This window comes from Hypomesus nipponensis, chromosome 17, assembly GCF_054491055.1.
Source record: "Hypomesus nipponensis isolate SF chromosome 17, ASM5449105v1, whole genome shotgun sequence".
NCBI lineage: Eukaryota > Metazoa > Chordata > Actinopteri > Osmeriformes > Osmeridae > Hypomesus > Hypomesus nipponensis.
Window position 1 is genome coordinate 18,355,429 of NC_140377.1, and position 71,400 is coordinate 18,426,828.

A 71,400-nucleotide genomic window follows, 5' to 3' on the forward strand; every position below is an offset into this window, starting at 1 on the left:
TATATATATGTGCATGCATCACAGAGTTAGTTTGGAGGTCGTATTCAAAAATACGTAAATGATCTTCTGCATTCAAGGGGTGATCAAATCCTCCAAAAGCATACGAGCCAAAAGTTGAAAAAAAACACTTCCACAACTCCCAAGTGCCTTGTAACCTGGATACGGTGATCTATCCTGCCCCGCTCCCCCTCAAGTATCTACCCCAGCACCCGTTATCCTTAGCGACCAGCACCGAGACTCCTCCACAGATGACAGGAAGTGACAGCACAACAGTGACTCTGTGGCTACCTGGGCAGTGTGACCTTTCCCATGCATGTGTGGCTGCCTCAGATAAACACAACAGCCTGTCACAAAGAACGAGGTGCTGGTGAAGTTTTGTGTTCCGTGGGCACAGGGGAAGAAGGTTCCCCTGGGTTCTGCGGCCCTGGACCAGGGGGTTCTCCAGGAGGTGGTGAACGACAGAGGTGCTTGTGTTGCTCCGAAGCCTCCATGTTTGATCGAGCTCTTCGTACTTTCATAGCTCCAGGATGAGTAAACAAATGCCCATCTGTTTGGCGTCCACCTCCTCTCACTCTCTCTCTCTCTTTCTCTCTCTCTCTCTCTCTCTCTCTCTCTCTCTCTCTCTCTCTCTCTCTCTCTCTCTCTCTCTCTCTCTCTCTCTCTCTGTAGTATAGATTTGCCAGAATGATATCTCACTGTCCAGGATGGAGGGTGATTGGAGCTGACAACACAATGGCTTTGTCCCAACTGACATGACGTCTCCTGGGGGTTAGTCTACCGTACAAACCTCTCTGACAGCTGGCAAACACACTAGCAGAGAGGTTGTGTGTGTGTGTGTGTGACCAGTAGCGGGGTGAGCGGGAGAGTTAGGAGGGGATGGGGTTGAAAAGAAGAAGACCAATAAAATCGGTAGGATTCTGAAATCAACAAGGGCTTACTGAGTGGAACCCGGTTGCGAAAGAGAGAATGAGTCATCGGCCTGCTAATCAGCACTCAGAACCAGCCCAGTGGACGACACACACAGACGACACGATCAACGACGAGACGCACAAAGAAAACGGGGCCATAAAAACCAGCGGGAGATCGCTGAAGTTGTCCACGTCCCCTTAGCCATCGACATGGATGATTGGTATAAAAGATGGCAGCCCGAGGCAGCCTTCTCTCCCTCGCTCTCCTCTTTGTCTCCCTCCGGAACGGCTCAGACTGTCACCTCCGTCTTGCTGTTGGTGGGCAGCCCCTTGTGTTTGGGGTGCATGTGGGGGGAGTGTCCGTATCCAAGCGGCTGGGAGAAGAGCTCAGGCAGCGTCTCGATGCTGAACTGCCGCTTGTTGGAGTATGCCTGGCGCCGGCTGTTCTGTTGGTGCAGCTGTTGGTGCTGTTGGTGCTGTTGGTGCTGTTGGTGCTGTTGATGCTGTTGGTGCTGTTGGTGCTGTTGGTGCTGCTGGTGCTGCTGGTGGTGTTGGTGGTGCTGCTGCTGCTGGGAAGGCAGGATGTGGGCAGTCGGATGCTGGATGTGGCTCTTACTGGGGTCCCAGGCTTTGAAGGCCGAACTGGAGGTGAGCGGGTGGGTGTTGGTCTTGGAGATCTTAGGCTTGGGGATCTGGCCGGCGTTGATGGTGATGGCCAATGGGGCGTGGATGTCCGGGGGAGGGAGGAAGGGCTTGTCCTTGGGGTGGAAAGCGATTGGCTGGAAGGTGGGCGGTGACTGGCGGTGGGTGTAGTCCACCATCGGGTAGCTTTTATAGTAATCTCTGGCTGCTGTGTCTGCAGAGAGAGAGAGAGAGAGAGAGAGAGAGAGAGAGAGAGAGAGAGAGAGAGAGAGAGAGAGAGAGAGAGAGAGAGAGAGAGAGAGAGAAAGAGAGAGAGAGGGGGAGAAGATTAATTAACTTTTTAATCAAATTTGACATATAACCAATTAATTCCTTGATATGCAAAGCCATACCAGTCCGTGGTGGTATATTATTGTTCTAATGGGCCACAGTCTCAGACAGTTACCTCTGTAATAGTAGCCCTTTGACTTTAAAAAGGAAAATGAAGGTGACCCCAGTCTGTTGCCTTTGGCTTCCACTCACAGAACACACACACATACACACTCACAACTCCAATCTCGGCCTCCCAGCCAACCTGTCAGGTAAACTTTGAACAAAATGAAAGTAGAACAGACAGAATGTGCAGCAGTGCCTGGAGGGGCTTGTTTCACCATGAAGGTGTGTAAGTGTATCTTGGCAAAGCGTGAGTGTGTTTGTGTGCGTGTGCGTGTTCATTTTTCCCTACCCTCATATTTGAGGGTTCAAACCTTTCATCGTCATAGTTGAATGAAAGGAGAAGACAAGAGAGAGAGAGAGGGAGGGAGAGACAAAGAGAGTGAAAAGGAGAGAGAGAAAGGGATAGAGAGAGAGAGAGAGAGAGAGAGAGAGAGAGAGAGAGAGAGAGAGAGAGAGAGAGAGGCAAAGAGAGAAAAAGGAGAGAAAAGGGAAAGAGAATGGAAGAACAGCAGCAGCAGCAACGGGCGCATAAGCGGGAGTTTTGAGTGGGGTAAAAATAGAGCGGGTTGGAAGTGTCGTGTCGGATTAGTGGCAGGGCCCTGAGAGCTGCTGTATAGAGCTGCTGGGTGAGGTCAGCGCCGGAAGCCCCACAGCCCTCAGACACTAACAACCTTGCGCACATCACTGTTTTGTCATTTTTGCCTTTCTTTCAACAACAACAACAAATGTACGAGGAGAAAAATCATGGAAAACACACACTCCTGCTTGTTGTTCTTCCTCTCTCTCTCTCTCTCTCTCTCTCTCTCCCTCTCTCCCTCTCTCTCTCTCTCTCTATCCCTCTCTCCCTCTCTCCCTCCCTCCCTCCCTCCCTCTCTCTCTCTCTCTCTCTCTCTCTCTCTCTCTCTCTCTCTCTCTCTCTCTCTCTCTCTCTCTCTCTCTCTCTCTCTCTCTGTCTCTCTTTCTCTCTGTCTGTCTCTCTCTCTCTCTCTCTCTCTCTCTCTCTCTGTCTCTCTCTCTCTTCTCTCCTCCCACCCCCTGCCCCACCCCACTCTCTCTTTCTCTCTGTGTCTCCCTTAATTTCAGCTCCCTGGTCCCTTCTTTCAAAAATCAATGATGTTAGCAGTGGAATGACAGAGAGCAGACACATCTGATGACAGCCTCTTTGGGTGTGTGTGTGTGTGTGTGTGTGTGTGTGTGTGTGTGTATGTGTGAGAGAGAGTGTGTGTGTGAGGTAAGTTTGTTGACATGTGTAACCTACATGTTGCTGTACACGCATATACAGTAAGAGCACAAGGCTTTACTGTTGTGAACCTACAAAGCACACAGTCTGCCAGGCAAGTTGATTATATTATTATTTGTAGTAATTGAGGACTCTGCTTGCCTATTGGTTACCGACAGAGGAGATGTGAAAATGTAATGTGAAAGGTGTTCATCAGTGACGTGAATAAGCCACGTTCTCCTTCACTTGAAGTACTCTCAGGACACACACAAACCTTCGACAATGTTACAACCTAGTAATACAAGTAGTGTTGGGATGCTAAGGGAAAACTATGACGGAATGTCTGGTGGTTTTGTGTTTTATGAAAACGTTTCTTTTGACCCCGTGCATCGGTACTGGTGTAGCTTATGTGTCTCCGCTGCTAATATTTATGAGAACTAACTACACACACAAAGACAGCCGTGTTCAACAGCCCAATCCAAAGAAAGTCATATTTTATGCAAATTCTTTTTTGTCGGAAGGCATTCGTCGTCTATTATGTCGATAATGACCGCGCAAAGCAACGGCGGTAGGCTTTCTTGCTCGTTGGCATGTGCCAAATTCTGCAGTGCTGCCAGGACGACGGTAACAGGACTGTTGCCAGCTCTCCAATACACAACACGAGCCATACTTCACGTTCTCCAGGTTGTGAAAGAAAAGCGGAAAAAGCCTCGCGATTCCCGACCGGCCCCACTATAGGAATCCTGTCAAACGCTTGAGTCGGAGAATAGCGGCGGCGGCGTCTGGCGGGTGTCTCGTCATTCATAATCGGCTGGAGAGACATTTTCATTGATTTTCCGTTGTTTGTAGGGTAAGCAGGTTGGAACGGATGGCCGTGTTTGAAATGATCCTGTGAGGAAGGGGAAGTGGGGGGATGTGATCACATCATGATGGTGCAGGCCAGTAGAGCTAGAGCAATGGCTTCAGTCTCGGTCTCAGTCTGGCTTCAGTCTCAGTCTCTGCCAGGGAAAGGAGCACTCCTGGGCTTGGATTTCCGACTCCAGTCTCCATGGAGAGATACCAATGGGGAGGGCCCTCTTACAAGACAGAGAAAAAGACTAAACCCAGTAACGCCCGTGAAGCGAACTATTCAACAATATCGACGTAGGCGCAACGATGCTAATGGCCCCGGCACTGACAGTTTGCACTGTAGTGACCTCGGAGGCGGTGACGTCGTCGTGACGGCCGGTGATTTCTCCCGGGCCCCGCCCTGGGTGGCACAGGAAGCGTGGTGGCGAGCGGGCATATGCGCCGGCAGCGGGGGTCTCTGCCCTCTCTGTCCATTTTTCTCGCCCTCTCCATCACGTTCCCCCTCCCTCCCTCCTCCGCTCTACCCCTTTGCTCCCAGGCGGAGGCCCCTCGAGTCGTTAGGGTTTAATTAAGATATAGGCTCTTGGACAGCCAAGTCCAAAGGCCTGCTGGTACACCTGGCAGAGGTAGACTGGCACGGGCTCCAGAACCTTCTGAACTGCTCTCTGTCCTCCTCATGACTTTGCGCACACAGCCAGAGGAGGAGGATAAACCAGTAGGTTGTTTATTGCGCTGCTAGAGGGCGGAAATCACGTGTGAAGAGATGATAGGAGTGAGTCCTTAATCCTGAATTGTGTGTGTGTATGTGGGGGGGGGGGGGGGGGGGTGTATGAGGATGTAGGTGTGTGTGTGTTGCAGGGGTTGTGAGTGGGGGGAGTGCGTGTGGGTAGGTGTGGGGGTGTATGAGGGTGTATATGGGAGGGGGGTAAGGGGGGGGGTGTGAGGGGGTGTTTCATCCATTTGTTCTCGACTGCGTCAGTAGTTTTGGGCCATCCTGTGCGTCAACCTGTTTTCTCTACTCGTCCTGCCATCTGCGCGCATTTCATTACGAGTGTGCTGTCAATGTGTGTGGGTGTCTGTGTATGCACGCCCGTGTCCCCGGGACCATACGGCTGTCCGCCCCGTTCACGAGAGAGCAAGTGAAAAAAAAAAAACGAGAGGGAAACGAGACAAAGAGAGAGAGAGACAGATAGACAAACACAGAGAGAGAGAGACAAAGAGAGAGAGAGACAGATAGACAAACACAGAGAGAGAGAGAGAGAGAGACAGAGAGACAGAGAGACAAAGAGACAGAGAGACAGAGAAAAAGAGAGAGAGAGAGACAGAGAGAAAGAGAGACAGAGAGACAGAGAGACAGAGAGAAAGAGAAAGAGAGAGACAGAGAGACAGAGAGAAAGAGAGGTAGAGAGAAATAGAGAGAGAGACAGAGAGAAAGAGAGAGAGAGATGCAAAGAAAGAGAACTAAAGAGCAACCTTGCCCCGAAGATCAGTGGAGAGGCAGGGTGTAAATAAGGAAGCAGGCGGTGCGAGGCCTCGGTGCTCCCCCGGCCAGGAGGCGTGTCCTGGTCAAGGGCCTGAGGAGGGAGCGCCCCACTGTGCAGCGCCGTCGGACCCTGGCATCCACCACAACACGGCAACTCACACTTGGTGCTGCGCGTGCATGTGCCATGGACTGTCTGGGTGTTGTGTGAGTCTGCGTGTACCGTGCAGTAATACATGTTGCTGTGTGTGTGTGTTTGCAATGTATATGCAAAGCCCTTTATGTGTGTAGTGTGAGTCTGTGTGCGCTGTGTAATAAAATACGTTTGTGTGTCTGTGCGCAGTGTATATGTCGTATACCGTGCGTGTGTTGTGCGTGAGTCGGCGCGTGCTCTGTAATAATATATTGTGCGTGCGCGCTAGGGTATACATGCGTGCACAATGACTGTGCGTGTTTGCGTGTAAGTGGAGCATGCGGGGCAGCCGGCTTTGAAAATGAAACACCCAGCTCAATTAAAATGTAACACTTTGAAGGACCAAGTCGTATTGTCATGGATGGCTCCAGCGAGGGCTCCTTCTGCTGAGGCGTTTCACCGAGACCCTCATCGAACAGCAGGGATGTGACAGGAAACAAAGAGCGCCTGCTTCCCGTGCCGATGGAACTGGTCTCTCAAGCGTTTGACTGTGTCGATCCAATGCCAACCTACTCCGAACCGCTTGGCACCCTTCTATTGAAGGTCCCCGAGGTGCAATCGGCCTATTTTATTCGGCGAGCCGAATGATAAGACGAGCTCTACTCCATTTCCCGGCGTTTGAGCTCGGACTGTTGCAGCCAGAGCTCGGGAGACGGATTGTGTATGGCCACACGCACCGTGCTCCATGTGTGGATGTACATGTGTGGCGCTGTCAGTCAGCGCTGGACACAGTGTCCTTGTCAATCCGGAGTGATGAGCTGATGCAGTGTGTGTGTGTGTGTGTGTGGGGGGGGGGGGGGCATGTCTGCGGATGTGTGTGAGCATGTGTGTGTCGGCAAGTGTATGCATGTACAGCATGTGTGTGTGTGTATGTGTGCGGGTTTGTGTATTTGTGTGCCTGTGTGTGTGTGTAGGTGTGCAGATTTGTGTATTTGTGTGTGCCTGTGTGTATGTGTGTGTGCCTGTGTGTGTGTGTAGCCAGTGGGGTAGCTAAGGGACTGAGCCACCTCTCCCTGTTGTCTCTACTCACTACAGACCTGTCCAGACACATACTGTCATTCAGCAATGAGCGCTGTCCGGCACCATTGTTCCTGCCTGTGTTTCAGCTGCTACCAGCTCTGTGCGTGTGACAGTGTGTGTGCTTGTTCCTGTGTGTTTCAGAGACTCAGAGAGGAAGAGAGAGAGTATTAATAGTAGTGGTTGAATCAACGTTTTTTTATTTTTTCATTCTTCTACTTTCAGCGGGTTGGTTGTGTTTGGAACTGGTGGGGGAACCTTTTCTTTGTTAATTAAAGATTCCCTTTTAACGCAAAAAGTGCCTATTGTAGAGTAAAGTTTAGCTAGACATTTTTGTTTTAAGGAAGTTTATACATGGATGCCAGGAACCAAGTTGAATTGGTTAAGGTCACTCAGAAATGATACCAACCCATCCAGGCCATAGAATGGCTAGCTTCTCGGTGGTGAAGCTGGCTGAAGGGGTGTTTATGAAAGGTTGTCAGTTGTGGGAGCGAGTCAAAGGGCATGAGATGAAATTCCAGACAGCGACTTCCTGTGCGAGACGTACGTCATGGTAGGATCAAGACGGCTCATCCTGGCTGACTCTGCAGACATAACTAATCTACCTTCAGATCTGTCTGTGGATGTGACGGTCCTAGCGGTACTCCAGTGTGTGACGGTGGTTGTGGTATGTTTTCCGCGTTGGTGTGTGTTGGTGTTTGCTTACCCACTGCCTTGAGGGAAGTGTACTTGTTAAAGCCCAGGCCCAGGTTGTTGTGAGGGTGGGACAGCGCCATCGCTGGGCCCAGAGGTGACAGCGCAGCATTGTTCAGGTGGTTGTGGTCTGAGAGGGGAGGAGAAGCAGGGAGAGGTGGGGGGAGGGGGAGGAAAACAGGGACGGGCAAGGGAGGGGCAGAGTAGGAGAGAAGAAGGGGGGAGAGAGAGAAGAGGAGAGAAAGGGGGAGCGAAAGGGGGAGAGCGAGGGGGAGGGAGCGAGGGAGGGAGGGAGGGAGGGAGGGAGGGAGGGAGGGAGGGAGGGAGGGAGGGAGGGAGGGAGGGAGGGAGGGAGGGAGGGAGGGAGGGAGGGAGGGAGGGAGGGAGGGAGGGAGGGAGGGAGGGAGGGAGGGAGGGGAAAGAGGTTAAAGAGATCAAACAAAAGTGGACAGAACTGTCATTCACTCCCAAGCAATAAAGGGAAGAGGACTCGGGGCACATTTAGTGACCTTCTGGAGCATCGTGTGTGCGTGTTTGTTTTATCTGTGGTGTGTCTCTATTTTCGTTCTCGTCAACAGCAGCTTACAAGAAACAATACAGCGACACGGTCACAGAGAGGTGCCCTTGGAGGGGGTTTAAATACTCAAACCCCCTCCCCCAAACACACGCACACACACACAGCCCAATCAGTTACAAGAACTCATCCTCTGGACATTAAACACTCTCTGTCCCAGGGCAATTTACACAGAGGTCACAGGCGTAGCACAGCAGCACATTCTCACGCTGCTGTAGCTAGCCCTGTGTCACTGCTGCCTTGCCCTGCTCCGTCTGTGCTGTACAGCACTGTGTCAAGGTCACAGCAGTCATTACCAGAGAGTCCTGGTCTGAACCCTGCCAACCCAACCCCCTCATCACTACCATCGCCCCCGCCATGCCCCGCCCCCCGCGGGGTCAACCGGAGTGAGGGGTTAACGTGGTCTCGTCTGGGGTCGGGACAGTCACGGACATCCCTTTCACTGGCACGCGACATATTGTACTCGACACACGCACACACGGATGCAAACACACGCGAGCGCAACACACACCGCCAGCATGTCGTGGCAGCGCTGCGTTGGGAGCAAGCTAGACCCCTCTTCCTGTGCGCCCAGAGGGAGCACAGCTGCATGGATTGTTTTGATACACAAACACACATGCATGCAGTGTGTCATCGACGTGCCGAGGAAACCCAGCCTAATGTGTTGCCGTCCCGCCCGCAGGGCGCCGTCTGGGGGTCAGAGGTCGGGGGCAGGTTGAGGGTCATGGGCGGGGTTTCATCACGCTCGCTCATGCAAAGCTCTCTGCAGATGATGAGTCAATACCGCGCGCAGCCTTCAAAAAGATGGGTTTATCCGTTTACTCGGGGAAGGTAACCTGCAGACACACGTACACACACCTGCACACACACGCACACGCTGGTAGAAAACTGCCAAGAGAGCCGAACCACAAATATCAATGTCCCTGTACACTGTCCTTTTCTCCAATGGCAAATAAACTTGAGATTGGAATAGACCCAGAATCGAAAGACCCAGCAAACAATCCCAGCAAGATGACCGAGTGATGAGCTACAATAGTGAATCCACTATTCATGTACACTCAACATCAACACGTTTACACCAGCTTGTGCTTCTGAGAGCCCAGTCAGAGGAACACGACACCCTCTGAGCCGAAGTGACAGACAGAGGCTCGCTCTGGGCCGCTCTGCTCAGCACTGCTCTGAACACACACACACACACACACCAAGCCTGCCATCTCTGGTACTCTCCCCCAACCAATAGGCCGAGGTAATACTGGCTCCCCGGCCAATGGGAAGAGCACATGTTGACATGAAGAGAGCCACATGTGTCGGTGTGTCTGGCAGTTTGCCCAAGTGTGGGAAGCAGAGGAGGCTGAAATCGTTTTTTCAGGGGTGCGTCTCTGCCTACTGGAAAATTGCTGAGTCAAAATTGTTCAGACGTTCGTCACAGCCATCTTGTCAAATCAAAGAGATGAGAAGGAGGCTTGGTCCATGGTTACATCAGCAATTAACTTCTGTTATCCATCTACAGGAGTCTCCCCAAGCCTCAATTCTTCAGCACTGCCCCTACAATAGCTGCTCTCAGACTTTCTCCCCTTCAGCTCTCAGCTTTAATTGTTCCCTGTGTGACCACCACAACAATAACAACAACAAGAACAGCAACTACAAAGATAAAAAGTGTCTCTGGTGTTGGACATCAAAGATTCTAAAAAGGGTCGGCGATAATCACGAGCGTCCCAAAAAATGCAGATGACGAGGAGTTATTTCATCCACGGATTGGGGGGGGGGGGGGCAGGGGGGCAGGGGGGCATGGGGGGGAGGCAGGGGCGGCAACTGTTGACATAAATAAATACGTTTCCGAAGTCATCCCTTTCTGCTGTGAGAAAAGAAGGAGGGAGGGTTGAGGCGAGGAGTGGAATGGCTCCAGAGTTGACCGATTGAATTAGAAATGGCGCTTCACATCCCTGTGTAATTGATATGTGATCACGATGCATGCTGAGTGCAGAGCACCGAGTGCTGAGTGCGTGCGGAAAATTGACGGGCTTTCGTGCAACAGTTCACCACCGCTAACGTCACTGTGACACCAGCACTCATTCGCCCGCATTGACTCTCTTTCTCTCGTGCGCTTTCTTTTTCTCTCTGTCGTTTTACCCCGGCTCTCTCATAAGTTGCATGTGTTGGATATTCCCCACCATCTCAAGCAAGGTCCTTGCCTCTATTCCCCTTTCTCTATGACTGCTCCCTCACCCTAACTCTACCTCCCAGCCCACCCCTCACCGTGGCTTTGTCAGGATGCCAAAAACTGGCTTCATAAATCCCGTTCTCGCTAAACATCAGTGGAAAGAACAAATGGAGAGGTGGAGAGTTACAGAGGTAACATCAACTAATTCCATCGATGAAATGAACCCTGGCTGGTGTCCAGTTTCACCCCAGGGACAGGATAGACCATGTGTCCAGGCCATGATATGGAACAGGACAGGCGGCAGGAGGCTGGAGACGAGGGGCAGTAGGCTGGGTGCTGGGGGCTGTGGTCTGGGGGCAACTGGGCGGTAGTACTGGTGTGCATTTCTTCTCTTCTCTCTGGCCCCTGTCAAGTGCGCCCCATTATATTCAGACGATGTTGTTGTTTTTTGTGGGGTTTTTATACCCGTCTCCCCTGTGTGGTACATAGCTGGTGGAACATAGACTGGTGAACTGATGAAGTCTCTAAGGCCTGCATGTTGATAAGCTTCACAACATGCATTTGTTAGTTTGAGAGCGAAAGAGAAAGATCAAGAAAAGGCAGCCTGTGAGAGAAAGAGAGAGAAAACGAACGAAAGAGAGAGACAGAGATAGAGAGACAGAGATAGACACAGAAAGAAAGAGAAAGAAACGGAAATAGAGAAAGAGTGAATTAGAGAGGAGAGGCACGAGAAAGACACAGTAGATGTGTGTGTGTGTGTCCTGAACATATATTTGGAATGGAGGCAAGGAGGTGGGAAGGTAGGCAGGGAGAGAGGCAGAGAGACAGGCAGGCAGGCAAGCAGACAGGCAGGCAGAGAGACAGGGCTGAGCTGGTGTGCAGAGTGCTGCTGGGTGATGGCCTAATTCAGCAGGGCTCAACATCAAAGGCCCCCAGTGCTGCAAGGCCTTCAGCTGGGTAGCTTGTGACACTGCGGGGGCGGGGGGGAGGCAGGGGGGAGGCAGGGGGGAGGCGGGTGGGGCGGGGGGGAGGCAGGGGGGGGGGGGGGGCTACTGGATCTACAACAGCACCAGTGCAGCAGTGTCAGAAGTGATTATAGTGTCCATGTAAAACACTGATACTGCAGATCCAGACCCCTGAAAGAGATGAGGACAGAGCAACGAGGGGGAGAGAAAGAGACATTCACAAAGAGGGAGAGAGAGAGAGAGACAAAGAGGGAAATAAAATAGCAAAATGTGATAACAAAAAGTGTAAGGGGGTAGAGAGGGTAGGAGAGAGAGAGAGGTGGAGTGGGGGAGGATGTTTGGGAAAGAGCTCCAGCAAAGGAAAGACATCTGTCACTGACAGTCTGTTCTGAAGCACAGGGGGGGGCAGGGGGCAGGGGGGCAGGGGGGAGCGACTCCAAATGCACGCATAGTACGCATCGCTTAAACGCTCTTTCTCATTCTCTCTCCCTCTCCCACCCCCCTCCCTCCCTATCCATCTCACTTTCACTCTTTTCATCTCCTCCCTCCCTGCTTCTTTTTCTCCCCTACGCTGCACCTCCATATATCTCTCATCTGTCTTTGGGCTTTTTCCACATTCTCCCCCGCTCTCTCTCTTTTCCGCCACCCCCCTCTGCCCTTCTCTCCGCCATGTCTTTCTCTTCCATCCACCGATGTGTCTCTCTCCCTCTCTCTCCCTCTCTCTCTCTCTCTCTCTCTCTCTCTCTCTCTCTCTCTCTCTCTCTCTCTCTCTCTCTCTCTCTCTCTCTCTCTCTCTCTCTCTCTCTCTCTCTCTCTCTCTCTCTCTCTCTCTCTCTGTCTCTCTATCTCTGTCTCTCTCTCCCCCTCTTCCTCTCTTTCCCTCTCTCTCTCTGCGTCTGTCTCCCCGCTCTGCCTCCAGTGCAGTTTGGTGCAGTAAGCTGATTAGGCCTGAGAAGCCTTCTCATGCACTCACACTGCAGATTAGAACACCTAGCCGTGGACGCCAGAGCACGGAGAACATTACCCTGCCCCACCTGCCCTGCCTCGCACACACACACACACACACACACACACACACACTGTGCCTCACAATCACGCACACAGACACACACACATTGTCTGACACTGATGCCCCCAGACACGCACACGTTGCCTCATACTCACACACACTGTATGTCACACACACCTTGCCTCACATACACACAAACACACACACACAAACACACACAAGCACACGTGTTTCTATCATTAGACTCTGTACTCTGGCATGACTCATTTAAACAGCCGCAAATCCACTGTAGCTAAGGCTTGGCAGCTGAAATGAGCTCTCCCAATTAAAACATGTGAAGATGCAGCTCCTCTCAGTGCTAAGTACCCTGCCTGCCTGCTTGCCAACCTGTCTACTTGTCTGTTTGCCTGCCTGCTTATCTTCCTGTCTGCCTGCATACCTGCCTGCCTACCTACCTGCCTACCTACCTACCTACCTACCTACCTACCTACCTACCTACCTACCTACCTACCTACCTACCTACCTACCAACCTGCCCGCCTGCCTGCCTGCCTGCCTGCCTGCCTGCCCCCCCCTACCACCGCCCCCCCTCTACCTGGGATGAGGAGCTCAGCCAGGACAAAGGCTTTGCTGTGGTCAGCCCTTCACAGCCTGGAGATTTAGAGGCAAGAGTGTATCCCTGCCTTTGTTTGACACACACACACACACACACAAACACACACATACACACACAATGCTGAATTATGGTCCATTAAAGTCAATTCCCCCTCAGTGCACCATCGCTCACCAGCGAGCCAAGAGTCATCAATGTTGAGCTGTGCTGAGGGAACTCTATGTACTATTGACTGTATGATGGTTGACATTTACACACTCCACTTCATACACACACACTTTTCCCCACACAAAGACAGCTTAAGTTTTACACAACTATTACAAAGCAACACAAAACCAGTCCGTTACACAATAAAAGCTCCTTCCACAAAACAAACACGTCTGTTTGTGTCGAGATGCTTCCCAAACCCAAATCCTTGAGTATGTGTGGAGTTCTGCATGAACAAGCACCAAGCACAGTACTCTAGAAACTTTCATTACATTTGTAAAATTCTCCCTGGAATCAGCTTCTAGACTGTGTCTGTCCCTTCACATCCATAACTCACCCTGACACTCCACCACAGTCCCAACCTCGGGACTGTGGCGTCTCAACAGACGCTTTTGAACTGCAAAATACATTCATTATTCAGTGGAGGTAATTGTATTGTACAATTCTCTTAAACCCTCCTCACAGACTTTACCTGCTGTGAGTTCAAACCTCACGTTACGCAACAGCCCATTATGTGGTGCCACCAATTAGCAAGGCTAAATCTTTAATGGGAGTTTCAGAAATCATATTTGAAGTTCTGGGATACTGACACGAGATGCTTGCTGCTAAAGGGCCTAATAGCACTTTTGTTAGCATGTGGAATGTGTTTAATTAAAGTTTTCGTCTCTCTCTCTCTCTGGTTGGCAATGTCTTTCTGACACCTACCCTGAGAATTGACACCTTAGATAGGAATGCTTGTACCAGAGTTACTCAGTCTGCAGAACGGGTTTGTATAACCCTGGAATGACCCCGAGAGAACACTTACACCGACACGGAATTAGCCTTTGTAGAGTATGTCAGAGACACCTCAGGTTGTTTGCCTCCTAAGCACTGGTATATCTCCATCCACATCCTTACACCACGACCACTCGTCCTCCACGTTTGTCTATCGATCTGAACTACAAGTGTGGTTTACATGGTCGGGTTTCCAAAGCGTGAGCAAAGACGCAGGACATGGCGAGTGGTCCAACCACTCACTCTTTCAACCTGGAGTTCACCGGTTTATGGTGGAATTTCTCACAAAGATGCCCCACAGGTTCAATTAGACATAGACAGCGATGACCAGGGGTCTATCTAAGGGGAAAACGCAGGGTTTTTCAACTGCAAAGCTCCAGAGAGAACCGCGTTCACCAACATGGCCTTGTGTACTCAGCACAGACGTGACCGAGGGGCCTGGATGAAACACGCTCCTATGGGCAGTAAGGAGTGTTACAGAGAGAAAGGGGGAAATGAAAACATTTAAAAGAGAGAGAGATAAATACAAAAAGAGAGAGGCAAGACAACTCCGAGCCCCCCCCGCTCCTCGTCCCACCATCCCATTTCCTAATCTTCCTGAAGTTGTACAAGCAAGAACCGTGGAGCAATCCATCCATTATGCATGACTTCACACAGGAAGAAAGAGCAGTGAGGATGCATATTAATTTCTCTATTAAATATTACTGGGGAGGACTTTGATGCGGGCGGGAGCAAGAAGCACCCTCGGATGAAAGAGGAGGGGTCGTCTGGTGCGGAGGGGCTCTTATGCAACGACAAGAACGTGACAAAGATGCCGATGATGAGGACGAGGACGATGAGGATGAGGCCAGGGATGAGGCTAGAGATGAGGCCAAAACCAGGTTCCCAAATGTGTTGGTTCTGCCCGGGCACTGAGCCAGCTGGTAATCCAATCAGCTGTGAGGACTGAGCTAATTAGCGAAGCTGCTCGATTGGAATCAGCTGGCTCGGCACAGGTGTGGAACCAACACACGGTGACACTTCTACTGTCCAACCTGAACTTGCCACCTCGGCACACAACAGCCAGTCCTGGTGATAATTACATGAGGAACGTCAATACGGAATGGATTCAAAGGTGTCAAAATAAATCGGACACTAATTGGTCTCAACTGTAAACCTCAGACCCAGTCAGTTCAGATGGTCTGAGAGTGTTGGATGTGATGTGATGTCAGTAAAGAGCCGTCGCCTCCCAGCCCCCCCCTGGCCTGCCTCACCACAGAGGTAGGGACCATTGGCTGTGATGTAATTTGATGGTTAAGCGGGGATGACAGTGATATGACTATGTGTGTGTGTGTGTGTGTGTGTGTATGGTAGGATACTGAGAGTTGAGTGTTGTTTAGTTTTCTCTCGTTGCCCCCTGCTTGTTAGTAAGGGCCTCTCCTGCTACCGGCTATGATCCCTCCACAGCAGTTATGTCACTGCCACAGACATGTATTTACTGTACGTGCACACACACACACACACACACACACACACAACATGCTGCTGATTCTCTTACTTTGTGTTGCTGTGTATCTCTTCAGTTATACATGTACAATACAGTCACTGTGTGTGTGTTTATGTGTGTGTGTCTATATGTGTGTTAGTGTGTGTGTGTGTGTGTGTGTGTGGGTGTGAATGTGCTGTAGCTGTCTCTGTGTGCAGGTACTCATGCAGGCCCGTGTGACTGGTGTATGTAAGGTATTGCGTGTTTGACAGTGAAGTTCACCTTTTCCCACCGCTGTGCATGCCCCAACCCCAGCCCCAGCCTCAACCCCAACCCCAACCCCAACCCCAACCCCAACCCCAACCCCAGCCCCAACCCCAGCCCCAGCCCCAACCCCAGCCCCAGCCCCAACCCCAACCCCAACCCCAACCCCAGCCCCAACCCCAGCCCCAGCCCCAACCCCAGCCCCAGCCCCAACCCCAGCCCCTGCCCCAACCCCAGCCCCTGCCCCAGCCTCAGCCCCAGCCTCAGCCCCAGCCCCAGCCCCAGCCCCAACCCCAGCCTCAGCCCCAACCCCAGCCTCAGCCCCTGCCCCAGCCTCAGCCCCAACCCCAACCCCAACCCCAGCCCCAGCCCCAACCCCAGCCCCAACCCCAACCCCAACCCCAGCCCCTGGCCCAACCCCAGCCCCTGCCCCAGCCTCAGCCCCAGCCTCAGCCCCAGCCCCAACCCCAGCCCCTGGCCCAACCCCAGCCCCTGCCCCAGCCCCAGCCTCAGCCCCAACCCCAGCCCCAGCCCCAACCCCAGCCCCAGCCCCAACCCCAACCCCAGCCCCTGCCCCAGCCCCAGCCTCAGCCCCACGCTGCCTGCTTCATTTCTGCAGCCCCACAGAAGAATGTGATTGCACAGGCAACGTGCCGTGTTCAAGTCTCAGATGAGACGAGAGGCACAAGTACGCCTTCCGTCATGCTATCCCCTCGTGTGTGTGTGTGTGTGTGTGTGTGTGTATGTGTGTGTGTGTGTGTGTGTGTGCAGAAAGCTCACACGATAAGATCATCTGTATTCACAGCAGTCCGGGTAGGGCTCAGCGCAGGGACATCACTACCTTTACCACCTCATCTTCTTCCCCACATCCAGGATATTTAAACATGGCGTGGATCTTGCGTCCTTTTTGTTAGGTATGTTCTAAATGGCATAGCATAACAATGTCTGGAAATAGCCTTTCAGGATGATGGTGGATGTTTCCCATTAAGAAAAGGGAAGCTTTTTTCCTTGTGACGCGAGGGATCAAGGGAAGGGGATTTTTCCCGTCAAACACATTTCTTTCTCCCTGTCTTTTTCTCACATGCAGTATGTGTGCGTGCACAAACATACACCGACACACACATGCAAAATTGTACACATATACAATACAGTCTTGTAGTCAGAGAGCGTGCGCAAACCCCCACCATTGCTAACTGTGATTGATGAAGTGCAGACACATTAACAGACAGCCCCAGTCTTTTGACCTTCAAATCACCCTCATCTTTCTCTTTCTCTCTGGACTGTCTCTCTCCCACTCTCCCTCTCCCACTCTCCCTCTCCCACTCTCTCTCTCTCTCTCTCTCTCTCTCTCTGTCTCTCTCTCTCTCTCTCTCTCTCTCTCTCTCTCTCTCTCTCTCTCTCTCCCACTCTCCCTCTACCTCACTCCCTCTTTCTCTCTCGACTCCCCCCCCCTCTCTCTCTCTCTCTTTTCCACTCTGCCCCTCCCCATTTCTGTTATTGACTTGGTATGATCTGGCTAGAGCTTGATTTGTATGGTGCCGTAGTGGGTCACTAAGCCAGGGGAACCTAGGGAAAAGGGGGTGTTGGGGCGAGGGAGGTGTGTGTGTGTGTGTGTGGGGGCGGGGCGGGGCTGGGGGGTAACTGAAGGGGGGTAGGGGGGGCTTAATGAGCTCCCACGCAGATTTGTAATTGGCTGTTATACCACACTGTTCAATCCTCCATTGTCTTGGGAGAGGAGGAGGGAGGGGTTGTGAGAGAAAGGGGGAGAGAGAGAGAGAGAGAGAGAGAGAGAGAGAGAGAGAGAGAGAGAGAGAGAGAGAGAGAGAGAGAGGAATAACAATGGAGAGAGGGAGGCACTCCACGAGAGAAAGGTGTAATGGCATGAGATGAAATGAATTGGTTTAGGGGACGCGGGAGAGAGAGAGACATTGACAGTGACAGAGAGAGAGGCATTGGATAGAAGAAGAATAAGAGACCAGATGGCTAAGAGACATGTTTAAAAAAGGAGAGGAAGAAGAGGAAGACTGAGAGAAACATACATATCACAGCATCCAGCTGCTCTCCTGTCACAGTGGATAAAGATCATTCTCTTTCCACGTCTCCTTCCCCCCTGTTGGAGTGCTTGCCACTCTCTCCTCTCCACTCCTCTACTCCCCTCTCCCCTCCTTTTCACTCATCTACTTTCTCCTCCTCCCTTCTCCCCTCCTTTTCTCTCCTCCCCTCCACTCCTTTCCCCTCCGCTCTGCTCCAGTCCTCCCTTTTTCCCTTTTCTCTACGTGTTCCTTCTTTTCCATCCTTTGTTCAACATCTCTTCCTATCTCTGTTTCTCCCTTTCCCCCTCTTCCTCCCTCCCTCTCCAAATCCCCCCACTCCACCCTGTCCCTTCCCTGTCCTCCCTCCCCCTCCCCCCTCTCCACCTTCCCTCCCCCTCCCTCCCTTGCCTCCCTCTCCTCCCTCTCCACCCTCCCTCCCTCCCTCCCCATCCCCTTCTCCTCCCTCCCCTCCCTCCCTCTCCCAAGGCCCTTATTTGTGGGCTCTGTCACACCTGGGCTGCTGCAGCGTCTCTGCCTCCTCATCGAGACGTGCGTTCGCTCCGTCTCCAGATAATCACGCTTGTTCTCCTGATCAGCGTGGCGTCACAAACGCACCCTTACCGCTGCTGGAGCTGTTAGTTTAACACACGTTCACCTGCTCTTACGAATCCCTTTTCGGATTGTAGGACAGCACGGAGGGGTGCTTTAGAAAATGCACCTGCTTTATTGTTCATCTGGCGATCATGTCGATGAGTCAAGACTCGATACCGATGGGAAGGTTTTGTTTTCAGTGCTACTGCGTCTGATTAGCAACAGCCGTGTGACTTCATAGGCCAAGGTCATGTTGGCTGACATTTGTTAATCAGTGATTCACCTCTTTATTGACGAAAGCAGTACAGATGGAGTGTACCGCTCGAGGGTCCGTTTGCTAAATGCGTGCGCGCGCACGCAAACATGAATACAGTTAACGCGTGTCTGAAGTCGAGAGCCGTTGAATCCAATCCCAGTTCTATCACGCGGATCCCTCACGCACACATACACAAAATCTGACGAGGAATCTCGACCAGCCTACAGTTTACAAGTCTACCACATTCAATGACATGAAAATGGTAATGTTGTGCCTATATAGGATCTCATAAACACACACACACACACACACACACACAGCTACTAGACAGATTGATATGTCACCCTTTACCATGCTTGACATTTCCCTCACTCTGTACCCATCACATGTAAGCTGTCCAGTGACATTTAATCTGCCAAGGAGGTAGTAAAGGCCCGCTGATATAGATAGAGGGGGGAGGGGAGAGGAGAAGTTGGAGAATTGAAGTTGAAAAGGTTGAAAGGTGCCAGTTTCCCCCCCCCCCCCCGAGACTGAAAAAAGGGATATCCATTTCTGTCATCCGCATTTCCCTAAACATCCTATATGAATATGCCCCCTCCCCCCACACACACCTCATCCTGGGCGTCCATTCCACCTCCATTTCACCCAGCAGTCTCGACTTTTTTCCCTCCAAATTCTATTTCCCCTGCCTGTCCTCATCTTTCTCACTATATTTCTATTTTCCTCCCAATTTTGCTCCCTTAGTCCCACTTTGTTTCTCACCTCCTTTTGTCACCTCATCAGAACCCTCCTCTCTCTCTCTCTCTCTCTCTCTCTCTCTCTCTCCCTCTCCCTCTCCCTCTCCCTCTCCCTCTCTCTCTCTCTCTCTCTCTCTCTCTCTCTCTCTCTCTCTCTCTCTCTCTCTCACACCTTTCCGCCTTCCCTCCTTCCCCCCCCGCCTGACACTTCATCTACTCATGTTGATCTCTTTCTTTGTTCTCTCACTCTCTTCCTCTCTCTCTCTCTCTCTCTCTCTCTCTCTCTCTCTCTCTCTCTCTCTCTCTCTTTCTCTCTCTCTGTCTCTCTCGCCCTGTCGCTCAGACTCTCTCTCACACAGTCTCGTTCTCTCTCTCTCTGTCTCTCTCAGCCTCTCTCCCTCTCGCTTGTTCTTTCTAATGCCCCATTTCCTCCCTCCCCTTCCTCCCTTTCCCTCTCCTTTGAGAGGGTGCGTGATTGAGATGCCACATTTGATGACGTGCCATGTGGTTATAGCTCCTCCCTCCCTCCTCCCTCCTAACTCTTGCCACCTCCCTCCCTCCTCCTCTCTCCCCCCTGCTCCCACTTCCTCGCTCCCTCCTCCTCTCTCCTCCCTCCTCAGACAGGCCCCTCTTTGATCCCCCATAATGCAGCCTGATCTCTGCATCAGCGTCAACTCTCTGCTGCCGCTCCTACAGGCACTGCGTCGCCAAGATCAATACCTCCGGCACTGGGGAGTTCTCTCTCTATCATTCCCTCCCTCCCTCCCTCCTTCCCTCCCTCCCTCCCTCCCTCCCTCCCTCCCTCCCTCCCTCCCTCCCTCCCTCCGTCTCGCCCTCACTGTCTGTCTGTCTCTTTCTCTCTCCCACTCAAGCACCATCTCCTAAACACGTGTACTGGTTCTGTTTTTGAGGACTGTAGAGTTTCAAGCCTCTCTCTCCCACTCCCCCCCTCTCTCTTTCCAGTAGTGCAGCAGTAACAGAGACTTGTGGGAGTACAGGAACTCTGTATTTGTTTAAGCACTGTGTCAATCATTTACCTGGCCTCGTGTTGACTCTCTTCTCTCCTCTCCTGTTCACCCTCCCCTCGCCACTCCTCTACTCTTCTCTCCCCTCTCCTCCCCTCTCCTCCCTTTTCCTTGCCTTTCCTCTCCTTTTCCCTCTCCTCCTCTCTCCCCTCTCCTCCCTTTTCCTTGCCTTTCCTTTCCTCTCCTTTTCCCTCTCCTCTCCTCTTCTCTCCCCTCCTCTCTTTTCCTTCCCTCTCCTCTCCTCTCTGTCACCACTGGCTCTGCTGTTGGCTGCTCCTGTATGTTCTCCCATGTACACCTGTCACGTTCTCACTCTTAACAAGAACACCTGAAGGATCCAGGTAGGACTAAGCCTAAGTTTTAGGGTTGAAAATTAGTTTGGCGTTCTCCGGCTGCTCCCGTAGCGTAGATATGGGATGCCATTTCAGATCTGCAGCGCGTGTGTGTTTGACCTTCACACACGCGCTAGAGGTCGTCAACCAAAGATCTCTGTTTCTCTTTTGTGAGAATCTCCTCTCATGCAGCAAGCTAGAGTGGTTTCATATGATTGGACTTTAGTCATGTTGAGTAACGAGAGATTGGACGAAGGCCTGCCCAGTCTCGTCGACCCAAAGCACAACATCTGAGACTATCATACTGTGCGAGAGAGAGAGAGAGAGAGAGAGAGAGAGAGAGAGAGAGAGAGAGAGAGAGAGAGAGAGAGAGAGAGGAAGTTTCCTTAGCGGAAACAGGAGTGAGGTACAGCACGTCCTTTCTGGGGTGACGGTCAACGGCACCGGATACAGCGGGCGTGGTGACTTTGAGGGACGTTTTCATCCCTTCAGCTCTGCCGGGCCAACGAAATAACGCAGTGGTATTTAACAAGTGTTTAACTCCATGTGCACACAGTACTTGACCCGGGTCTTAGGCTGGGACAGTAAGCTCTGAGGCTCAGAGGGAGGCCGTGTGCGCGTCCCTGCTCCTGTCAGCTCATCAATGAGAGGGTTAGGTCTCATTATGACGGAATGAGAGAGCCCGAATGGAGCCCGAGCCGCTCTCGGTCGCCCACAAGCCCTTGTATCAGCGTCCGGACAGCCGGGGCTAATCCCACTCGTTTAATGTATAGCCACGCACGCATCTCCCTTGCTGGGGAGCTCAGTCCCGGCCTAGCTGCGCTATCTGCCGCGCCGCAGCGACCAAATCCCTCACCACCACATCCCCACCCACCCCTCCCTCCCTCTCCTTCCTCCACCCGTCCCCATCGCCGCCCCTGTCTTCTCTCTCACGCTAAGTACCCAACTATACCGCTACGTACCATCTCTCCACCCCCCCCCATCCCGCACACACACACACACACACCACTACACCCTCGCTCAGCTTTTTTTAAGGGCATGCTATAGAACTGTGCCGATCCATAACTGTTGAGCTGCACAGAGTGGTTAGTGTGGGGGGGAGTGAAGGATGGAGGGGAGGGAGGGAGGGAGGGAGGGAGGGAGGGAGGGAGGGAGGGAGGGAGGGAGGGAGGGAGGGAGGGAGGGAGGGAGGGAGGGAGGGAGGGAGGGAGGGAGGGAGGGAGGGAGGGAGGGAGGGAGGGAGGGAGAGGGGAGATGGAGGGAGGGAGGGAGGGAGGGAGGAGGGAGGGAGAGGGGAGATGGAGGGCAGGAGGTGAGGAGGGAGGGAGGGAGGGAGAGGGGAGATGGAGGGCAGGAGGTGAGGAGGGAGGGAGGGAGGGAGGGGAGAGCGGTGGGGGGAAGGGAAGAGGCAGAGGGAGGGACAAGAGGGGGAGGAGTAGGAGCGGAATGAGAAGAGTAGAAGGGAGGGAGGCAGGGAGGCAGGGAGGCAGGCAGGCAGGGAGGCAGGGAGGCAGGGAGGCAGGCAGGCAGGCAGGGAGGGAGGGAGGCAGGGAGGCAGGCAGGCAGGGAGGGAGGCAGGGAGGGAGGCAGGGAGGCAAGGAGGCAGGGAGGCAGGGAGGCAGGGAGGCAGGGAGGCAGGGAGGGAGGGAGGGAGGGAGGCAGGGAGGGAGGGAGGGAGGCAGGGAGGCAAGGAGGCAGGGAGGCAGGGAGGGAGGGAGGGAGGGAGGGAGGGAGGGAGGGAGGGAGGGAGGGAGGGAGGGAGGGAGGGAGGGAGGGAGGGAGGGAGGGAGGGAGGCAGGCAGGCAGGCAGGCAGGCAGGCAGGCAGGGAGGGAGGGAGGGAGGGAGGGAGGGAGGGAGGGAGGGAGGGAGGGAGGGAGGGAGGGAGGGAGGGAGGGAGGGAGGGAGGGAGGGAGGCAGGGAGGCAGGGAGGCAGGGAGGCAGGGAGGCAGGGAGGCAGGGTGGTGGGTGGCGGGTGGAGAGCGGCGAGGCTGCCGAGACGTTGTTTGTCTTGATTGTACGGCTCCTGTCTGCATCCTCCTCCCCACGCCAGGACAGATCCACACCAGTGGCTCCAGCCAGGGAGAGCTCGTCCTTCAAATGACTGATTGAAAGAACCCCAACGTGGGATCAATTCCATCTAAACCCCTCCCCCCTTCCCTCTTATCAACGGTCCATTGAGGCAGCTCTGCTAGTGGCAGAGTAGCAGGGCAGCGAACCCCAGACTCATTGGGATCCCCAGCTCCAGCCCCATTCTAGTCCCAAACCCCAGCCCCAGCCCTAACCCCAGCCCCAGTCCCAGCCTCATCCTAATCCCCTCCTCAGCCTCTGAAAGGCCAGGCAGACACCAGCCCCCAGAACAGCTCTGGGATCTGGCCCGGTTTCATTTGACTGTTGCTCCAGAGCCCTGTGGATGGACCAGACATGATAATAATAATCCTGTAATTCTCTGTCTCTGTCTCGAGCACCAATCCACTCTCTCATGACTTCCCAGACTCTGACTGGAACTGGGGTAGGGGGGGGGGGGGGCTGTCTGGGGGGGGGGGGGTAGCTGTTTAGAGATAGCCGTGGGGGGGCTGAGGGGGAGAGTTAGGATAGGGGAAGAAAGAAGGAGAGAGGGCGGAGGACAGGAGTGATGAAGGGAGACACTAGAGGGGAGCGGTGTTCCTTCTGTAGCATTCTGAAGATGGCTGGGAGAGTTGGAAAGGAGGCAGAAGAAGAAGAAGAAGAAGAAGAAGAGGAAGAAGAAGAAGAGGAAGCGGAAGAAGCGGAAGAAGAAGAGGAAGAAGAAGAAGAAGAAGAAGAAGAAGCGGAAGAAGAAGAGGAAGAAGAAGAAGAAGAAGAAGAAGAAGAAGAAGAGGAAGAAGAAGAAGAAGAAGAGGAAGAAGAAGAAGAGGAAGAAGAAGAAGAGGAAGAAGAAGAAGAGGAAGAAGAGGAAGAAAAAGCGGAAGAAGAAGAAGAAGAAGAAAGAGATGAGAGGAGATCTATGAATACAGCTGGCGGGGGAGATGAGGGGGAGGCAGGAGGGGGAGGCAGGAGGCAGGAGGGGGAGGCAGGAGGCGGAGGCAGGAGGGGGAGGCAGGAGGGAGAGGCAGGAGGGGGAGGCAGGAGGGAGAGGCAGGAGGGGGAGACAGGAGGGGGAGACAGGAGGGGGAGGCAGGAGGGAGAGGCAGGAGGCGGAGGCAGGAGGGGGAGGCAGGAGGGGGAGGCAGGAGGCGGAGGCGAGGGTGGGTCTGTGTACAGCCAGCTGTAGGGGTCGTTGGAAAGGCATTTGCGACGGAGCGCCGCGATCAAACATTTCCTGGCTCCTTCAGTCGCACGCGCACGCACACGCAGACACATCTCAACACAGCGACAACAAGAACAACACGCTATTAACAGAGGGGGATGGAGGCCAGGGTAGACGTCACTCAGACAAACACTGATGCGGCCTGACATATTCTCATGCTGGTGGATCTGACAGAGAACTCTGAGTAGACTTGCGTGCCTGCAAACACACAACGTGTGAATGAACACTGACATCCACATATATATAACATGTGTTGCTAACACCGAGCCGGGGCACCCAGATTGCAGAAGACACACACTGTACATGAGTGTCTATGTGCATAATGTATAGGCAGTGTGTCTGTTATTCCCACTGCCTACAGCCATACTGTGGGACCTCTCTCTCTCCCACTTTCTCTCTCTGTCTTACTCATTCTCATACTCTCTTTCTCTCTCTTTAACTCCCTCCTCTCTCTCTCTCTCTCTCTCTCTCTCTCTCTCTCTCTGTCTCTCTCTCTCTCTCTGTCTCTCTCTCTCCCTAGAGGAGCACAGTATGATAGTCTCTCTCCCTCTCTCTCCCTAGAGGAGCACAGTATGATAGTCTCTCTCTCTCCCTCTCAGTATGTATGTAATTGGCACTGGCCCCATGTGGAGGCTCACTACAGAGAAAATGCAAGGAAATGAAAATAGCACAGCTGTGTGCCATGTGCGCACACACACACACACACACACAACAAAACTCCTCCTCTTCTACGTCTTTTCACTTAACACCCTCTCCACTGGTTCCCATAACTCTCATTTCCTTGTTTTGATTCCAGTGTCACTCCGATGCTATCTCTCTCCCTCTGGCAGACGGCTGGGCTGAAACATGCAAATTACACACGCTCCGCAAATGCAAATCCCAGCCTATCTACAAAGAAAGCAGAAACAGTGCCAATGGAGAATACTGCACACACGCACACACAAACACACACACACACAAAAGGGGAACACACATGCACACACACACACGTGGTTTATCAAGCCAGGAAAACATTTGGCAGATGAGATTTGCTCTGAAACTGTAGGTTGTTGATGTTGCCTCAAGGACACCTGAGCAGTCTCTGCTTGGAATCATGTTATGGTTTTAAACTTAAACTATGTGTTGACAGGAATCATAACAAGGATTTTAGAGACAGAATGGATGTAGAGCAATGACTGTAACAGTTTGTTGCTGTCCATGGTGCTGATCTTTTACGTCTAAAGTCTATAACTTATAATAAGGTCTATCTTTGCAGTCTACTGCTCTGGTGTACCACTCACTCTGCAGTCTACTGCTCTGGTCTACCACTCACTCTGCAGTCTACTGTTCTGGTCTACGACTCACTCTCCAGTCTACTGCTCTGGTCTACCACTCACTCTGCAGTCTACTGCTCTGGTCTACGACTCACTCTCCAGTCTACTGCTCTGGTCTACCACTCTCTCTGCAGTCTACTGCTCTGGTCTACCACTCACTCTCCAGTCGGCTGATTGGTCGACTCTAGAAGCTGTCCATGGTCCTGAACACCGCTAGCAGGCAGTTTAGGAACATCAGACAACTACTGAGAGAAGGATTAGTCCTTGTTCTCTCTCTCTTTCACGTTCCATCTGTTCATCTCTTTGTTGTCAGTCCATCTGTCAGTCTGTTCCCATCATCTGATCCTTGTTACTCATTTAATTTGCTTCCTTTTCTCATTTGGCACGACCCGCTTTCCTCTCTATTCTATCTCTCTTCCACTCTTTCTTTCGCACTCGCTTCTCACTTTAGTTATGCAATTTCTCACTCTTCCTACTGTCTATCTTTGTCTTCCTTGCTAACTGTCCCTCTCTTCCCCCCCTGTTTCCTCCCTCCCTCTCCCCCTCTCTGTGTGTACGAGGGGAACACGCACGGCTCTGTTCTGTGGGAGCTGAGTGGTCGTCCTCCAGGGCAGCGCTCCGCACTAGAGGAGGACTGTCCAGCTGGCCCTCTCCCTGCCAGCAGCATGCTCACACACACACACACACACTCACACACACACACACATCCACACACACTCACACTCACACTCACACACACATACGCTTACACATACACACACACACACACACATCCACACACACTCACACTCACACACACTCACACACACATACGCTTACACATACACACATCCACTCACACACATCCACTCACAAACACACATAAACACACATACACACGAATGCATACACACGTACACCCCCATCCACGCATCCACAGCCTACTCACACACACACACACACACACACTGCCAGGTCGCCTGCCCTTACCCCCTGGTGACACTCTACAGCCCTTCTCTACCAACAGTCTTATCCATATCACGTTAAATCATAGAGATTACAAGGGACACAGTGTAGACCTGAATAACAATGTGTGAGTGTGTGTGTATATCTTGATGTGTGTGTGTGTGTGTGTGTGACTATAGGGAACCCTTCTAAGCCCTCTCTTTAAAGGTTCATTTCACACAATGCCACAGCAGGATCGTTCTGTCTCTCCCCCTCCCTTCCTCTCTCCCTCTCTTTCTCTTTCCCGTACTCTCTCTCTCACCCCAACTCTCGATCTCTCACAGTTTTTTTTATTTTTTATAACCTTATCTATCATTCTAACCCTTCCTGACTCTCCCTCACTTTGCTATTTGTCATTTAGTCTTTTATTGTCCTCCCTCGTCGCTCCCTCCTCTAGGCCCCCATCCTTCCATTCCTCGTTCTCTCTCTCTTAAACATGCCAGGAGCGCTCTCTGCAGATAGGCCCAATGAAGATGTAAGGGGTTTCCCTCCATCATCTGCCATCATTCCCTCTGCTGCTTCGGTGCTCCTCCTCTCGCCCTCTCCCCGCTCCCCTCCTCTCTCCTCGCCCGTCCCCTCCTCCCCTTTCCTCTGCTCTCCTTGCCTCCCCGCTCCCCTCCTCTCTCCTCGCCCGTCCCCTCCTCCCCTTTCCTCTGTTCTCCTTGCCTCCCCGCTCCCCTCCTCTCTCCTCGCCCGTCCCCTCCTCCCCTTTCCTCTGCTCTCCTTGCCTCCCCGCTCCCCTCCTCTCTCCTCGCCCGTCCCCTCCTCCCCTTTCCTCTGCTCTCCTTGCCTGCCCGCTCCCCTCCTCTCTCCTCGCCCGTCCCCTCCCTCCCTTTCCTCTGCTCTCCTTGCCTCCCCGCTCCCCTCCTCTCCCCGGTCGCATTCTCTTCCCTACACACGCCCCTCTCCTCCCCAGTGTGGTCTGTGGGTTTTTTAATAAAGACCCGAGAGGGGCAGCTCAGGTTCTGTGTCCGGACCTGTGGAGGAACCCGGAGGTGGAAGTGGAGGAGGGGCGGAAGAAGGGGAGGGGAGGGGGGGGGAGGTGTATGTGTTGGGGGGAGTGAGTGTGTGCGAGTGTGTGTGAGTGTGTGTGTGTGTGTGTGTGTGTGTGTTGGGGTGGGGGACAGACGGCCCTCAGCAGCCTGTCCCGCTGCGTCAGCCTCTCCCGAGGTAATGATCACTTAATTAAACTCTAATAAGAGACCCAACGCTTCCCTCTAACACAGGACGGGGAAAGGGAGGGAGAGCAACATGGAGGGGAGGGGAGGGGTTAGGGGGGGGGGGGGTTCTTTGGCAAGAGAAAAGAGAGGTAGAGTGAGGGTAATCTAAGGATGCTAACAGGCACAGAAAGAGGTGAACGTGGGGACAGGATCACTCGTCGGATGAGGCACGGTGGAGATGAAAGTAAGTGTGTGTGGGGGTGCGTTGTTTCATGTGCGTGTATGTGCGCTCCTGTTTGTGCGAGGGGACCAAGGGTCTCAGAGGGCTCTCATACGCAGACAGATGGAGAGAGAGCTTCCTGTCAGCAGGTCCTGTACTGGAACATGGATAATTACACCTTAATTAAATATGACCGGCCTGTCCCTGTAACTCCACTCAGCCATGGAGAGGACCTGTACAACCCTTCACAATAACAAGGGTGTGTGTGTGTGTGTGTGTGTGCCTGGGTGTATGTGACCTGATGCATGTCTGTGTGTGTGTGCCTGGGTGTGTATGCCCTGGTGTATGTCTGTGTGTGTGTATGTGTCAACGATGCCTTGTTCTTGTAATTACACCCTGTCCAGGAGGGCCCTATCCCAATTTCAGACTGCCCTATACAGTGCATATTGAGTGCTAAAAGGCCACTGGTGAGAGTGCTAGCACAGTCGTACTAGGACAGCATAGCATAGTTATCTATTGGATTCCCAGAATCCTCAGCAAACCAGGGTTGAGTGCTGTTGAAAATGTTGAATATTGCAACTGGGTTTGACCGTGTCTGGTCGTCACCATTAAGATTATATAACAGCTCAAATCCAAACAGTGCAAATCCAGTCTATACCGGAGCAGCTGGACGCCAGAAGACATTGAAAATATGTAGTTTAGTGTTTGGTCCAGAGGTCACCCGTGACACGATGACCCCCAGGTATGACCCCCAGGTGTGACCCCCAGGTATGACCCCCAGGTGCGACCCCCAGGTGTGACCCCCAGGTGCGACCCCCAGGTATGACCCCCAGGTGCGACCCCTAGGTGCGACCCCCAGGTATGACCCCCAAGTATGACCCCCAGGTGCGACCCCCAGGTATGACCCCCAGGTGCGACCCCTAGGTGCGACCCCCAAGTATGACCCCCAGGTGCGACCCCCAGGTATGACCCCCAGGTATGACCCCCATGTGCGAGCCCTCGAACTCACCATTGTTGCTGCGCAGGCAGCGTCCTGAGATGCCATTGCTCCCGATGGGGTGGTGACCCCCGGTCCCGTCCACCCCCCCTGCCTCGCCCGGTTGCTTCAACAGCTCTGTCAGGGTCCTGGAGGGAGGGGGGAGAGAGGAGGACAGGGAGAGACAGGGAGAGAGTGAGCCTTCAGCACCGGTGCACATGAGACCAGCATCACTCACTTTGCTACGATCAAACACAATCTCATATTGTTACACCGGAACATTCCTGTCCCTTCCAAAAACATCACAGAAACATAAGGGCCGCGTTTCCCAGATTCGTTAAGAAGCTCCTAACGCTAAGAGCTTCTTAGGAGTGTTCTAAGAGCGTTCAGGAGCGTTCTTAGAATGCTCTTAAGAAGCTCTTAGCGTTAAGAGGGATCTGGGAAACGCGACCCAGGCTGTTAAACCATCGTCCAGGTCGACACCTGGAGAGCGTGTCGTGACCTTGGAGACCCGAGGAGAGACCGGGTGCTTCTCTGAGCTCTCCCAGAGAGTTCTCTCTCCCAGGACACGGCTGGGGAGAGACGTGAGAGAACGCAGCGGTCATGGAGACAGGAAGCACTGGTTTAGCTGCCGACGTTCCGTTCATGCGTGCTGGCAAGCTCCGACATCACTCCCAGCATGTCAATAACTACTGTGATAGTGGGATGCGGGGGTGTGGGGGGGGGGGGGGTGGGGGGGAGTTAACGGCGTTGCCGTAGCGACGGCCGGATTGACAGGCAGGGACACACAAGGACAGAGTGCCCCGGGCCACAGAAGGATGTGCTCCGTCCCTCCAGTCCTCTTCCATCCATCCCTATTCTCTTCAGTGGGGGGTTTGTCTCTGCCAAGCCCTCAAACAGTATGTTTGATCAACACACACGTGTGCCCGGACACACTCCACACATGCACACACGCTCTCCTCAGTCCATCCCAAGTGACACACACTCAACACATGTTGGCCGGCTTCTGTGCTCTCTCATCTCATTCGTTCCATTTCATTTGTCCTCCCTTTGGCATGTGGAGCCCCTTCTCTCTCTCTCTCTCTCTCTCTCTCTCTCCCTCTCTCTCTCTCTCTATCTCTCTTTCCCTCTCTCTCTCTCTCTCCCTCTCTCTCTCTCTTTCCCTCTCTCTCTCTCTCTTTCCCTCTCTCTCTCTCTCTCTCTCTCTCTCTCTCCCTCTCTCTCTCTCTCTCTTTCCCTCTCTCTCTCCCTCTCCCTCTCTCTCTCTCTCTCTCTCTCTCTCTCTCTCTCTCTCTCTCTCTCTCTCTCTCTCTCTCTCTCTCTCTCCTCTCCCTCTCCCTCCCTCTCCCTCTCCCTCTCTCTCTCCCTCTCCCTCTCTCTCTCTCTCTCTCTCTCTCTCTCTCTCCCTCTCCCTCTCTCTCCCTCCCTCTCTCTCTATCCTGGTCTCATGATTTCATTGCCTCCCTCTCCCTCATGTTTCCCTACTCTCAGGGTGCGCTTGCGGTGCTTGCGTTGTTGAGTCCTGCTTGTTTTCCCCTTCTCTCCCCTCCACCCGTTCTTCAAAGCCCCGGGACCAAGGCCCATCTCCCAGCCATCTAGCCGTCCAGCAGGGAGGAGAGGAAATGTGATCTGATGTGAGATCACTCCAACTCCCTTTCAAGGTTCACAAACACTCTCTCTCTCTCTGTCACTCTCTCACTCTGTTACTCTCTCTGTGTCTCTCTCTCTCTATCTGTCTCTCTCTCTATATGTCTCTCTTTCTGTCTCTCTCTTTCATTTCTCTCTCTCTATCTGTCTCTCTCTCATCTCTATCTCTCTATCTGTCTCTCTCTCGTCTCCCTCTCCTTCCCGGGGCTTCGACAATACAAGGACGACCGAAGGAACTCAAAACAAGCGTTTCCACGGCGAGGGTGCAAGCCAATCGCTCCTAGCCACCGAGAATTCGGATAGAACCACAGGCTCTACAAGGATCTGTCCCTTTTATGATAAGCACCCAGGGAAAGTGTTTGTTTGGCCGAGACGCGGAGCTCTCCAAACAGGCTTCTGAGGGCTGACAGAACTCCTTCCCCGAGTTTTCAGTGCAGTCGTTTGCATCCCACCAAGAGAGTTACAAAGAGCATTCCTCGCTTACAAGCCAGCAGTCCCTTGGTGGCGTCCTGCTTATTGGCAAAAAATGCAAAGCATTTCTCTCTGTGCTCCAGATTGAAATATCTCAATGAAAGCTTGTTTTTTTATCGCTTGCGTCTGTCAGACAGTTGCTCTGATGGCGACTGACGAGGTAGTAATTGACGCTCTGCAGGTGGAGGATGTCTCCTACCACACACACACGGAGGCCTACGTACTCACTTATGCACGTGTTGATATATGATCTGTCGTTCCATCTCTCTGCCATTGGAGGGGCAGTTTGGGCAGACACAGACTTTTCACCTGCTCCATAATGAAGTGATTGTTCCTCTGTCTTAAAGTTGAACTGTGTTTTGTTCTGCTAGGGTTATCTGGAGGTTGTGTTCAGATAAAGCTACAGATGAAGCTCATTTGCGGTCTAATTACTTCGAAATGGATAGGAGGGTTAATACAAGAGAAGAGGAAATGAATCGATTCATGAATAAAACATAAAGGTAAAGTTTTTTTTTTTTTTTTTTTTTGCAAACCCTTATCAGCTGCAGTGTGTCAGCACAAAATGTAGAGAGTTAAAGCCCAGAAGTGGATGCAGTTTTAGGCCGGAGGGAGAGAGTGGGATGGGCTGGCAAAGCTCCGGAACTTCTCTCCAAGACTCCGGAACTTCTTGAGGCGTGTTAGGGTTCGAAATGATTTTTCTCTTGGTTGAGACGTGCCTAATTCTGCCGTGTCAGAGCCCCGGAGGGTAGACGTCATCGCAGTGCCGCGGGACACATTTGATGTGAGCCAACACGTGTAAATTTGAGAGGTGGAAACTCAGCACCTACGAGGCTGTTAAAATTGATAATGGTAACAAATTGAAGGACCTCGTAAGCCATATACTGCGTAAGCGTTACCGCAAAGCAATTAACCACGGAAGGTAATTGCTTAAAATGGATTCCACGATCTATCCTGACGGAATGCTTTCAAGCAAGCACGGTCCTTCGGCTTTCGCAATCAGTGATCATTCAGTCGTTTATAGGAAAAGATTATCTTGAATCGCGCTGAGGTTCACACAGCATGTGTATTCAGGGAGGGGAGGAACGATGCGCGCGTCTAAATTAAAGCGTCACAATTCGGTAAAGTAATTACTATGAATCTCGTATGATAATTACAAATGAAAGGGCGAGAGAGAAAGAGAGCGGGAGAGAGACAAGCGTCTCGGCAAGTCCTCCTTGGGTGTCTTAACGCTACAGGAAGCTAATGAATCTAACCTCGGGATACTGCAGGAGATAAATCGAGGAGAGATTCTCCACAAACACCTACATTGAAACGTCCAGTGCAGTAGATGAATGATTTAGAGGGCGATTTCACGCTGATTTACGTTTAACAACAGCTCCTCAGTTAGATTGAGATTGCCTTAAAGCAGGGGTGTCCAAATCCGGTCCTCGAGGGCCGCTGTCCTGCATGTTTTAGATGTTTCCCTGATCCAGCTCGGATGGTAGAACCCTGCTATAGGGCCTCAGTCTTTGCCACTCTAAAAACACTGCTGGAGCTTTTTAGCTGACTGTCCAAGCCTGCATTTATTGACATGTCATTATGTATTGTAAGACCAAGAGGGCATGCCGATGTTCTGGGTCGAGACACCTTTGTTACATGTTTGGGTTTGAATTTGAGGAGGTCTAAAAGTCCTCATCTCTCTAGAGTCTAGACCATCTTTTACTTGTTTAATTTTGAAGATATTTTGTAGGGCATTTCTGCTTTATTGGGATTGACAGTGAAGAATGACAGGAAATGAAGGAGAGGGAGAGATGGGGGAAGAGGACATGCAGGAAATCTTTTATTTTACCTGATTAGTCAATTTAGAACAGGTTCTTATTAATAATAACGGCCGTGCAATCTAATGAAGATCGTGACTGGACTCTGGACTGTCTGCGCACTCCCAACCCAGTGCTTCAGTACACACATCCTGACCATGGTCGGAATTTTCTGGAATACTAATGGGGAGCTGCACTTTTTCATTAATATATTTTTTTTTTGTCATTTTAGCAGAGGCTCTTATCCAGAGCGACTTACAGTAAGTACAGGGACAGTCCCCCCGAGGCAAGTAGGGTGAAGTGCCTTCCCCAAGGACACAAAGTCATTCGCCCGGCCGGGAATCGAACCAGCAACCTTTACTAGCCCAATTCCCTAACTGCTCAGCAACCTGACCCCCCATGTTATTACTTCATATCAATATTTTGGGCTGAACATGCAGGTACAGTATACTACATTGAGGTTAACATCAAACTGTTTCTGTGACATTTTAAAGTACAACATTGTACTAGGTTGACTGTTCTTCGGGAGCTCTTCTCTGTACTTTAAACACAAAAATACATAATGCAACAAACATCTGTGAAGCCAAGTGAGTCCTCCTGTACTCATAATGTATATCTGAACCTCCTCAGTGTCACAGCAGCTTAGAGAGTCTTTCATGTCCCCAGTACCTGTTGTGCAATAAATATCGGTAAACACAAAAGGGCTGTATTGTGTCTGAGACAGAACCTACTTCGACCCCCCCCCCCGGCTAGTTTTCTGTCAAGGGGGGGTTGGTGATGAGACCCTGCCTCACGGTGAGTCACCCCCCATCTCCCATGGGGGGGGTGTTTCCACGGCTACATGTGGGTGGGAAGTGGGAGCTGCACCAGAGTAACTTTCACAAACAAAAACAGACATGAACCCTCCAGCACTGTGGGAAAGAGCTGCGTGCGTGTGGGAGTGTGTGTGAGCGTGTGTGCGTGTGTGTGTGTGTGTAAGCATGTGTGTGTGTGTGTGTGTGTGTAAGCATGCGTGTGCGCGTGTGTTAGCGTGTGTGGGTGTGTGTGGTCATGCTCCATTCATATTTCCTCTTCGTGACAGGTTAAGCTCGGCAGGCAGTCCCTAGGTAGACCTGTTTTATTATTATTTATCACTCCATACATACACACACACATACACACACTCATCTGAACACTCGTCAACTCCATCTCACTCTGTCTTTGTTGTATGACAGAACCAGCAGATCTCCACCGCTAGTGTTTATGGATCAATGGCTCACTATGCCCCCCGCTGCCAAGGGAAGGGTGTAGTAGCAGACTGGTAGATGTGCTCCCCTGTGTTTTGGGCCCTCGGTGCCCCGCCCATCCCCCTGCCCCCCCCCTCCCTCCGGCTATGCTTTGTGCCCAGCGTGGGAGCCCAGGGAGGCTGATGCCGCCGCTGCCAGATAGTGAGGCCCAGCAGTCCTGGTACTGGGGCCTGCAGCTGCCCAAAAGTGTCTACTCACCCCTTCTCGACAAGACCCGACAGCTGCCAAATAGTGCCCTTTGGCAGGGCTCTGTGGCCATATGTGGGTTGTCTGAGGGCAGGGGTGCCGTATAGGGGGGAAGGTTATGACGATTCAAGGGCCCCTGACTGACAGGGGCCCCCAAAACATTTCAAAACGAATAGAAGTTATAACCTTTTTTTTTTTTCAGGGGGGCCAAAATTGTCCCCTGTCTACGCACTGCCCACTGGTTTGGGTATTTACGGTTGACACTTTATTGTGAAGTTTTGCTGGGATTATTGACATGAGAATAAGACTACTTTGGGCAATGCGACACTGCACCTGTGTACACACGACGTCCCTGTCTCTCTTTGTTTATCGAACTGTTGCAATGAGCGCCAAGTCTCTCCAGCACCACGAGCTGATGCGCTGATGTCCCAGAAGGCCATGTGAGGGGCAGCGCCACCGACCAGCTCAGGCCTGCGTCCGCGCTAGCGTGGCACGTGACGTCACTTGGGACGAGTCACGTGGACAAACACCCCTGTCCTTCTTTTGAGATTCTTACCCTGGGGAGGGAGGACTCATCCCCAGGTTAACACACATTACCATGGTTACCCATTTTAGAAGCCAAATCGATGTTATTGATCGCGTTGGGCCTTCCAAGACGAGAACCGTTTGTCACGTGACCGACGTCCACCCATGAGAACCTTCCCGGCTCATCATTCCGTCAGGACTGATCTTAATCAATCATCTCACCCCGAAGCATTCACCACGCCATTTCCTTCCTGACAACCTTCCCCAGCCCACCATCACTCCTTGACAAGGCTATTGAGATCCCACCATGCAAAGAACGATCATGTATATCACAACAACCCCCTCAACACCCTACTACTCAGACACATCCATCAGCCCAGTATGGACAAGAGATCAATGGAACCTCAATGGATACCACCGTCCACCAGTCCACCTAATATGGCCCTGGCCATGCGTGACATGTCCCTGCATATTACCAGCCTGCCCTCAAAGTCAAGGCACCTCACATGAATTAGCTTTAGCATGTCGCTCCATCGCCATTGCATTGTAATACGTCCTGGAATGGCCTCTTGGCACATTAACAGTCCAAGCTAACGACCCTGTTTACTACCTCAGGCTGTGACGCATGGCGCTAGGTTGCTAGCGTAGCCAGTGTTAGCTGCTATATGCTGTGGGCTGTTACGTCTCTCTCTCTCGTCGTGCGTAGGCTAGCATAGCCTTCCTAGCTGTTATGCGTTACGTAAACCCAGTATATTGCGTGTGGCTGGAGAACATATTTCACTGTGAGGCTGTTCCATCTGTACGTTGCAGTGAGATTTGGGGGGAGATGAATGGCATGCATTGCTGAACGCTTACTGGCCAATTGATCAACCGTCCCATGAGGGAATCTCACCTATCTGATCAAATGTGTCATGCCTGCTCCTAGCCTTCTCAGTGCTCATCTCTGGATGAAAATGGATGCTCTCAAAATAAACATGAAAACATTCCTTGGACCACACACACACACACACACAAGCCCTTCTACCACACACACAGCCTTCAAACACGGACATCCTCACATGGGAAAGTGTGTGAGAGCACTCTTACAATGCAGGACCATTTCCTAATCGACTGGCCCTCTCACGCTCAATTGTTGTATCTCATTTATCATGCTAGCCAACACACACACGTTGCTGTTTGTCACTATTCTTTACACATGAGTGAGTGTATATCTACTGGGAGGGTTACATCAATGACTGTAATTTATCAGCCTGTCCGACCCTCATGCTTTTAATTCCAGCCATGCTTCCTGTGTTTGTGTCTTTACCTCATTCGGTGTCCCTCCATTTTGTTTTTATGTGGTCCTTGAAAGCATACAAGAACCAAACCACTAATGGCATCCACTCCAATTCCATCACCTTACTTTCATTGTTTTTAATTTAACCAGTCTCTCTCCTTTATTCCCTCTTTAGTCTCTCCATTTCTCTAGTCTTACCACGTCCCTCCCTCTATCTAATCCAACACCCCTCCCTCCCTTCCTCTGTCTTGCCCTCTAAGTGACTTGGCTCCAGTCACAGTGACTGATTGGCATGGCACTAATACTGCCGTCCTGACAGATGACTAGAAACAGACAATACTGGGACGCCGTGGGTGGTGGGAGAGAAGCAGGAGAGATTTCCTTTCCACCAGCCACCTCTGATAAAATGCCAATTAACCCCAATCTCCGTTTATAGTTTATCTCCTTTCTTTCTGTCTCACTCATGCTCTTTCTCTTGCTCTCTCGCTCCCATTTCTTTCTGTCACTACCCTCTCTCGTTTTCTCTCGCTCTCCCCTCTTCCACCTCTCTCACTCTATCGCTCCCTCTTTCCATCTATTCCTCTCTCTTTTGGATTTCCTCGTCCCCTTTAGCCCCCTCTCTCCATATCTCTCACTCTCCCTCCATGTTTTCTTCTTCTGTCTCTCCATCTCTCTGTCTTTCCATTTCCCTCCATCCCTCTCGCTCATCCCCTCCATGTTACATGTGCTGTTTAGCCGCGCTCAGCTTCACCTGTCAGCTTGAATCAGGGTTCTGGAGCAACAACATGACAAACTGGCCTCTGATTCACTCACACACTACACACACACACACGCACACACACATGAACACACGCAGACGTGGTCTTGGTTAACACAAAGGAACACGTCGAGAAACACACACGCTTACTTAAAGAAGCCCAGAAGTTTCCGTGGAGGCACACACCAACATGATTTGGGTTGATATGGATAGACAGAGCTTTCATTGAAGGTACTTAAATCAAAGTAGGCGTTCACAGTAACCCTATCTGTATTTTCCCCATAGAATGTTTAGTACAATGGTGTTTTAACAACCTTCTGGAAAACATGTACGTATTCAATAGAAATGGTTCCAAACGGAAACAAGTTTTTTTTTACTTGTATTAAAATGTTAAAGTGTGTGTGCGCCCATCCCTGGAGAACACCTGACTTTAAATCCCTCTACCTTTTCATCTGTCACTCCTCTTAATGCCCTTAATGCTCTTTTATCTTTTCAAACTTTTTACTATGTGGCTATGATACCTTCCCTCCCCCCTGTCTCTCCCTCTCTCCCCCTCTCTTTATTCTCCCTCTCTCCCCCTTCTCCCCTCCTCCTCCCCACCAGTGTGCTTAGTTTCCTATCATTAAGACGAATATGGCTGGGTTCTTCTGGACCAAGCATGCACAGACTCCAAATCAATGGTTGTTAATGTAGGCCTTTATCTCTAGGAGCCTGCTCGGTTCATCTTGCCCAGCTCAGCACATCCAGGGTCACACACACCATGTTTGTGGACACATTTACCCACACACACACACTTGCACATTCAAACACCCATATACACAGACGTGCGCATACAGGAATGCTCAAACTCTTCACAGACACATGCATACCCGCATACATTTACATTGACATTACATTTAGTCATTTAGCAGACGCTCTTATCCAGAGCAACTTACAGTAAGTACAGGGACATTCCCCCCGAGGCAAGTAGGGTGAAGTGCCTTGCCCAAGGACACAACGTCAATTTGCACGGCCGGGAATTGAACCGGCAACCTTCTGAGTAACAGCCCGACGCCCTAACCGCTCAGCCATCGGACTCCCCCTGTGTGTGTGGCATACCACACACACACACACACACACACACACACACACAAACTGTGTCACCCAAACACAGAGACGGCGTGAGCGTCAGAGGTACCACACGGAGCCCATGCTGACTCACTTGGCAAAATGTCCCTCAAGCTGAGCTCAGGACAAGGCAGCACGTCAGCCTCCAGACCGTCTTACAACGACACACACACACACACAGACCCATACAAATGTCAAGTTGTCATGCGTCACATGCCAGCTATGGATGTGGTATAGATTTGTGGTCAAATCATGCTTCAGTGGGTTGAACGGGGAGGGGGGAGGGGCGAGGGGCGAAGGGCGGGGTCTGTCGGCCAATCCGTCTGCTCGCCAGCTGGAGCGTGTGCTGCACAGCATCCACCTGTTAGGAGGCTGTGTGCGTTTGTGTGCGTCTGTGTTTGGTCCGTTTGTGTGTGTGTGTCTTCATTGCGTGCGCGCGTACAGTTTCCGATCGTGCCAGTATTTGTTTGCCGGCATGCGTGCATGCGTGTTTTTCATAGCGTGTGCGCGTGCTTCAGTGTGCGTTTGTCCCACGCGTGCAGGTGCAGTGTTTGTCTGTCCTCACTGGGTCTCTGAGCCTGCGTGCTGTCCTGGGAGCCACGGTCTAGCTAAGTGAACGCATCACACAGTCATCAGTCTGCAGGGCGGGAGATGTCACATGGAGGTTTGGGGAAAAGCACGCCACACTCCCAAACCGGGGGAGAGCAACGTGCAGCCACAAACGAGAGTCAAAAGGCTGCTCGGCTTCTTTTTTTTCCAAGTAAGTGAAGTGGGGGACGGACGGACTCGGAATCCTTTTGTCTTTTAGTCATTCAAGAACCACTTTCCGTTGACAAGTTGGAACCCTTTGAGACTGCCAAAACGGAGGATTGGAATTGTTGTCTTTGGAGGGAGGGAGGGAGGGAGGGAGAGAGAGAGACAGCGAGAGAAGAAGAGAGGAGAGTCCTTAGAAGTACGCAGAGTAACTTGTGTCGAAAGCCTTTTGAAGCTTCCTCACTTCCAGAGACAGTATGGGGTAGAGAGAGAGACACAAGGGGGGGGGGGGGGAGGTGGCGGGTTGAGGGTGTCAGTGAAGTAGTCGTCCTTGTGATTTATCATGATCACTCCTGCCCGGATCTATGTGCCATGAATGGGAAAACCTCCCAACATGTCAGAGTGACTCAGATTCTGTTTGATGCTGCACCAAAGCAAGAGGGAAGGGGGGATGGGGGAGGGAGGGGGGAGGGAGAAACTGAGGGGTAGGGGTAAGGGATTGGGAGGAAGGAGGAGAAGGGAGGGGAAGGAGGAGGGATTCGAAGGGTTAGTCACATTGAGAGCCGGCAGCAAAGGGCACAAGACGCACTACGACTCATCAAAGAGCATGTGCTTTGGCTCTGCTGAAGAGAGGGAGAGGAGGAGGGCTAGAGGAAGGAGAGGGAGGACGAGAGGGAGGAGGAGGAGAGAGAAGGAGGACGAGAGGGAGGAGGAGGACGCGTCCGCGGGGCTTGATCTCTCATGCTTGTCCTGTGATTTCTCCCTCGTCACCCGCTCTCTCTCTCCCTTGCTATCCCTCTGTCTCTATCTATCCCTCTGATGTTTCCTTTCCTTTTCTCTCCACTGCTATCTCTCTCTCTTTCTCTCTCGCCATTCCTCCCTTTTTGGTTTCTTTGCCTCTGAAGAAAAGTCACATGTTATATAACCCAGAAGCATCTTAGTGCGCTTCTCTCTTTATGGATCAAACAGTGGCATATGTACAGTGGGGCTGGGGGTTGGGGCTGGGGCTGGGGCTGGGGATGGGACTAGGGGCTGGGACCTTCGGCCTGGGGCCTGGGGCCTGGGGGCTGGGGGCTGGGGCCTGGGGCCTGGGGCCTGGGGCCTGGGGCCTGGGGCCTGGGGCATGGGGCCTGGGGCCTGGGACTAGGGCCTGGGGCCTAGGGCCTGGGACTAGGGTCTGGGGTCTGGGGTCTGGGGCCTGGGGCCTGGGGGCTGGGGGCTGGGGTCTGGGGCCTGGGGGCTGGGGCTAGGGGCGGGGGCTGGGGTTGGGGTTGGGGTTGGGGCTGGGTTAATGTTGCTTCTCATTGACTTACAATCAGTTCACCGGGCCAGTGGGAGTATTATATTGTGGGATTTGTCAAGCTCAAGGGCACCGTGTTTCAATCCCTCCTCCCAACACAAACACACACACGGACACACACACACACACACGCACACACACTGTATACCAGTGCAGGATCATTCTGTAATTTACAGTGCATTATAGTGACATTGATGCTATTAGCTACATTGATATAGCCACAGTATAATTAGCATATTGACAATCTGGCATTTGCTGACTGTCAATGTGTGTATGTAGAGAACAAATTGTTTCGGTACGAAACAAGCAAAACTGTTTTGACATGAAAAAAAACCAGTGAAAAGAAACCTATGTTTACACGGAGACAAAATACAGTAAATAGAACTCAATTGACTCATCATAGTTTGAATGCCAGTAAGCCACTGTCAGAATGAATCACATTCCCAGCTTAGGTGTAATATTAATAAGTGCAGTGAATTGCAAGAAATCAATTCAATTCCAATTTATATTCAATAAAATGTCGGGACCTGACCTCCTCCTACAATGGATACATTATTCAGAAGCAGAATTGATAATGTGTGTGTGTGTGTGTTAAAACGCTGTCGTACAGTGTGTTCCGCTTGTCTGACTAAAGACGTGTGTGTGAAGGCAGGAATTAGATGAAAGGAGGAGCTCGGATCAAAGCCCCGGGGTTCTGACCCACTGAGGGGCACAGATCAGACGCCGTGCATCAGTAGGATGTATGTCCACATTTAAACAGAATTCTTTAATAGTCACATGTCAAGGCCAACCGCTCTCTTTCATGGCTGGATGGCGCCGAGTCCTGACCAGGGATGGAGGGGCGGGGGGAGAAAACTGGCCGGTGGCTGGAGGCTTTCCACCAATGAGGCAGGGGTAGTGTTTATGAAATTACACTTTTGAAGTGGACAATGCAGGAGAGAAGAGAAGAGCAAGGGGCAAAAATTGAGAAGAGAGGAAGAGGAGAGAGGAGAGAGGGGAGAGGAGGGAGGAGAGAGGAGAGAGGTGAGAGGAGAGAGGAGGGAGGTGAGAGGAGAGAGGAGAGAGGAGGGAGGAGGGAGGAGAGAGGGGAGAGGGGAGAGGGGAGAGGGGAGAGGGGAGAGGAGAGAGGAGAGAGGAGAGAGGGGAGAGGAGAGAGGAGAGAGGAGAGAGGAGAGAGGAGAGAGGAGAGAGGAGGGAGGAGAGAGGAGAGAGGGGAGAGGGGAGAGGGGAGAGGGGAGAGGGGAGAGGAGAGAGGGGAGAGGGGAGAGGAGAGAGGAGAGAGGAGAGAGGAGAGAGGAGAGAGGAGGGAGGAGAGAGGAGAGAGGAGGGAGGAGAGAGGAGAGAGGAGAGAGGGGAGAGGGGAGAGGGGAGAGGGGAGAGGAGGGAGGTGAGAGGAGAGAGGAGAGAGGAGAGAAGAAAGGATGAATGATTAGCTACAAATCACCAATAGGATCCTTCTCTTTCCATGTGATAGAAGAGATGCAGGAGATATCCAGGAGATATCGAGGAGATATCTTGAGGGATATTTCCAGAGATATCTCAGACAGGAAAGGCCCTTCCGCTCCACATCAGTGGTATCGTGATCGCAGCCTCTGTAGTCCAGCTGGGGAGGGGATGACAAACAGCATTGTCTAAAGCGGGCGTGGTTTCTCCAGCCTCCATCAATCACGCCCTACCTCCAGCACCCAGCCCCCCCCACCAGCCCCCCCAGCACCAGGGACAGGGAGCGACGCCTAACCCCGCAACCAGTACAACAAAGACAGGAAAGAGGCAGAGATAGATGGATGGACGGCGAAGGAGAGGGAGAACGAAGAAGAGAGAGGGAGGGAGTGGGCGGATGTGTGGCCGACTCAAGATGAATGACTGCAGCTTCTCAGCCCCAAAGGTTAGAAACGAGCTCTGTGATTGGGCAGGATAGGTGTGCACTGCTCCTGAAGGCCCCCTGAGAGCAGCCAGACGCCAGCTTTAGACGAGCGCATCTCAGGGCTGGAGAAGGAGATATTAGGTTTCGGATACCTGGAGGTTTTAGGATGGGAGACTGAGAGGAGAAGGTTTTTTGCTTTTTCACAATACTTTCCACTGCATCACTCCTTCTCCTTTTGGCCGGCTTAGCTGAAGAGATGTGTCTGCATACTGGTCACGTGTGGTGAAAACATATACTGGCGAAACACACGCCATTTTGTTGAAAAAAGAAGCACAACTCGATGAACTCAGCATCTCGCAGATATGGAAGACATAGAGGATAGATACGTGTTTTATTCGACAATCAACACATCCTTATCGCAAGGAGTTGAAGCCTGGTTTCCCTTTTGCTCTTCCTCACAATTTCTCTCGCTCCTCCTCTCATCCAGATGTGCCCTCCCCCTCCCCTCCCCGGCTCCAGTCCTGGCCATCGTGTCCCTGCTCTCCCCCCTGGGAGAGAGTCTCGTGCCTGGCCTGCAGACAGGTCAGTCCCCCTGCTCTCCAGTCCCCCTCCGCCACGGCCGATGAGGCCTGCCGGCTCCGTCAGCGCCACCGCTTACACGCTATTTGGACTCACGATCCCTTTTAGTCACCCCCCCGCCCACCCCCCTTCCTGTACCACACCACCACAAGACTGCAGGATACACGAGCAGAAAGGAGGAGAGAGCGGAGAGAGGGATGCAAACGGGGAGATAAAAAACCGAGAGAACGAATGTGAGGAAAGTGTACTAGCTAGGAAAGAGATGAAGTGAGAAGGACGCCGTTTAGACTCGGACTCGCTCCTCCAGCTGAGGAGCTGTCCCGAGCTGTCCCGATCTCCCCGGCTCCGATAATCATCTCCCTCTTTGTTTTCTCCACTGTGCCGGCTGTGTTTCTTCCCGTGGCGAGCCGATGGCGCAAAACGATAAGAAGATTACTGAGACCGGGGAGAGATTGGAGAGGAGTCTGGAAGGATGGTAAGGATGGAAGGAAGGAGGAGGAGGAGGAGGGGGAGGAAAGCTGATGGGTACGAGGGGGGAGCTGCTTAGCGAGAGAGAGAGGGCACAGCTTCAGCCACTGATAGTGCTTGGTACCGAGTTCGCTCCAACAAATCGCGACAAGTTAGCCGTTGATTTTCTGTCACTGCGGGTCGGGCACGGTGTCAGTCTACCCAGGCCTTGCCCATTACCAGGCCTGGTGGAGAGGAAAGAAGGACCAGCGCTGGACTGGACTGCATGTCCTGGACTCATGGACTGACACTCACATGCACTGGTGCACAGACTCTTTCTCTCTATTACACACACACACACTCAGACCCACACACACACCAAATTGCGTCCCTAAATCTACACTTTCAGAAGTTCCTGAATCCAAAGTTGTGTCATGTACTCCGGAGGAGGGATAAGCCTCAAGTGAAGACGTCTTCTAGAGAAATCTTAGCTGCTCATTAGGATTTTGTCAACCAAGCTGTACAGTGTGCTGTAAAAAAAAAAAAAGATTGTACTTCAGTAAAAGGCTGACATTTGGTTGCCATGAATGGTTTGGCAACGCCACGGATGCCGTGGCGACGAAGATCTGGAGAACAAGGAGGTGTCGCTAGGTCTCGGAGACAATGCAACAACATATGAGGGGTTGTTTTTGTACCTTAGAATTCTGCTCCGTTCTCCCTTTCTCTCTGTCTCGCTCTTTGTCCCTCTTCACTATCTAGGTCTCTCGCTCCCTCGATCCTCCGCTCTCTCTTTTTTTCCACTTTCTCCCTACACTGCATCGGGGTGTGGTGTGGGGTTCTAAGTGATGTCACACTCAATAACAGGTTTTGTCTCACACACACACATTCACAACGTACACACACGCACACACGCACACACAACCATACATCGTGTTGATTCCTATCGGTTTTCAGCATGGGCATATTGCTCTTCCACTTCATTGCACAATTTGAATTTAGATTTTACTAGACTATAAAACGGTTGTAAAAGAGAGTAGATGAGAGGCCTACTTTAGCCAACTGTGGGAGTTTGCATCCCCTGTGCATGTGAGAGCCATGCATTGGGTTAGCCAATAGCGTCGCAGAAGGCAATAACGAGAGGCGACGGGAGCGATAGATGATAATTGTGTTCAGACAGTGATAAAAACCAAAGGATAGAAGTTTAACATAGTTACAGATGTTATTCGTGTGCGTTGCTGAATACAAAACCACACAGACCAACAAACATACACAAACCCAAAGTTGTTGAATTGTTTGTCTGTGGGGGGTGGGGGTGTTTGTTCATGTGTGTGTACTGTTTGTATTTGTGTATTGCGTGTGTGTGCATGGGGTAAGGTTTGCGTGCGTGTGTGTGTGTGTGTGTCTAGAGCGTGCTGGCTGGACCTGAGTCGAAGGAGCATCCGGGCTTGAACGTAGTTTCCAAAGCCTGGCCTTCAGAGCCATTCACCTGCCTGCAACTGGGAGGCCTGGACCCATAGCGGAGCCGTAATGGTGGTGCACTCGCCTGACTTCCTCCCTACAGCCTCCATCCATCAAACCTCAGAGGAACGACAGCAGTGTGCAAGACATTCACATCCTTCTGAATTCCAATATGTCACCAGTACACCCTCCCTCCTCTATCCCTCCCTCCCTCCTCCATCCCTCCCTCCCTCCTCTATCCCTCCCTCCTCTATCCCTCCCTCCTCTATCCCTCCCTCCCTCCCTCCTCTATCCCTCCCTCCCCTCCTCTATCCCTCCCTCCCTCCTATCTCTCCATCCCCCCGTCTCTTCCGACTTCTTGTTGTCTTGCCGTCGCACGCTGACTGACGAACAGATCAGACCAGCGGTTGCGGCTGTCAGTGAGTGAGTCACTGTCCAAGGCCTCGACGTTATCGAACAGCAGAGAGCACTCAGGGCCTCACTGACAGACACAGAGTGACGGACAGCATCGCCGGTCCCCTTGGGACCAGGGCACGACAGGGAGGCAGGTACCCACAGCAGATGACACGCGCCTCCGTGGACTGTACACCACCGCAGGCATCGCTGACAAAGGAGCCGTGTGAAAGATGCAGTCAGCACTGTGTCACCGAGTTGTACGTGAACAAAAGTTAACCAAAAATAAGCGAAGTAACATATTTGTTTTCGAACATGTACTTTCGAACATGGCGCAGACCAGAGTCAATCTCGGCATTGTAAAAATGGAGCCAGCAGGTTCCGGTTGGGAGGCAATATCTAAATCTGTATTCAATAGACATAGTTAGACAAGCTCTCTCTCTCTCTGTCTCTCTCTCTGTCTCTCTCTCCCTCTCTCTTTCAATCTCAATTTCTATCTCTCTGCTGCCCTTCCTGGTCGACCAAGTCGCACAGGAGATCCAGCAAACTGAGTTTAACTCTACTTGGCACATTCATCATTTCCAATGCCAACCAGAGCCAAATCGTTCCATCAAAGGAGATGATACATTTTTAATGACGCCGTGAGGCAGGGTTTTTGGAGAACATTGTGCTGGAGATGATGAGGCTGGCGCTGGCGGAACAAACAAACATGGAGAACTCTCCCAGGACCCGGCGGAGCGGGCCGACAGCGGCGATATGGGACGTGGTTTCAACACGGTGGTGTGTGTGTGTGTGTGTGTGGGGGGGGGGGGGGGAGGGGAGTCTAACAATAAACACTGAAACTGCTCGAGCACAGATGCATGGGATGTGGGTGCCTTGCCATCAAAGCTGTCAGTGGAGTGAAGATGTTCGACACAACGCGGAAGAAACCTGGGTATTGTGCACTGCAACTGAGGAAAATGGGTCTCTGGGCACTTTCACTGGGGCCTGGTCTCATGCACTGTAACTGAAAAATCAGACCACAACAACCAGCGTGTTATCCTATTGTTACAAGTAGCTGGCAGGGTTTCTTCAAAGACAATGACAGTGACACTAAAAGACCCACTTAAAGATGGTAAATGTCAATACATTGTAGTATCATTGTAGAACCCAAACAATTCCAGTAGTAGGCTCTCGGTTTACCGCGAACATTTAACGTAACTCTAAAATACTACACTGCGGCCTGGAAAGTCAATGAGCATCCTCTTTCACTCATTGGCTTTTGAGGTTTACTTCCAGTATTCAGTGACATTCAATAGCAGGGATTTGGGCAGAGTGTAAACACAGCCTTTAGAATGCACATCCAAAGTCATCACACACAGACGCTTATACTGTGAAGCTTTGCCGCAAGGCTGCTTCCCTTACACACTCACACACACACGCACGCTGTACCAGATACAACCCCTCTAAGGGATCTCTCCCACCAAAGCAGCCAGAGACAAATACATGTAAAATGCATTGTTGTTGTCAACACAGACATACCAGCAGCATACCATCAGAGCCAAAGACCAGATACGTATTCTAACAGAAACCAGATATTACAGGTAAATACTATACTAGCCATGCACCAGCATGTTATTAACATGACGACTATCTGCTGCTAATTTATGTTCATGGTCCTTTTCCTCTCCTTGTTTTCAGTCATTCTGACTCAGATAGATTTGTAATGAGGCTTCGTAGAAATGACAATTCCCCTCGCACAGAGCTGTAAGACTTGAGAGGTGATCTGTTTATGAGACTCTTCTACAACCCATCCACATTGGCGGAGCGGTGCCCTCAGGATTTATGATATCCATGTGTGCGTGTTTGGCTCCATATATCTCCTCCCTTTGGCATAACCTTCAAACGAGGGTCTTTGTCAATCAATGTCTCTGATGACTGGGACAAACAAGGCTGGCTGGACTGATTGAGTTTCTACCCCCAAGATCGATGGGATCTACCATGCTCAGCCCCTGCCCCGTCCGGCCTCTGCCCCCCACCCATGCCTCTGTCCTGGACCTGCCTCCGTCCCTGAGCCCACCCCTGCCCAGTCCCCCCTTCTCTTCCTGTTCCTATTCACTGTGTTCCCCTGCACCCCTCACCCCCTGCCCCCTCTTCTTCACAATCATCAAAGTTTGTAAACACCTCTCAGCCCAACCAGTCAGCTATCCAGCCAACCAAACAACCAGCCAGCCACCCAGCCACCCACACACCCAGCCAGTCAGTCAGTCAATCAGCCAGCCAACCACCTAGCCAATAAGCCACTCACCCAGCCAGCCAGCCAGCCAGCCAGATAATGAGCCAGTCGGCACTGCTGCGCCGTGGTAAATCATAGCGCTGCGGCCCCTCTCGCGCTCCAGTAGCTTGCCCTTCCACAGGCTGCCTGTGTCATTGGGGCTCCGGATCAGAGATCCAGAGGAGGGCTCCGGTATCGCTGTCTTCCCTCTCGCTCACCTCTCTGGGAGGACAGCCCAATGTGCCAGGGTGGGGCTGTGCCCTCTGCACCAGCCGACACATCCAGATCACAGATACAGGGAGAGGCTGGATAGCTGAACGAACAAGCACAAATGTTGGTCATGGAGACCACTTGTTTGGGCTGTGAAAATAGGGCAGCATTTTAGACAGCTTTGAACAACGATTTTGTTGTGATCGGCGTGACTGGCAGCCGTGTTGGTAGGGTTCTGCTACTACATATAGCGCACCCCCCTAACCTTAAACACACCTCAAGTGAAAGCTGGTTATTTGTCGTGTTTTAGCACTGCCGTTGCGCTCCGATTCTTAAAAATCACCATGGCCGGTCACACCAAGCCAACAAATCAACTAACCATCCACCAGTCATCCATCCAGCCCGCTCATAACCACCAGTCATCCATCCAGCCCGCTCATATCCACCAGTCATCCATCCAGCCCGCTCATATCCACCAGTCATCCAGCCCCTCATCCAGCCAGCCAGATCACGTCCACCAGCCAGTCGAGCAGCCATTCATCCGCCCCACCCCCCACTCTCTCTCCCTCGCTCTGACCCGCGTCAGCCTCCCGTCAATATCCACCCAAAACATCCTCTCCCTCATTGGACCACAGTGTGCTAGAAGCCACCGCCTCCACCGAAACAAAAATAACAAACGCTACTGTAACGGAGTGAGCACCGTGAAACTCGCTCCTCAGGTATGTCACAGGCCACCCGCGTCGACAAAGAGCAAGCTTTTCTTTGGCGTGCGTTCGAGCCCAGCGAGTGGCGAGCGAGCCTTGTCATTGGGCTACGTCCGTTACATACCCGTCACACTGCAAAACGACTCCTTCCCCTCACCCGGCCCCCGTGTTCACAGATCGACTTCGCACCCGTTATCGCCTTGGCGTCGACCGACCGCTCCCCTCCCTCCCGCCGGGCGATCCATCCGGACCGCTCCGTCTGCTCCCTCACCCGTTGCCCCTCGCCCCTTAGCACCCCCCCCCCCCGGTCCCACCCCTGGCCGTCCCCATCCCCGAGCTCTCACCTGGAGTTGGTCATGTCGGTCTGGCGCCCTTGGCTCTTCTCCAGGCCCAGCTTGGTGAAGATGCCCACCAGCACCATGATGGCCACCACGCCACAGATGATGTACACGATCATGTGGGTGCGGTCCCGGTCCGGCTCCTCCTGGACTTCGGTGACGGGCGCGACGGGCTTGCCGGTGTTGGCCCAGACGGGCGTGTCGTAGTTGGAGCACGCCATCTGATCCAGGCTGTGAACTTTGAACTGGCAGCAGAAGCGGTAGAAGCAGGAGCCGCAGCAGAACATGTAGATGCCGGCGTTGCAGTTGAACGGCGGGTCCCACTGGCCCATCACGTCGTAGTAACCTCGACAACGGCTGCCTAGTGAGGGTATGGTCTGGTCCTCCACGTCGGCGGCAGCGGCGGCGCCAGGTGTGGCCAGCGTCACCTCCGGGGAGATAGAGGGCGCTGCCGTCTGGTTTGTGTCCTGAGCGTTCGCCCACGTGCCCCCAGAGTTCTGGCCCAGAGACGTGAGGCCCAGCAAGAGGCTGAATGCCAGACAGACCAGGACAGGACGAACGGCCATGTTGGCTGTTGTGTCAATGTTGTTGTTGTGGTGGTTAGAGGTACTTTTTCAGTTTCTCAGTCCGTCTGCAATCCTCGGCAAGCAAGTACTGTGTCAAGAATATTTGCTTCTCTTTTGCTTGGCAAATAATACTGCCGCTCCAAAAAAATGGATATTTTCACAATTGAGATTTAAGAAGAGCGGGAAGCTTTTTGGATTAGGCTATATTCATAGCAACTGCCTGTAAAAGAAAGAGCATTCAATTACCATTCTGGGACCTATTAGAGCCCCGAGTCACTGGAAGCTCCGCCGAGTGCAGAAATAAATTGCCATCAAGGGGGCAATGAGCAAGCAGGGGAAACAAATCAATCTCAGATCTCAACATGCTTCTGGGGAAAGATCCCCCAGTGGTTCAGTCCAAGGTAAAAACACACACTGTCCTTGGCATGGCTGAGAAGAACGACCCACTGCCAAACGCACCTCGTTTACCCTCTCCACACCAACTGGAAGTGAGAGGAAACCCAGGAATGAGCAGTGACCTCCTGTTTAGGAGGTGAGACCAAGGGATGAAGCTGCCGCGGGCATTTTGATAAACATTCCCCACCCCCCACCCCCCACCCCCGTGGACGGGGTGTGATAATCCTTGAAATGAGAGATCTGGGCTCCTGACACAACGGCCGCAGCAGCAGATTCACAGAGCTGAGATCAGGTGAGAAACGTCTTTGTTCAGGAGAGACAGTGACAGAAAGACACGCGGGCCGTGTATTCGCTGATAAATGCCCTGTCAAGCACTAATCAATGCTGATGTCGCTGAAACTGCCGATCACCGGTGCTTGGGAGTAATCCACTGGTCGTAATCTTGAAATAATAATATGAGAGTCGTTGCCTGCCGTCCGTCCGCCTTGTTTCAGATTAACTGGCCTCCCTGCACCTCTGACTCTCCGGAAGAGAGTTCAGCAGAAGCTTTTTAATTTTTGTTGTGGGCATCTTTTCTCCTCCTTCCGGAATGGAATGTTCTTATTTATTCGTTTTTTCAGGTGTGTTCTTAACGCCTAGTTCTTAATGCTCAGACGGACAACACTCAATATTCACTCGGAGATCATATATCTGCCGTCTCAAATGAAAGCTCAGCCTGTGGTTGTTGATATTATCCCGTGAGATCCGGACTCTGGGTGGCCAACAGAAATCCCACGCCGATTCGAGTCCAAAAGGAGTCCCTCCGCACCCGGGGCTATTTCTCTCATTCACCCACAGACACAGACACACTCACACGTGTAGACACACACACACCCTACACAATCAAAAGCACTGGCAACACAGTTCCGTCACTGTCAGTTCAGCTCGCCGGGTTGAGGAAGACGGTGTCCAGTCACTCTCTCTGAGGTGGGGTGGGTGGGTGCTGTCCGCTCAGTTTAACATCCAGCCTGCGTTAGAGGGAGGGGGGGGGGGCTGTGGGTTGACGACCAGCGCACCTCTCCAGGCTGTGTCGGAGGCTACTGGAGCCCTACCAGTGCTACCTGTAGACACATTAGGATTTAAGGTTAGAGGGTAACAACGTGCTGAAATGAATGTTCCTACCCAGGGAGAGCCTTGCAGATCCTCTCTGTCCTGTCTGATCTTCACTCAGGAGCGTGCCAGCTGGCGATAATTACATATCTGTGTGCGCTTGCCCCACTTCTTCAACATAAGAAGCTTCTTTTTTTTTTTTACCCATCAGCCCCTTTCTTTTTTTTGTTGTTTGTCTTGTTTTTTTGGGTTCTTTGTTTACTCTGTCTGACTGCCCCCCTTATCCTTGTTTTACTCGTCTGGCTGTCTTTTCTCTCCTCTCTCCCTCTCTCTCTCTTTCTCTCTCTCTCTCTCTCTCAACTTACCTTTTCCTCTCTCTCTCTGTCTCTCTGCCAGCCTCAACTGCGAAGCAGATAACTGTGGCGTCGCTGGGAGAGACACAAGGTGCTACAGTGCCTGTGGAATGCGGTCCATGCCTTCAACACACCCCCGGCTCCCCAACCTGCTCCAACACAAATGGAAATAAAGCAACAACCAGTGGCAATGGTAGTGGGGGAAAAATCCTGTTTTCAAGAAGCCTCCGAAGCATAGGACTGAAGCCAAGCTGTTTTGTTTTTGTGATCTTTTAAAAAATGTCCATTTGCATCAATGCCTATTTTTTTTTTTCTTCTATTGAGCAAAAAAGACGAAAAACATTAATATGCAACAGTTTTTGTAAATGCTGCACATTAATGCCGTGGTCCAATTGTTATGCAAGGGACAGTTGTTTCCCAAATGCAGCTTCTATGAAAACAGGCATAATTTGATATATATGTATAGGAATTTTAGATATATATCATATGTATGTGTTTTCTCGGATGCTCTTTGCTTGTGGAATGCTCCAACAGATAATGGGTGAGACAGGATAACCGGAAGCAATAGATTGCTTTTTTTAATTCCATCAACTCCTCTTTGTTTGTCTTCAGAAGTGTATTCCTCTCTGCCTGTTTGTGTTCCCTCTCTGACAGACGGGCTGTATCCAGTCCTTCGTGGATGCTGCACTACTGTACACTGGCAGGACTAAATGTTAATCTCTCACACGCTCACTCTCCCTCTCCTCCCTCTTCCGCTCTCTCCTCCCTCTCTCACTCACTTGCTCGTTTGCTCTCCTCCCTCCCCCTCGCTCGCTCGCTCTCTCTCTCTCTCTCTCTCGTGAGCGAATGAGCGCACCTCTCTGGCTCACTCCCCCCATTCCCCTTTTCTCTCTCTCTCCTCCTCCCTCCCCTCCCTCTCCTGCTCTCTCTTTTTTTCTGTCACTGACACCCTCCTCCCTCTGTTCTGTTTTTGTACTCTCCCTCCTCTCTCTCCGTCCCAGTCTTCCTGTCCTCTCTTCTGTTTTTACCCCGTCTTCTTTTCCCTCCCGTCTGTCGAACCTTTTCTGTTTACCGTGCCAGCTGACCACCGCTATCCATTTTCATCCCATTAGCTTTCTACCTCTCTCCTTCTCTCTTACTGTCTCTCCCTCTCTCCTTCTCTCTTTCTCTGTGTCTCTCCCGTTCTGATCTGTCTCTCCCTCTCTTTTTCTTTCTCTCTCTGTGTTTCTCTCTCTCTCTCGCCCTCCCTCCCTCCTTAAACCCCCTTCGGTTCAACAGATGAGTGCAATGGTGCTGACGGAGGAAACTGGCCGCAAAGTGTGTGTTTGTGTGCGAGTGTGTGTGAGTGTTTGAGAGTGTGAGTGCATCGCGTGTGTAAGTGTGTGTGAGTGTACAACGTGTACAAGTATGTAAGAGTGTGTGTGTGTGTGTGTGTGTGTGTGTGTGTGTGTGTGCGTGATTGCGTTGATGCCTTAGAACCTTCTGGTCTTTGTGTGAGCGTGCCTGTAACGTGTGATGCAGTCTAGAAGGTTTTGATATAGAGGGAGAGAGAGACAGGGAGAGAGACAGAGAGACAGGGAGAGAGAGAAAGAGAGAGAGAGAGAGAGAGAGAGAGAGAGAGAGAGAGAGAAATAAATAAAGGAGCATAGACTACGTCAGAGGGGGTAAGGGAACATAACATTGACCGCTAAATAGGGAGGCTTTACTCGAGTGGAGCGAAGGAGGGAGAGGAATTGTTCAAGAAGGAGGGAGGGAAAGGAAGATTAAGGAAGGTTGAACAGATGAGTGGAGAGAGGAAAGTAAAGGTGGATGAAGGGGGACAGGTGGGGGGTAAAGGAAAATAAAAAATAAATTAGATAACCCAGGGAAGGAAAGGAAGAAAACCAGCAAGAAGATGAGTGTTTTAGCAAGAAAGAAGAAGAAATGGGAAAACAGAAGGACAAAAAGAGAGGACCGAGAGAAAGACAACATGTTTAGAATTTTGGATGATCTCACATTTAATGTTGAACTAGATTTGGGAGAAGTGCCTTTGGGTCTCAGTGTGTACTAGGCAAATCTGCATGCTCATCAGAATACACGGCGGAAAAAGGGTGCTGCTAAATATTTCATTCTATTTCAAAGCAATTGACATTACACTCCTGTTGAATATTCAGTTTTGTGTTAACTTCTCTCTCTCTCTCTTTTTCCAGGGACAAAAGTCTTTTGTTTGACTTCTCTACCTCTCCTGTTTCATTTTACCTTTTCAGTTTCATTCTTTTATCTCAGTCGCCTTCCCCCTTCTCGCTCTCAAGAACTGAGCAACTGTTATTCTTCCATTACTATCCATCTCCCTTTGTCCCACCCTGTCTACCCTGTCTCACCCTGTCTACCCTGTCTCACCCTGTCTACCCTGTCTCCCCTGTCTACTCTGTTTCCCCTGTCTACCCTGTCTCAACCTGTCTCCCTCTGTCTACCCTGTCTCCCTCTGTCTCCCTCTGTCCCACCCTGTCTACCCTGTCTCACCCTGTCTACCCTGTCTCACCCTGTCTACCCTGTCTCAACCTGTATCCCTCTGTCCCACCCTGTCTCCCCTGTCTACCCTGTCTCAACCTGTCTACCCTGTCCCACCCTGTCTACCCTGTCTCCCTCTGTCCCACTCTGTCCCACTCTGTCCCAACCTGTCTACCCTGTCTCAACCTGTCTCCTCCGTCCCACCGTGTCTCATCCTGTCTCCCCTGTCTCCCTCTGTCTCCCCTGTCTCACCCTGTCTCAACCTGTCTCCTTCTGTCTCAACCTGTCTCCCTCTCTCTCCTTCTGTTTCCCTCTCTCTCCTTCGATCTCACTCTGTCAAACCCTCCCCTGCCCAAATTGCCTTTGAGTTTTTGGCAATGTGCATACTGACGTGCACACACTACACTTAAGCACACACACAGACACTCCCACAAACACACACACACACACATATTCCATCACATATCCATCACATATCCAATCTTCATGCCTAAATCTCCTCCTCCAAATCTTATTTCCATCATTCCCTGGGATAATACCAAAAGGTTCCATCGTCCATTTTTCACCAAAAGAAAGTATGCCATCAATAAACATTTCAGGCAAAGTTGCTGTTCTGTGAAATATTGTGCTCACCATAAAGAGATATTGGCTTATTGACAAATATTGAGGATGCTGTTCACAACATGGAGCCCTCAGTTTTCCCTATTGGAGGCCGGCAGGGAGGAATGGAGGGTGAGGGAGCTAAGGAAGGAGGGAGGGGGGGATGTGAGGAAGGAGGGAGAGAGGGATGAGATGGATGGAGCAGCAGAATGAGGGGATGATAGGAAGCCTCTCCAGGGAGAAATAGAGGGCAGAGAGGGTAGCGGCTAGATGAGAGTTCTGTCTTTAATCATTTTACTCCTCCATCCGCCAGGCTGCACTCATCGCTTACCTTCCTCTTAGAGAGGGATGTGCCAACATCCTGCTTTTACCTTCTTCTTAGAGAGGGATAGCTCGGTTGTATCAAGTTTAGTTCTCTCATGTTAGGCGTGCTGTGTGTGTGCTGTGTGTGTGTGCTGTGTGCGTGTGCTGTGAGTGTTCTGTAAGTGCTGTGTGTGTGCTGTGTGTGTGTGCTGTGTGCGTGTGCTGTGAGTGTTCTGTAAGTGCTGTGTGTGTGCTGTGTGCGTGTACTGTGAGTGTGCTGTGCGTGTGCCGTGAGTGTGCTATGTCCTGGTGCTCCAGTTGGCTGGCTGGGAGAAGCTCCCCTGTTGATTCAGTGACTGGGGAACAAACTGGCGGTCGCCATGACGCTGTCCGTCTTCTGTCCGCTCTCCCACCTCCCCCTCTCTAACTCGTCCCGCTGAATAAAAGATGAAGGAGTAAACGTGCGGCGTGTTTACTCAAAGCCAACCCCATCCCTTTTCTCCATCCCTCGCTCTTTAGTTCTCTCACCTGCCGGGAAGCCTGTAGCCTGCATTCATTACTGCCGTATACATTCCCCTCCCTCTCTATGACTCCCCCCCCTCCCCTCCCCTCCCCCACACCCGTGCACCTCTCCTATTCCCTCCCTCCTATCTCTACCCCTCTTACCCCCCACGCCCAACGCCACCACCCACCCTCCATGCCCCCTTCCCTCTACCCCCCCCCCCCCCCCCCCCCCCCCCCCGTCTTCCTCCAGCATCTCCAGCAGTCCAGCCGTCAGTAACTGTCACTCACTATAGATTAGTTTGGGAAGGGAGGGAAAGGAGGGGAAAAAACAGACGAGGAGGAAAAAAAGAGCGGAAAGGAGAAAGACAGGGAGTGATAGAGGGTAGACAGAGCCCGGGGAAGGAGGAAAGAGAGAAACAGAGAGAGAGACGGAGGCTGGTCTTCCATAGAGCTGTAATGACCCTGCCACTGGTGTGTGTGTATATATATATATATATACGGTAGATAACCAATCAAGAACCACATATTCCTGTCTGGGCGGCCCCTGCAGTTCCTTTGAGGGAGTTGTGGGAGTTTATAGCCACCTAAAATACTGGCGTCTCCGAGCTTTGATGAATGTCTCTGGCTTCTGTAGCAATTCTCTTGATCGGCCCGTTAAGTACCGACGCGCGCGGGCGCCCCCGACGCCTGCGTCCTCGACCGCAGGGTCAGTCACGGCACAGCCACCATTGATCTGCCGCGACGCTCCTTCGCCACGCTGCCGGCCCTTCCGAGGAGATCTCTACAAGATGAATGGAAAACCTGAGGTGCCACAAATGAGAGGTGTCTGTGTGTGTGTGTGTGTGCGCGGTTGAGGACATTGAACCACAACATGCATGATTCAGTCCTAGACACCAGGCGAGGGATATGACACGCTGCCCACGTTGCCCACGCTTCGGAGTGGAAGAAATAGTGGTGACAATGTGCATTTTATGACAATTTGATGACAGTTGTGTGACAGTTGTGTGACAGTTGTGTACAACTTTCTGGGATGTACAACCGCTGTTTGCTGGTTTTCCTCCTGTTATTCTTTTGGAGCAAGATAGTTTGTCTGTCTGAAACATGTTAGCATCGTGTCAGCAGTTACTGTGGTAGGTATGAAACAGTCAAAAGGAAATGGCAACAAAGCTTACAGAGCAGATCAGTTTCAGAGCAATATAACAAACAGGGAAAGAGATTTATGACATACACAGCAAGATGTCAAACAGCCATCCCAGTGCATGCATGTGTGTGTGTGTGTTCTCACCTGTGTGAGAGGTTACGTCCCGTTTGTTTCACCCTCCCTCTCAGTCCTACCTTTGGAATCTTCTCAACAGGAGGGTTGTGGCAGCGCTAGACAAAGTCTCTCATACTAATGAATTGAGATTTAATTCCTTTGATAAATCTTTCACCACTGGATAAATCACTCCAACCGACTCATTGCCAGCACAAGAATGTGTTTCGGGACGGCATCATTGCTCTTCGACTGCCTGTCCCGGCTCGGACCACTTCACTCTGAGAGAGAAGGCCTGGGGCTGGAAGCAACCCAGAAGCTCCCTGACAGCCCAGACAGACGGTTGTTATGACAGAATTCACCAACCAAAGGTCCAAGCCTTCCTACGGTTGTAAGAAAATGCAGGTTGAAAAGTCTATTGCACATCTCCTGTTTCTTATTTGTAACATATATTGAGGCAAACAACCTTGAAATGGGAGCATGAGACTTCATACTTCAGTCTAATTCTGACTTTGTAGAAAAAAAGCATTTTTTGTTGTTGTTGATAAACCTTTTTATCCTCCAGTGTCTGCTGCTTCACTCTGGCCTCTTTTAACCTGTGTTCCACCAAACCTGATAGGTTTACCCTGTGTTCCACCAAACCTGATAGGTTTACCCTGTGTTCCACCAAACCTGATAGGTTTACCCCTTGTATCCCCTCCACCTCTATCCCCTGTGTCCCTCTGTGGAGCTTGAATGCTGTCGGGTGGATAATCCTCTCCCTGTAGGGGGTTGGGGGTGTCTATCAGTCTCTTCCTGGGAGAGAGCTCTGTCAGCCTGGGTAACCCAACCCTGTCTCTCCCGGCCCCACAACCGCACAGGCTCCGAGGCCTCGCCACACCGAGGGGCCAAGGTGGCACGAGAGATAGAGAGGGACACAAAGACGGGAAGGACAGGCTGAAAGCCAGCTAGAGAGATAGAGTGATGAGGCAGAAAGAGAGGGCGGGGGGTAAAGGTAAATGGAGAGGGTTGCTGAGCGATGAGCTTGCGTGTATGGCTCTTTGCACTGGACCTCCCTTTCACTATCCTCTTTCCTCCCTCCTTCCCTCCCTCCCTCCCTCCCTCCCTCCCTCCCTCCCTCCCTCCCTCCCTCCCTCCCTCCCTCCCTCCCTCCCTCCCTCTCTCTCTCTCTCTCTCTCTCTCTCTCCCTCCCTCCCTCCCTCCCTCCCTCCCTCCCTCCCTCCCTCCCTCCATCCCTCCCTCCCTCCCTCCCTCCTGTCCCTCTACCCCTCTCCCCCTTCCTCCCTCATGGCCCTGGTGGCCAACCCAGGGCCAATGAAGTGCAGTGACGCAGAACAGGGTCATGACTCTCTGTAACCCTGCCGCGACAGGACAACACCAGCAATGAGCATGGTTCAATTGGTGTGCATGCGTGTGTGTATATGTATATGTGTGTGCGCACATGCGTATGTACATACTTCATGCATACATGTCATCTGCCCCGAGCCAACCGTTGCTGTGTCTACACGCACATCGTTACAGACATCAATTCGGGGTCGATGTGTTTAAGTGTAATATTTAATTTGGAACCATCTGCTCCTCTGAGAGTCCTCTGAGAGCAGTATTCAGCGGCGTGCAGGAAAGTGTGATTGGGCCTGTCTGGATCAGTCTATTTAGAAACCTGTTTGTGTTCTAATCGAGAGCATGGCAGTGTTCTGAGCCTGCGTCTGTCTTAAGACGCTTGATGACTCACATCACACAGTGGGCTGGTGATATCACACATCACACACTGTCTCTCTCTCTGTTTTACTCCAGGAATTGTCCCAGTTTAACACAGCACTGAACTCACCTGATTGGTTCCATAGACGTGCCTTATGGCATGCCACACATTAACAGTATGGAATTCCATCACGGATATCACAGTCTATCTTCTGCTCCAATGACAAAGCCCTGAATTGTCATTTGAACAGTTTATGACTCTTCAAAAGACCGGCTTGTCTTTTTAGCTAATAATAAGCCAAGAGTGACAGAAGATGTTTGATCAAAGAAAGAACATGGAGACGACCGACGTGTTCACTAACACATACAATCACACACAGGCTTATGAAGGCCCATATATTCGCTGTGCTCTGGTTATCCTACAACTTTTAACTTTCTCTCCTCAATTTGGGAATCTTTCTTCCTAATGGTTTCCTCCCCTGCTTTGATCTTTGAAATATTCATAATTAGGCCAAATAATTTATTGAGACTATTGCAATATTCATTCCCAGAAAGAAAACGACCATTTATTATTCAATTGAACTGCCGTCCGCATTGGTTTGGAAAGTGTGGAACATGTAAAGTGATCCTGTCTTATGGTCAGATGATTAGTTACAAACTGTCTGTCAAGACACAAACACTTCAGTTGCATGAGCATGGACATAAGACCTACCTTTAATCTTAGAGACTTGGCTCACCGAAAATCGACTGACAAAATTGTAGCTATTGTGAATAAATGAAATTGTTCTGAAGTGATATCATTAATCTTTTAAAACAGCCCCTGTTATCTCCTTGGTTTCCAGTTTGAGATTGTTTGATGTTTAAACTTGTATCGTAACGGTATAGCCTCTATAGTAACTGCGCACCACAACTGAAGTGTACTGACCTGTCAGCCAATCACCCCGACCACCACTGACCCCCGGAACCCGACCGCCTCACCTCCGACCCCTCTGAACCGCAGCCACGCACACTCAAACCACAAACATCCGGTTCCGCTGTTGTCACGGCAGCCGCTGAGGCAGCAGGAAGAGTGCGATCAAATGCTATCTTTCTCCGCAGGGGGGGGGTCGTGTGTGTCACATGAGACGCGGGGTCTCTTCCTGCGCTGTACGTGGGACACGACAAGGTTTCCGATGACCAGAAACAACCTATCTGCTGTGGGAGGGGGTCACACCTAGTCAGGTCACCCCCCCCACACACACACACACACACACTAGGCGGGTCAAACACACACACCCCCTCCAGGTATCTCTGGTTCAAGTGTAGGGCCGCTCAGGGTCACAGGTGCTGAGGGGAGGGTGAGCATGAAGATGAACTGGGATGGGAGATGGGATGTATACACACCAATACGGTCGGACTACACAATGCACCAAACTGATACGAGCTGACAACACCTGACACACATACATGTTGACTCTCCTGCAAGGTGCTACTGTAGCCTGTGTTCAGCCTGTTTCAGGTGCTGTAGCCTGTGTTCAGCCTGTTTCAGGTGCTGTAGCCTGTGTTCAGCCTGTTTCAGGTGCTGTAGCCTGTGTTCAGCCTTTTTCAGGTGCTGTAGCCTGTGTTCAGCCTGTTTCAGGTGCTGTAGCCTGTGTTCAGCCTGTTTCAGGTGCTGTAGCCTGTGTTCAGCCTGTTTCAGGTACTGTAGCCTGTGTTCAGCCTGTTTCAGGTACTGTAGCCTGTGTTCAGCCTGTTTCAGGTGCTGTAGCCTGTGTTCAGCCTGTTTCAGGTTTTGTAGCCTGTGTTCAGCCTGTTTCAGGTGCTGTAGCCTGTGTTCAGCCTGTTTCAAGTTTTGTAGCCTGTGTTCAGCCTGTTTCAGGTGCTGTAGCCTGTGTTCAGCCTGTTTCAGGTGCTGTAGACTGTGTTCAGCCTGTTTCAGGTGCTGTAGCCTGTGTTCAACCTGTTTCAGGTTCTGTAGCCTGTGTTCAGCCTGTTTCAGGTGCTGTAGCCTGTGTTCAGCCTGTTTCAGGTTCTGTAGCCTGTGTTCAGCCTGTTTCAGGTGCTGTAGCCTGTGTTCAGCCTGTTTCAGGTGCTGTAGCCTGTGTTCAGCCTGTTTCAGGTTCTGTAGCCTGTGTTCAGCCTGTTTCAGGTGCTGTAGCCTGTGTTCAGCCTGTTTCAGGTTCTGTAGCCTGTGTTCAGCCTGTTTCAGGTGCTGTAGCCTGTGTTCAGCCTGTTTCAGGTTCTGTAGCCTGTGTTCAGCCTGTTTCAGGTGCTGTAGCCTGTGTTCAGCCTGTTTCAGGTTTTGTAGCCTGTGTTCAGCCTGTTTCTGTAGCCTGTGTTCAGCCTGTTTCTGTGCATTGATCAGGTTTAAATTAGGCTGCAAACATGCATGTTCAGGACACCATCCGGCTCAGGCCCTGAGGTCAGACATTTCACGGAACTCTCAATGTCAAACTATGTGACTCCTCTGTGCACACACACGCACCCTCACATATATCCAGTACATGCTGACAACACACACACACATACACTCACACATGCAATACGTGCTGATAAAACACACACATACAGTACACACTCGTCTTTCCCTCAGACTATGTCTCTTTTTGTCTCAATTCTTTTTTTCTTTTATTGTCTCTGTCTCCCTCTCCCAAACACACTCACCCCTCCCTATCCATCACTACCCACAGTAACTACAGTGAAACACACACAATCCGTTACCGTGTTCTGCAGATGTGCCCAGGAACTGATACCCATGATTGGCCTGTAGATAAAGCAATGTTATTCAACACGTATTTATTGTCAGTAAAGTCAATAGAGTATTGTTTCCATAATCTTTCATCGCACCGAGTTGTGCTAGTCACGGTGCGATAGCTTTAATATCATCACTGTGGATGCAAGTGGCTGGTTATTTAAAGCATAGATAGGCTACCATGCGATGAGTCCTTCAGATTGTTTTCCTCAATAAATTACATTTGTTTCTTCCAGACAAACCGTTCTACTGCATAGACCAATTATATGCATGAGTAAAGAACTATTTTATCTTGAGATTGTATCAATGGCCACTAGAATGACCCTGTTTGCCCATGAAACAGGGCTGACATGTCTATTTATGGTGTGTGTGTATGTGAAGAGAGAGAGAGAGAGAGAGAGAGAGAGAGAGAGAGAGAGAGAGAGAGAGAGAGAGAGAGAGAGAGAGAGCGAGAGAGAGTGTTTCTCTCTGTAATAAGTTAGACCTCAGACAAATAGACATGTCATGTATTTCTATAACAGACCTGTCCTATATAGGGTCAACAGAGCAATATTCTCATAGCTTGCACTTCACAGCATTGTACCCACACTCAAGCCATCCAAGCGAGGAACTGTGTATTGCCCTATTTGCTTTGCTTAATAAATGTGGAGTGATGGGATAGTAAAAGCCAGAACACTTCTCCCGTGTATTTCCTGTGAAATGAAATTGAGGAGAGAATATTCTATAAACTAACAAGTTGACAGAAAATGCGTTCTCATTTTCTGAAATGACCTAAGGAAGGATGGTGGAGAGGATGAGGGAGGAGATAGGATAGTACAAGAAGTCAGATGGTTTATGGGTGATGTCGTTTTTTGTTCCTGTAGTTTAAGAAGGATGTAGCTGCTGTAGTTAAGGAGTAAGGTCGTTTTGGAGTGATGGTTTTAATGCAGATGTTGGGGGCTGCACGTTTTGGAACTGCAAGTAGTTTAGCGGTAAAATTGTTCAAAGTCAGGTGTGCTTAGAAGTGATGATTTAGGAAGTTATTACCTACAGTAGTTTAGCAGTTCGATGGTTTAACAATGTTATAGTTGTTGGAGGCTGAAGGAGAGCCCACACATGCCAGCTGGGATTGATGGGGATAATATTTGACATTTATTCTCAACCCTCTGGTGTAGAGACAAATGTGTTTAAGACTACAAATACCAGGATGTAGAACATTTAGCTCGGGGGAAAAGTAACGATAAGATCACTTGTCAGCCACACCAACACTGGGGAACAAATCATAGTTTGTCGCCTGAGTTGTTCAGGCGAGGAAGAAACAAAAAACAAAGAAAGGGGATGGGAGGGACGGGGGGGGGGGCGGTTAGGGACGGGGGGGGGGGTTAGGGACGGGGGGGGGGGTAGGGACGGGGGGTGGGGGGGGGGGGTAGGGACGGGGGGGGGGGGGGGACGGGGGGGGGGGGTAGGGACGGGGGGGGGGGGGTAGGGACGGGGAACGAGGAGTAGAAAGACACGAGTGAAAAAAGGTGCCTTTTTTGTTTAATTAGCGGTGGCAAATTAATTAGTGACAGAATTGGAATTAATTAGCGGTGCGAAGCGTTCTAAAGAAAACGCCACGAGGAGGGACCGGGGGTCTCGGCAGACTCTCGGCTTGTTGTGGGGGAGAATGTGATCCCATTATTTAGCAATTAAATACATTTTCTGTTTCAGAGACGCCGACTTTTAGCGCAATTAGTGTGCCCTGCTCGCCTCAATAACGGAGCCGAAGGAGTCCCTGCTGTTTTAAACACCCTCCCGATCAACTGACTGAGTCACAACCGAGCATGTCCGTCTATGAATAGCACCATAACAAAGTTATGTTGTTGTATTTGTGGGTTTGTTGGCGCTACTGGACACGTTGCCTGCAGGCGTTAACAATGACTTCATTCACAGCAGGGATTAGGGAATTAAGTTGTTTTGAATTATGGGCCGTATGGCTGATATCAATCGCTTGGAAAGAGAATCATGGGGGTATTTAAAGGTGTTAAAAGTCCCCGTTCTTGCCTTTGTACGCCATAGCTGCCAGTTTTTCGAGCCTAGCAGCATTTCTTGGACAGCTCTATAGCCGTCGTTAACAGTGTACTCAAGTGCATAACCCTAAGTGACATCATGTTCCCTCTTCAGTGCTCCCCCCTGAGGAGCCGGCCCTCACAGCTCCCCGAGCGCCGCTCCACAGCAGCGCACACAGCACAGTCATGGGTCAATGCCCAGGATCTATCTCTCTACCCACACATTCGGTTTTCATCAGCCTCCTCCTCGTCTAACCTGAGGAAGTGGACCCTCTGCGTACCCTCCGCCCTTCGCGGTGTCACGTGATCGGTGGCCCTGGTAACCGCACGGTCGTCACCATGGCGACGGGGCGCACGTGAGACGGAGGAGGGTCAAACCCCTCTGTTTACCTTGGAGAGCGGCGGTGAGAGGGGATGGGAGAGAGGAGGGGAGGCAAGGGGCCGAGGAAATGTGAAGGAGAGGAGAGGACGGTGGAGGGGGACAAGTAGCTCTTATCGTGGGGTGGACAGAGCGAGGCTCCATACCTCGGGTCAACCCTAATTGTGTAACACTGGCCATGACCATCGATTCTTCCAGCAGCTCGTTTGGAGTCATGCGCACTGCTTCCCCGTACCAATGGAGAGGCCTCCCAGCCATCGACCTGCACCCGGCCGGATCAATGCTAATGACAGAGCATGTACAACGCTAACACGGCTCCTACACAACGCTCTGGTCAGGATCACACACCATACGCTAACACGGCTCCTACACCACGCTCTGGTCAGGATCACACACCATACGCTAACACGGCTCCTACACAACGCTCTGGTCAGGATCACACACCATACGCTAACACGGCTCCTACACAACGCTTTGGTCAGGATCACATACCATACGCTAACACGGCTCCTACACAACGCTCTGGTCACGATCACACACCATACGCTAACACGGCTCCTACACAACGCTCTGGTCAGGATCACACACCATACGCTAACACGGCTCCTACACCACGCTCTGGTCACGATCACACACCATACGCTAACACGGCTCCTACACAACGCTCTGGTCAGGATCACACACCATACGCTAACACGGCTCCTACACAACGCTTTGGTCAGGATCACACACCATACGCTAACACGGCTCCTACACAACGCTCTGGTCACGATCACACACCATACGCTAACACGGCTCCTACACAACGCTCTGGTCAGGATCACACACCATACGAACACGGAGAAACATCATGGCCTGCTGAGCCACAACAGTGACGACCCCTGGAAGAGTCCGGGCCCCGTGTATCAAGATGGATTCCGTCCGTGGTTGGAAGGAAAACGTCCCTGCGTGTGCTGTGCTGAGCTACAAGGTGCTTATTTGCCAGGGTTGTGGTTAGCGTGCCTGTCATAGAGCTCTTAGCTTCTAATGGAAGGGCAGGGGGGAGCCACACAGCGAAGCGGGAATAATAATATATCATAGAGAATATATTTGCGGCTATATATCATAGTAAGATAAGGTTGTCTGCTAAGCGGCTGAATAATGATCATAATAATGCAATGAGTTGCTGCCGTTGCAGCTGGTTTTGAAGCTTAAAAGCTGAGAGAATCTTTGGTACACACAAACACACACACACACAGGTTTGGATAGGTTTACAGCTCAGAGATGCAACCTGCTGGCTTGCCAGCACTCCTCCCAGACTCCCTAGAACCTGAAAACAATAGCACCGCTGCTAAATATAGAGCTCCTGTCTCTTCCCCTCTCTCCCTCTCTTTCTCTCCCTCTCACTCTCTCTCTCTGTTACTCTCTATCTCTTTCTCCCTCCCTCCCTCCCTCCCTCCCTCCCTCCCTCCCTCCCTCCCTCCCTCCCTCCCTCCCTCCCTCCCTCCCTCCCTCCCTCTATCTCCCTCCCTCCCTCTCTCCCTCCCTCCCTCCCTCCCTCCCTCCCTCCCTCACTCCCTCTCTTTCTCTCTCTCTCTCTCTCTCTCTCTCTCTCTCTCTCTCTCTCTCTCTCTCTCTCTCTCTCTCTCTCTCTCTCTCTCTCTCTCTTTCTTTCTCTCTCTGTAGAGTCTCTCTCTGTCTCTATTTCTCTCCTTCCCGAGCTCTCTCACTTTCTCTTCCTCTCCTCTCTCTCTTTCGCACTTCCCATGTCACTTCTATTCCTTCCTTTCTTCCTTTCTTACTTTACCTATAACCACACTTCCTTCTCCACCTCCTCAGAATAACTGTTGCAGACCTGCAAGTGTTGCTGTTGATGATGTTGGTGCTGATGTTGATCAGTAGTGTTGTTTGTTGTATACGACTGCCAACAACGTTGTGTTAAAGTAAAATAGGATTTGCTTCACCGGTTGTCACCTCGCTGTCCTATCATTACATTTCCCTGTTTCAGTGTGTCAGCATTTTCATGTTGTCCCCTAGTGTGTGGCGGGTACTCTGTATGTGAGTTTAGATTTTGTTTGTGTGAGCCTCTGTCATTATTATTTCCGTACTGTGCGTCTGAGGGGGCATGCGTTTGTGCGTCAGTGTGTCTGTCTGTCAGTGTCTGTGTGTCTGTCTGTCAATGTGTGTGAGTGTGTCTGTCTGTCTGTGTGTGTTTGTGTGTGTGTGACACAGTTCTATGTCCTACAGACACTCTGCCTTGTCTATTTAATGAGACAAGCAGCCCGTCTCAACTCCAGCCACGCTATCAAAACCTTTCTGAAACTCCCTCTGCACCTTCGCTATCTCTCCCCCCCTGTTATCCTTCCCTTCCATCCCTCTATCCGGGCCGCATGCGTCTGCCTGTCTGGTGCTGGAGGAGGAGCCGTGTATGTGGGTGATGTTTGGATGCAGAGCTGCTAATCAGGATAACAAGCGTACAGGCTGTAGTGGCGTCTGATGCTGTGCCGCCTGCCACTTCAAACAGGCTCCGCCGCCGCGTCTTATTGCAACCAGGAGGATTCTGGGAAGCGACTCGTAGTCTCGTCTCGCGCTAGGATCTGAGGCTCTCGTTCTCGACGCGCTCCTCTGGTTCACACTCCTGGTGTTCCGTCTCTTCTTGTGTGTCATGTCCTGTTCTGAGTTGTAGTACACGTTCGGAGGTTCCATTCTAGTCTGGGTTCTGTGGGGCGTTTGCTGTGGTTTGCGTTTTGTGCAGGCGACTTGTTAACGAGCAGAGGGTGGGGTCGGGCTGCTTGTGTGCGAGGACAAGTAGTTGTGCAGCGTCCTTTTGCGTCAGTGTCACTCGGCTTGGGGACGTGTGTGTTCCTCGCATTGGCACGAGCTGAAAACGAACGGGCTCGTTCACACACATAAAGCTCCCTTCCTGCCCTTCCATGTTGCCTGCTTGTGGAGGCCAGCATGAGATTATACGCTGTAGCAGCATCAGAGGGCTACCACTGCTGACACATGGATCGGAAATCAATTGTGTCCAGGCAATCCATGGACAGCCCCGTCCGGGTCCTTGCATCACCCGCATGCCACCAACTGCTTTGTAAGGAAAGGGAAAGGCATTATCACCATGTCCATGCCGATGCTGACTAATTGCACTGTTTTAGCGAAAGAAAACATGTCTTTGTGATCAATGGCAGAGGGCATTGATCTGATGGAGCTCTATGCAGGCAAGGGCAAACGGGGGGAGGGGACGGAGATTCTCTGCTGCAATTAAAACCCTGTTCATTCACTTAGCATGCAGCCGACAGAGAGTGATAGGCTGCATGTGTAATATGGCGAAAATGCTGACACTGCTCCAAGGGCTCAATAACTCCTATCTATATTAGACCGAGTCAGATAATGACCTTTCCTTTGGTGCTGATTTGGTAGTGAAACATCTTGCTCATGTAACAGTGGTTACCTGTGGCCCACCCACGTTTGACATTATACACATCTCATCTCAGGGGCTGGTTAGTGGTTCTTACTGCTGTGAGTCTGGATAATGAATATACTGTCTTGAGCATAATCTAGCAGTGATTCTGTCTGGCTGCAGTTAGGCTAAGACTGTTAATGCGTTCAGAGCTCTCGCTAGCTTCCCTCTCATCTCCAAAGCAGAGCACAGGGATTTAGATGATCTTTTTATTAAAGAATCGGCAGTGTGGAACGACAGGCGTGTCTTGTTCGTGCGATGAAGGTGCACGGCTGGGTGAGGAGTTTCTAAAACAGAACTTTACAACGTGAGAAAACCTTTCAGATGTGTTTTAGTGCTGGTGAAGATCCGCTAGCAGGGGTCCGGACCCCACCCTCCTCATGTTCAATGACACACACACACACACACAGATAGAAGGACAAGTAGATGGCCAGATCGATCGAAAGAACCATAGATGATCTTCGCATTGTTTCACATCCTGACCATTTGTTCTCGCATAACTTGTGCGAAAGGTTTACGATAACGAGCGCCCCTGACCTAAATGTGAAAACACGAAGGCGCCTTAAATAGATGAAACCTTTTAGTCTTCAGTTTCCGACCCCTCCGAGGGAGCCTCCTCCTAGCCTGGGACGGCAGGTCCTCTGTTTGCGGCTCGGCGGGAGGGGAAATACCACGTGGCGCTCAGAGATGACAGTCATGCTCTGAATCCTGATGTGTCCTCTATGTTCCCACCCTCCCCCAAGCCACCGTGTGGAGGGAACCTGTGCAGAGAGACAATGTGGAGGGAACCTGTGCAGAGACACAGGGAATCATTTACCAACAATGTCGCAGTTTACGCTGCGTCTGTTTATGCGAGTTTGGTATTAGCGCCCGCTATGCTTCCTCATTTTACGTCGTATTTATCAAACCTGACACCCATCAGGCAATCAGTGCATACTCTGCCTTCAAGCGTAATTAGCGCACCTCTGAAAGAACAATGGGCTTGCATGTTTCTATCATGGATCTTCCTCTTCCGGGAAAAAGAAAGCGCAAGCTTAAATTTTGTGACGTGCATGAAGTAACAGCAAACCTGAACATATTACAGGGCAGAACATTTACACAGGGAACCTGTGCAGAGACACAGTGTGGAGGGAACCTGTGCAGAGACACAGTGTGGAGGGAACCTGTGCAGAGACACAGTGTGGAGGGAACCTGTGCAGAGACACAGTGTGGAGGGAACCTGTGCAGAGACACAGTGTGGAGGGAACCTGTGCAGAGACACAGTGTGGAGGGAACCTGTGCAGAGACACAGTGTGGAGGGAACCGGTGCAGAGACACAGTGTGGAGGGAACCTGTGCAGAGACACAGTGTGGAGGGAACCTGTGCAGAGACACAGTGTGGAGGGAACCTGTGCAGAGACACAGTGTGGAGGGAACCTGTGCAGAGACACAGTGTGGAGGGAACCTGTGCAGAGACACAGTGTGGAGGGAACCTGTGCAGAGACACAGTGTGGAGGGAACCTGTGCAGAGACACAGTGTGGAGGGAACCTGTGCAGAGACACAGTGTGGAGGGAACCTGTGCAGAGACACAGTGTGGAGGGAACCTGAGCAGAGGTAGCAGGCTTCCCAGCAGGCCTCCTGGCTGTAACACTCCTTAATCATGGAGGAGAGGGTGCACACATCACACACACCACACATCACACACCACACACATCACAAACACATCACACACACACACACCACACACACATCACACACACACATCAAACAAACACCCAGCAAGTGTCTCTGCTTGGTCCTCCAGGTCTCCATCAGGTTTACCTGGGGTGTATCACAGACAGCGGGAGGATAGCAGAGATGGAGAGAGAAGAGGAGGGCTTGTGAGTTGCAGTGCGTCACTTTGCATGTGGCATTTCTCACAAACACACTAACGCAATAATGCCCTTTTGTAAGATCTCTCTGTTCTGACTTGATGGGTTCTGCTCTCTCTCTCTGCCGTCCCTCTCTGCTCCACTGCCGTGCTTGGTTTGCTGTGACAGTGGTTTGAAAACAGGGGGGGGGGGACTCAACAGAAAGTGTACTGTGCTTCTTGTGCCTAGGAGCAAACACATCTGCCATGCCCATGCACTATAAAGAGAATAAGGGATACATTAAGGGAGATGGAAACCGAAGGAGGGGGTGTGGATTAGAAGGGGGAGTTCGGAGGGAAGGAAGGAGGGTGGGTGGGGGGCAGAAAGGGAGGGGTTCAAGGAGAGGGTTCTAGGGGGGGAAGGGAGGAAGGGGGGCGAGGAGGGAGGGAGGGAGGGAGGGAGGGAGGGAGGGAGGGAGGGAGGGAGGGAGGGAGGGAGGGAGGGAGGGAGGGAGGGAGGGAGGGAGGGAGGGAGGGAGGGAGGGAGGGAGGGAGGGAGGGAGGGAGGGAGGGAGGGAGGGAGGGAGGGACAGCTGCGGTGGCCTTTGGAGAGAGAATAAACAAACGAGCTGGACGGAGCAAGGAGAAGGCGGAAGGTGAGGACAGACAAAGCACAGGTCGGGACAGATGGGAGCGTATGAATGAAAGTCTGGTGACAGGGAGGAGAGCGCCATTCTGAGAGATGGAGAGGCTTGTTGCAGTGATGGCGCTGGTATCTTTGCATGAGCAGAAGCGAGTCATCGCAGCCCCATTGTCTCTAAGCCTCTGGCAACACCTGAGAGGCTCTTCTTTGGCCTGTAAGTAGAGATTTGAATTTGGAATGAGGGTGAAGAGAGAAACACAGATGGGGGAGGGAGATAAAGGGGGGGGGGGGGAGTGAGAGAGAGAGAGAGAGAGAGAGAGAGAGAGAGAGAGAGAGAGAGAGAGAGAGAGAGAGAGAGAGAGAGAGAGAGAGAGAGAGAGAGAGAGAGAGAGAGAGAGAGAGAGAGAGAGAGAGAGAGAGAGAGAGAGAGAGAGAGAGAGAGAGAGAGAGAGAGAGAGAGAGAGAGAGAGAGAGAGAGAGAGAGAGAGAGAGAGAGAGAGAGAGAGAGAGAGAGAGGGAGGGAAACATAGGAATGTGTGGAAGGAGGGATGAGAAAGCGAAAGAAAATACATTAAAGATGGGAAAAATATGACCGCTGGTATTTAACATGGATGCTTGTGTGCGTGTGAGTGTGTTTTTGTGTCTGTCTGTCTGTCTGTGTGTCTGTCTGTCTGTCTGTGTGTCTGTCTGTCGTCTGTCTGTCTTTTGTGGTATGTGTGTTTGTTATTTAAATATAAACAAAATGTGATTCCTGCTCCCTTTGTTAACCGATTCTTAAAGAGAGTGGGATTCAAGGAGTGTGACTCATTCATAACCATTCACATCCTGCAACACACACTCAAACATTGAGTGCAGGTCACAGATATTTCTGCACACTGCGGAAATATAACTGTATGTCCACCAAAGTGCTACATCAGCACACTGTACCCCCACACACAAACACACACTTACAACTAGCAAATAAATGTCAGTATTCACACTTTAAACTCTCTTGAGAATTCAGAAACAACCCCCCCCCCCCCCCCCCCCCCCCCCGTATTTTTACCAAAAACAAAAACTCAAAAATAAGTTTCCTTTAAACCACAGGCCTTCAGTCAGCTGACATTCTGACATTTCTCTGAACTCTTCCTTCCACTCTCAGGTTTTAATCATTCTCAACACGCCTCAGCTGTTGTTGCCCAGAAACACGTTTTTTATTCTCTCTGCATAACAGTGAGCATATCTGAACGAGCAGCCATCTTTAATAGCTTCTCTTTGTCGGATAGAGAGACCGGCTCTCCTCAGAGCTGTCACGGACATATGCAGTCTGGGTTTCTAGACAGCTGAACTCTGAGGAAGACAGCTGGAGGGGGGAGAGTTTCCATACAAGATGGTGCGACCCCAGACATTGAATCTGGGAGATTCCTAGTCTGTTAACCCAATTTCATACCCCAGTCTCATAACCCAGTATCATAGTCCAGCCCGATGATCCAAGCTTCATAGTCTAGTCTCTTAGCCGATATGGAACGTTGGTGATGATGTATATAAAATGAATGTGTTTTAATAGTGGTTTGTTCTGAAATGCTTCTGTGTTCATTTTTTAAACAGACATCCTGTGACCAGCCAGTCCGTCCTGTGAGCAGGAATGAAACATGATATCATTGGGTTTTGTATGGGAAAAGAATGTGACATTTATAATGATTGAATACTTTTTTGAAGGACCAGATGTTAAGAACCTATTTAAGACTGTTTATGTTTATGACCGGTATCACTCTGTGGAACTAGGGTTATCGTGTTGCCCTTCGATAGACTAATCACAAAGACCTTTGTTAATTATCATTGGTGTAAATAAAATAAAATAAAATTTGGCATCCTGATAATTTTATCATACAGGTACTGCAAAAAATGCCATTACATAGCCAAGTGTCATAGCCCAGTGTCATAGCCCAGTGTCATAGCCCAGTGTCATAGCCCAGTGTCATAGCCCAGTGCCATAGCCCAGTGTCATAGCCCAGTGTCATAGCCCTGTGTCATAGCCCAGTGTCATAGCCCAGTGTCATAGCCCAGTGCCATAGCCCTGTGTCATAGCCCAGTGCCATAGCCCAGTGCCATAGCCCAGTGTCATAGCCCAGTGCCATAGCCCAGTGTCATAGCCCAGTGTCATAGCCCAGTGCCATAGCCCAGTGTCATAGCCCAGTGTCATAGCCCAGTGTCATAGCCCTGTGTCATAGCCCTGTGTCATAGCCCAGTCTCATAGCCCAGTCTCATAGCCCAGTGTCATAGACCAGTGTCATAGCCCAGTGTCATAGCCCTGTGTCATAGCCCAGTGTCATAGCCCAGTGTCACAGCCCAGTGTCATAGCCCAGTCCCAGTGGTCCTACAGTTCGTCTCATAGCTGTGGCCCATTCGCGGGGCTCCCATGGGAGACGAGGATGACCTCATCTCTACACCTGAGCGGAGGCACACCTGGATGCCTGGCATCATGTGCCGGGGAGACACGACGAGTAGTGTGGAGGGAGGAGGGAGTCTGCAGGAGGACCGCACCGTCCAGACACACACACCGTCCAGACACACACACACCGTCCAGACACACACACTGTCCAGACACACACACACACCGTCCAGACACACACACACCGTCCAGACACACACACACCGTCCAAACACACACACACCATCCAGACACACACACCTTCCAGATACACACACACCGTCCAGACACACACACACACTGTCCAGACACACACACACACTGTCCAGACACACACACTGTCCAGACACACACACACACCGTCCAGACACACACACACCGTCCAGACACACACACTGTCCAGACACACACACACACTGTCCAGACACACACACACCGTCCAGACACACACACACACTGTCCGGACACACACACACCCTGTCCAGACACACACGCACCGTCCAGACACACACACACACCGTCCAGACACACACACACCGTACAGACACACACACACTGTCCAGACACACACACACCGTCCAGACACACACACACACTGTCCAGACACACACACACCGTCCAGACACACACACTGTCCAGACACACACACACTGTCCAGACACACACACACACTGTCCAGACACACACAGTCCTGGGAGCCTCCACGGGTCATGTGGGGTTTAGCATCATACTGACCTGGTATTTTATTAGACGAAGGCAGACGGACAGAGGGCGGGAGGGAAGAGGGACAGACAAATAAACAGGTATAATGTTTGTTTGTAGCATCCACTGGTCTATTTGTAGCATTGTATGTGTGTGTGTGTTTGTGTGTGTGTGTGAGAGAGAGAGAGAGAGAGAGAGAGAGAGAGAGAGAGAGAGAGAGAGAGAGAGAGAGAGAGAGAGAGAGAGAGAGAGAGTGAG

General features: G+C 51.5%; 1 protein-coding gene across 1 annotated transcript; it reads right to left on the reverse strand.

Annotated features, from left to right (window-relative positions):
* Window positions 1-1,198: 1,198 nt before the first annotated feature.
* LOC146253805 (protein shisa-8) lies at window positions 1,199-48,298 on the reverse strand. The gene is made up of 4 exons (XM_084678589.1): window positions 47,739-48,298; window positions 28,415-28,530; window positions 7,450-7,566; window positions 1,199-1,764 (listed from the first exon to the last, which is right to left on the reverse strand). The coding sequence occupies exons 1-4, from the start codon at window positions 48,296-48,298 to the stop codon at window positions 1,199-1,201; spliced, it is 1,359 nt and encodes a 452-aa protein (XP_084534715.1).
* Window positions 48,299-71,400: the final 23,102 nt, after the last annotated feature.

What these genes read in the sequence shown, in the direction of transcription:
- LOC146253805 (XM_084678589.1), bottom strand. Translation starts at nt 48,298, where the DNA reads ATGGCCGTTCGTCCTGTCCTGGTCTGTCTGGCATTCAGCCTCTTGCTG. An exon ending in ACCGACATGACCAACTCCAG is followed by an intron (nt 28,531 to 47,738) that starts GTGAGAGCTCGG and finishes CCCTCCCTCCAG; the next exon opens with GACCCTGACAGAGCTGTTGA. An exon ending in CTGCCTGCGCAGCAACAATG is followed by an intron (nt 7,567 to 28,414) that starts GTGAGTTCGAGG and finishes CTCCCCTCTCAG; the next exon opens with ACCACAACCACCTGAACAAT.